General features: G+C 34.0%; 1 long non-coding RNA gene across 2 annotated transcripts; it reads right to left on the bottom strand.

Moving 5' to 3' along the window:
• Positions 1-12,767: 12,767 nt before the first annotated feature.
• Positions 12,768-52,068, bottom strand: LOC116423565. Of its 2 annotated transcripts, none has more exons than XR_004234182.1 (3): positions 51,902-52,068; positions 50,316-50,366; positions 12,768-12,975 (listed from the first exon to the last, which is right to left on the bottom strand). It is a non-coding gene; the product is annotated as an uncharacterized LOC116423565 (long non-coding RNA). The 2 variants fall into 2 exon arrangements; XR_004234183.1 differs by lacking the exon at positions 12,768-12,975 and adding an exon at positions 48,522-48,759 and having other exon boundaries at positions 51,902-52,063.
• Positions 52,069-72,089: the final 20,021 nt, after the last annotated feature.

Below are 72,089 nucleotides of genomic sequence, written 5' to 3'. Positions count from 1 at the left end.
TTATTCAAATTCAGCTTTAAAAAAAGTATTTGTAACAAACTATTCAATTAGAAATTTTCTAACTAGTTTTTTTTAAGGTTTTCATATAGTTCCTTGAAGGTGAAGTCTTTGTTGATTTCATATTCTTACCTAAACATTTACCTGATTTTTCTTCTTCTAAAAAATAAATGGTATTTATATGTTTTCTTTTTACATCTCTACATTTTATAACGATCCCACTATCTCACCATTTAAAAGAGTAATTCCTTGTTAAAAAGAGAGAAAAGTTGATTCAAGAAAACTTATATACATATCAAAAATGTTGAAAATATAAGCAGTGCTCCATGTCCATAATTGCCCACCTCTGAAAAGAAGCAGGAAAGCTTAATTTCTTAATTTCTCTTTGGGGAAGCCAAGCTCAGTCACTGAAATTCAAGGCATTCAATTTTGAGTGCTTTGCTCTTATTCTTTTCATTTTCATTATTTTAATTGTTGCACAGTTTATTTCCTTGGTTCTCTATATAAGTTTCACATCTATATAAGTTTACTCTAAATTTTCTCAGATTTTTCTGTAGTCATAAAATTCATTGTTTCTTTTTTTGTATAATATTTGGTTAAATTTATTTACTACAACTTTTTGATCATTCTTCAGTTGAACTTCTCCTTTGTTTCTAGTTATTCATGACTTCAAAAATGCTGTTATAAATATTTTATTATATATAAGGCCTATCTTTTTGTGACTGGCTTTTTGGGTCAAGGTGATCAATTTTCTTTTTCTGAGAGCTATCGTTTCTATATTGATAAAACTTGATATATTTTCATTCTCGTGACTTTTCAACCAGAGTCTACTTTTGACCTAAAGATAGCCACTCTCTAGAACAGACATTTGACATTTCTATTCTAGTTGGTCTCTATGGTTGGAATAGATGGCCTCTGAAGTTCTCCCAAATCTTAAATTCTATAATTCATTATAAAGGATCATGAAAAAAAAACATATATAGTAGCTCTCCAAACATAAATATGCCTTGGCTCATGTTGTAACATAGGAGAGATTTGATCTCCTATGGATTTTACTTCTCTTCAATGGAAATTGATTAATGCCTTTGTGGAGAGGAGTAAAAGAGTCTGAGTATTTACTTCTTCTCTTGCCTAAAAATTGCTTTCTCTACTTGCTCTCTATAGGAAGATAATTGTTAGCTTAACATCACCAGCTTACTTCATATCATAAAACACTGATTATATAAAAGACCATCTTGAAAAACAAATAAACTCATTTTCCAAAGCAAAATATTAAACAAAAGTTGAGAAAGTTATAGAAATTAGACTAGAATAGTAAGGAAGTTCTTAATTTGGAAGATACAGAATAGTTCAATAAAGAAGAGAGAACAATTTCACCAAAGGGGAAAAAAATATTCTTAGTAATTTATGGAATTGCAAGCAATAGAAGTTAAGGAACATATTGGGCATGAGCTGATTTCCCATGTGACAGAGTTTCCCAACCTAAGTAGTTGTAGATATTTCAATAAGATATTTCAAATGAATTTCTTTTTTCTTCATTAAATCTCTGTCCTTCATTTTCTTCTGTATCATTTTCAATAGCATTCTCACTCTGTGACTTGACATTTTATGTCCTTAACATGTTATTCTATTTCACTCTTCAAGAGCCTTCTATTCCATTTCCTTTTATAACTTCAAATTCTATTTCTTAAATTTCTATTTTCTCACATTTCCTCAAATCCAACTAAGTTCCATCTAGAAAATTCCCTCCCCACTGTAAAAAATTTTGCATTAACTTATTATTTGTATACTTGTTTAAATCATCTTTATTTCCAAGATCCCTTACTTTTATAGTTGTTTGGTTAACTTACAAGTCTTATCAAGTTGAATTTAATGATATTCTTAAAACCCTAGGATTCAGAACTGGTATAGTTCCTATTGATGATCTAGTTTCCTGGCCAAAGTTACAGTAATACATAGCATAAATATGGTTTGAGCTCAGGATTAAAACCAGGAAAATGATAATCCTGTTACATACTGCTTTTGTCACACTATATTTAAAGGACTGTGTTTGGTTATGACCAATGTATTTTAGAAAGGAAATTAAAAGACTATCCAGATTATTTATATTATCTAGAAGATGGTGAACAAGTTCTGATAGATGATGCCATATGAGGACAATTGGACAAGATGAGTTCTTTTTTGTCCTGGATAAGAGAAAATTTCATGGGAGGGTGTGATTCAGAGTGAATAAGCAAACTAACTAATAAGTAATAAATAAGTCTTATTTTGAGCCAGGAACTGTATCTACAAAGACAGAAATGAAACAGTTCTCATGGAAGTTACATTGTACTGTGTGTGTGTGTGTGTGTGTGTGTGTGTGTGTGTGTGGTGACTGGGTGGGGCGGAGGTACTGTGATTTTACTGATATATGAAACTCCTAGGTGAAGAAACTGCATGTGCTCTATAATCTAAAAGAGTTATCTAATGCCTTAATAGATTCAGCAATTTGAAAAGATTTGCATAGCCAATATGTAAGATTAGGGACTGAAATCAAGTTCTGCTCAGATGCTGCTTGCTATGCCCCCACTGTAATACATCATCTATACAGCTATAGCTATATCATTTACATCCATCTATAAAGACAAATATATTGCATCAAGGTGAAGATGATCTGAGTCCATTTTCTGCACCGACACATACTGAAAGTGTGGTTCTTCAACTATAATGGATAACAGGAGTTTCGAGGGGAAAGGCAGTATCATCTAGGGATAGTGGAAAAACTTCATTTGGAATTAAGTTTTGAAGGTAACCAGGGATATTAAGGGATAAAAGTCTTCTTTCTGGTATATTTTAAGAGTCACATCAAGTTAAGAAGCATTTATTAAGGGTCTACTATCTATATGAAGCTCATATTAAGCACTGTCAGTACAAAGCAAGGCAAAAATAGTCCCTGCCCTCAAGAATTTTACAACCTAATGGAAAAGAAAAAAAAATGTATAAAACAAGGTATATATAGTACAAATAGGAGATACTCTCAAAGAGAAGGCAATGACATTGAAAGGGATCAGGAAATATTCTTGCTGATTTTCACTAAGATTCCAAGGAAGCCAGAGAAGTTAAGAGGCAATGACAAAAATGGAGAGAATTTCAGGCTTGTAAGACAGCAAGTGAAAATGCACAGTTAAGAAGTATAGAAACTTGTTAAAAACAATAGTAAAGAGACCACTGCTGCTGGATCATTAAATGTGTACAGGAGAGCAGAGATTCTGTCCAGAAAAGGATTAGACTAGATATTCCAAAAGTTTCTTCTGTTTTGATTCTATGATTAAGCAGGAAGGGTGCTAGATGAAATGGCAAAGTCAAATATAGATTAATTATAGTTCAGGAGAATAATTGGAAGATATGAAAGGGAAATGTTCTCTCAGTCATGGTATTTTCATGTAAAACATAGATGGAGATTTAAGAAGCTCTAGGAAATAAAAATCAACTTTAAAAGTACTAGAAACAATGAACAACTTGAGCAAAGTTGCAGAATACAAAATAAATCCACATGAACCATTGGAATTTCTATAAGTCACTCACAAAGAGCAGCAAGAGATACAAAGAGAAATTCCATTTAAAATACCTGTAGATAAAATAAAATATTTGGCAGTCTACCTGTCATGACAAAGCCAGGAATTAAATGAATACAATTACAAAACACTCTCCACGCCAATAAAACTAGATCTGAACAATTGGAAGAATATTGAAAGGAAGGAATTTATGGCCAAAGAACTAGAGAGCATTAAAAAATGCAAAATTGAGAATTTTGATTATATTAAATTAAAAAGTTTTTATATGAACAAAAGCAGTGCAGCCCAGATTAGAAAGGAAACAGAAAACTGGGAAAGAAATCTTTATATTCAAGGGTTCTGATAAAGGCCTTAAAATATATAGAAAATTGACTCAAATTTATAAGAATATAAGCCATTCTCCATTGGTAAATGCTCAAAGGTTATGAACAGACAATTTTCAGATGAAAAAAAAAAACACTTTTATTCATATGACAAAATGCTCTAAATCATTACTGATTAGAGAAATGCAAATTAAGACAACTCTGAGGTACTTCCACACAATTTTCAGATTTGCTAAGATGACAAGAAAAGGTAATGATAAATGTTGGAGGGAATCTGGAAAAACTAAGACATTAATGTATTGTTGGTGGAGTTGTGAAATAATCCAATAATTTTGAAGAGCAATTTGGAACTATACCCAAAGGGCAATCTAACTGTTCATGTACTTTGACCCAGCAGTGTCATTACTGGACATATTTAATCCATATTGGATTTCTTGCTATCTAGGAAAGAGGGTGGGAGAAAGGGAGGGAGAAAAATTTTCAACACAAAGTTTTGCAAGGCTGAATGTTGAAAACTCTCTTTGGATATATTTTGAAAATAAGAAGCTATTTTTATTTTATTTTATTTTATTTTCCAAAATAGAACATCACATTTATTAGGTAACTTAAGATACATGAATTTGAATATAAACATTTTTCTAATACAAAAATTAAAATGAAAGTGATAATTTTAGTTAGAAATAAGGATTTTGTGTTTTAAGCTTATCTGTTTCTCCTACCAATATCATTGAACTGTAACTATATGAGAGTAATATCCATTTTTTTTACATTTTTTAAGATTTTAATGAAATTAGGTTATTTGGATTTTTATCATTCATATTTTGACATCACAATTACTTTATTACTTGGGCTTTCTATCACAACTGTGAAAATGCAAGACCTTTTCTTCTTCACAGGATATCTGGCTTCCCAGAAGCTGGAATATATATAGAAGTCAGTGTACAGACAGGATGATCAGAAATTTTCATTAAAAAGCTATCCTGAAAAGGGACCTGTATGTGCAAGAATGTTCGTGGCAGCCCTCTTTGTAGTGGCCAGAAACTGGAAACTGAGTGGATGCCCATCAACTGGAGAATGGCTAAATAAATTGTGGTATATGAATATTATAGAATATTATTGTTCTGTAAGAAATGACCAGCAGAATGATTTCAGAAAGGCCTGGAGAGACTTATATGAACTGATGCTGAGTGAAATGAGCAGGACCAGAAGATCATTACTTACTTCAACAACAATACTATATGATGATCAATTCTGATGGACGTGGCCCACTTCAAAAATGAGATGAACCAAATCAATTCCAATAGAGCAGTAATGAACTGAACCAGCTACACCCAGGGAAAGAACTCTGGGAGATGACTATGAACCACTACATAGAATTCTCAATCCCTCTATTTTTGTCCATCTGCATTTTTGATTTCCTTCACAGGCTAATTGTACACTATTTCAAAGTTCGACTTTTTTTTTTTGTACAGCAAAATAAGTTTGGACATGTATACATATATTGTATTTAACTTATACTTTAACATATTTAACATGTATTATTGGTCAACCTGCCATCTGGAGGAAGGGGTGGGGGGAGGGAGGGGAAAAATTGGAACAAAAGGTTTTGCAGCTGTCAATGCTGAAAAATTACCTATGCATATATTTGTAAATAAAAAGCTATTAAAAATAAATAAATGAAAAAAGTTATCCTGAAATATGCTTTTAAAAATTATTATTATTATAGCTTTTTATTTATATCCATTTTTATTTATATCTTGCTTCCTATCACACTGGCTTCTTAGAGATTCCCCACTGACCTGGCAGAAACATTCTGACACCAAGTTTGCCATGGCTTATACTATATGCCTAGAACTGAAAAAGTACCAATGAAACAAATATATATATATATATATATATAAATATAAATCTTATTTGAAGGGTTACAGGGCCAAAGGGGGATAAAAGGAAGGCAATACTTATCATGTGCCCAGCTCAGTGTATGCTGCCTAAGCTTTGAGTGACCAAGACCTTCAACCCCCTAGATATTACCAGAAAGAGAACCAGTGTCCCATTCTGATGGTGTTACAGAAGCATTTTTTTCTTACTAATAGAAATTATCATTGCTTTTGGAAGTAGTTTGTTTTAGAGCACTAGACCAACCTTAAGAAAACTAGTTATGAATCCCTAGAAATATCTCTGATATTTCTAACTGTGTGAATCTGAGCAAGTTACTTAATTTTTCTATACATCGATTTTTTTATTTCTAAAATGAAGATAGTATTACTTCACTATCTACCTCACAAGATTGTTGTGTGGAAAGTACTTTGTAAATCTTAGTGCTATACACAAGGACATTATAATCCTTAGTGTAATCCAAAGAACGTGTATTTCAGTTACCAACTGAAGTACTCTACCTCTGGATAGTCAGGCTTAGAGCAATAGTGGGCAAATCAAATTACTAATTATTCTTTGTGAATTGTCTCATTTTTCATAGAAACATGGTCTTCAAATGTCATTTAATCACTTCTAGACTTCTCAGAAACCTTTGATCCCTCAAAACCTTGTCTATTTGACAAAAAAGGATGACAAATTCGGGGGTGTAGTGAGAATAAAGGTATAATAATGTGGTCTTCATAGAATTGTAAACTAGTCTAAGTCATTGTAAACTAGTCTAGTCATTTGGAAACTGCTCCTCAAATTACTAAACTGTTAGTAACCTTTTATCCAGTGATACTACTAACAAGCAACAATCCTCAAAGAGATCAAAAGAAGAGGGAAAAGATTCATAGCAATGCTTGTGTGTGTTTGTGTGTGTGTGTGAGTGTGTGTGTGTGTGTGTGTGTGTGTGTGTGTGTAGGCAAAGCATTAGAAATAAAGGGAGTACCAATCAGGAAATAGTTTAAAATTTTGTATATTAATATAATTGAATATTATTGTAGAGTAAGATATGATGAAAGGGATGGTTTTAGAGAAAATTGTGAAAACTCATATGAACCAATGTAGGCTGAAATGAACCAAGCCAGAAGAATCATTTAGATATATAACATATATATGTATATAACATATATATGTATATATGTGTATATATAACATATATATGTGTATGTATATATATATATATATATAAAACATTGTAAAGACAAACAATTCTAAATGATGTGAAAACCTTGATCAACATCAAGATGGACTAGGAATCCAGAGGACTAATGATGAAGCTTACTTCCCAACAGCTGACAGAAATGTGTTGAACACAGAATACATATCAGAACTTTTTTTTTTTTTTTTGATGTATCAATGTGGGAAATTGTTTAGTTTATATATATATATACACACACACACACACACACACACACATACACACAAAACACATTAACAAAAATGTATTCATATATGTATATTTATATTTAAATTAAAAATCCCTTATTTGCAATTAATTACATATTACATATATGAATCAAGTCTTATTCAATTCAACTAGATAAAGTCTTTAAGGGAAAAAATGAAGAAATAAATTCAAGAAATTATCTGAATAACAAGCTACAAGTAAGTGCTAGTTTGTTTTATATTCTAGATTCAAGCTGTTCATGAACCTCAATTTACCTATCTATAAAATGATAGCTTAAAAAACATCTTAAAGGTATTACCAGTGCTAAATTCTGATAATCTTTCTATCTTCATTGAGCAAACTTACAAGTGTAATAACTGAAAGAAAGGATGGTGGCTCTCTTGTACTTTTATCTTTATATGATTATGGAGGACCACCACAGGCATACATAGTCATATGGTAATGAAGGCTAAAAAACAAGTTTAGAAAATTATACTCAATTTTTTTTTCCTGTTTGTTACTCTATAATATTGCCTTATTTTGATTTATTTAAAAAATGATTGTAGGAGCAGCTAGATGGGAAGTGGATAGAGTGTCAGCCCTGAATTCAGGACAACCTGAGTTCAAATTCGACTTCAGACACTTAACATTTTCTGGCAGTGTGACTCTGGGAAAGTTACTTAACCCCAATTGCTATATATATATACATACACATAATATATACACAAGATTCATACAAAAGTGGAAAATTTTTTTCTCTGGATGCTAATAGAAAAGTAATGCATTCATAAAACTGGCACATTACATCCTATGTTCTACTAAAGGTACAAATACCTCTTTGAATAAAGTCTTTGCATAATGGTACAACTATCTAGGTGTCATCATATTTGTCTTGGAGAAATTTCCCTTGGAAATGAGGTGTGTGTGTGTGCGCGTGTGCTAGTTCTTTCAAGCAAAATACCTGAGGGTAGTCTGGCCTCATATTTGGCTCTGTGAACATTTCTACAGAATGTTAATAATATGGGAAATCTACTCGCATAACCGGCTTTGTAGGACCACACCGGGCTCGATTTTTGTTTGTACTTTTGTTTTCCTGTAAGTCAGTTTTGAGTTTCTGTTTTTTAAGTCTAGAAGCAGGAGGCATGCAATTTTGGCAGAACTCTCTTCAGCAAGTTTCTAGTTGTTTTATTGTTCATCTGGAGTGTGGGGGTGAGCACTAATGAATTGAAATAAACTACACTGTAGGTCAGTGCTGGGCAAGCTTCCAGTTACTTCTCTGCCAGATCTTTAGAGTCAAGGCAAAGTAGAGGTTTAAAACAATTATTTGATAATCTAAGAAATAAGAGAAAACAGAGAAGTATTTAGAATTTTTGTCTATTTTACTTAGGTAAAAACTTCAGTTTGCTGTTTCAGTTTGACTACAGTAGCCTGATCATCCTGAAGCTAGAAGTGACCTAGCCTTAGATCACAAGTTCTGATCAGCACACATGGGTATGAATTGTGAATATGTCAGAACCTTGTGGCTACAACCCAGAATCATAGAATCATAGAAGTATAAAACCTCAGTTTTGGGAAGAAGCTTAGAAATCTATTTCAGCCCTCACTTGAAGAATACAGCCCTCCTCCAAATGATTATTCTGTTTCTTCTTCCACATTTGGGCAATTAAAATTGTTAGGGAATTTTCCTTTTATTTAGTTGAAATATGTACATCTGAAACTTTAATTTATTCACTCCTTAAGCATGTCTTAAACTCCTGCTGTGTTTTCGATACAATATTAGGTTCTGGGCATAGGATGAAAAATGGAACACTTTCTGGCCTCAAGGAGTTTATATTCTATTGGGAGGGATTTTATACACAGAAAAGTAAATAAAAACATATGCAACATAAATACAAAATAATTGAGAAGGTGCTAGTAAGTGGAAAATCAGGATAACCCTGTATGAGAGATACCACTTGAATTGGACCTTGAAGGGAGCCTGGGATTCCAAGAAGTAGAAGGGAGGGAGAGAGTGCATTCTATCTATCAGCAACATTCGGTGAAAAGACATGAGATAAGAGATAGAATATCATAGCTATGGTTATCTTTTTGCTTTTTTGAGGACAAGAAGAACATGGTTAATCACTTACCCACAAGAAAACCTTTCAGACATTTAAAGACAGTGTGCATATCCTCTACTGTGCCTTCTCTTCTCTGAGTTAAGCATCCCTAGTTTAACTAATTAGTTAGTATAAGCCATCTATGAAAGACATAGACATTTTAAAGTTTGATTTCTCTCCTCTGGATGCTCTCCAATTTGTTAATGTCTTTCCTAAAATGAGACAGGTAGAATTCAATAGAGTATTTCATATTTGGTTGGAAAAGATCATATTAAAAGAAATTTCAAATCCTTCATTCATTCTGGATTTTTTGTTTTTATTATTTTATCTAAATTTGCATTATATGCATTATACTTTTTAACTGTCTTATCATTCTGTTTACTTACTTTAAACTTTTAGTCAATTAAAGTCTTTTCCATATAAACTGCATTACAATCTTTTTATACTTACTTTTATACATTATCTGAATGAAATTTTGTATAAGGTGTACATGTTGACCTTTTTCAGTTATATCTTGTTAAATTTATCTCCTTATTAAAATCAGTAAATGACTTTAGATTCTGATTCTGTCTTCTGCTGTTTCTTCTGGAATCCTCTCCAGATTCATGTTTGGTAATTTGATAAGTATACTATTTATATTTTTATCCAAATTATTGCCAAAAATGTTGAATAAAAGAATACCTATGACCTGAAATACTATAGAAATACTTCCTCCAGTATTAGTTTGGTTATTCAATCCATTGAAAACTCATCTGATTATAATATTTAGTCCAAATCTTTCCATTGTATCTACAAGTCTATCATGAGATATTTTGTCAAATATTTTCTTTTAATCAATTCCTTAGGCCTGTCAGTTCAATAATTCTTTCCTTCTTCCCCCAAAAAGAAGTAGGGCTAGGATGGCATGACTTGTTATTGATAGATTCACATTTGCCCATAGTTATCATCTCTTCCTTTTTTAAATGATCACAAATTCTTCCCCCCCTTTAATGCTTTGCTCTAGAAATTTCACAGGAACCAAAGTTACATTCATCAAGTGACAAATTGGAAAGTCTATCTACTACACCTTTGGAAAATTGGCATAATGCTTGCCAATCATGAGTTTTATTTTACTTTTTTTTTCTTTTCATTGATTTTTCAAAGATCAGACAGAGATTCAGCAACATTATGAAAAAGCTCTTTCAGTACTTTAAAATGGATTTATCTGATTGAGACAAATTGGTCAATTTCAATGAGTATAATTAGATGCTCACTTGAAATCTCTTCATACCTTTGGGTATCAATTGTGTATTTCTTGTTTTCTCTTTTTTCAATCTGAGGATTATTATCCTTGGTCAAGAAATCAGGTGCAAAAAAAAAATTATTAATTTCACTCTCTCTTACTTGTCCATTATCGCTTTGCTACTTATGTGATACAAAGATGATGCACCACTAAACAATTCATTTATATTTGGTGGGGTTTTTTTTTCCCCTTGCGATTAACCATATTGGTTATTAGACTCTTATAGTTTGGGATCAGAAAGTTTAAGAAATAATCATCAGTTTGGTATAAGTTAGTAGTTATATACAAACAATTATGAGCTTATATCATTATATGCTTATTATTATGGCAGGCATATAAATGCAAGTAATCAAGATGGTCTCCTCCCCTCAAGTAATATATGGTAAAAGTAAGAGAGGGTTAAAAAGTATACAGTGTTTTTAGAAACATTTTAAAATAAAGATTTAAACATATTTCAATTTATATACATATTAATAATTCTTCAGCCCTTGAACATATTTACCAACTTACAAAATTTGAAGAAAACTAAGTTTAGAGAAAATCCAAAGTATCAGCCAGATGATTTTTTAGTAAGGAAATGGAATCTAGAAGTGTTCAATTTAATCACTTCCACCCCAAATACCCCCAAACAAAACATAATTCATGCTATATTACTCTGCACCTAAAATTCTCTTATTTGCTATGGTCAGGGAAATAAAGTTTCCTGGGCTTCCAGAAGAATGTAAGTAGTCTTTTAAATATTTGTTATAAATATTTGTAAAACAAATTATATGCTTCAATCCTTTCTTATTTCTTCCATTATCATATAAGCTTATTGAGGGCAGGGATTGTCTTGATTACTTACATTTGTATGCCTGGCCCATAGGAAGCACTTAATAAATGCTCTATCTATTTCTCTCACTCTCTCTCTCTCTCTCTCTGTCTTATTGAATGAGGGATATTAAAAATATTTTGATCATTTTTTGATGATTCAAGACTTAGTATAAACACTAATAACTTTTTTTGTGTAATATATGTAGCTATTAGTAAATAGGAAGATATAGTGTGAAATGTAGAACCAAATATATATCAATTCCTAAAGATTACCTGTAACTTGCTTACTAGAAGAAGTCCTTTCTCATAACCTCACCCCAATGTCACTTTACTCTTGTTCATTTCTCCTAAATATAGTCTCTTCAAATAATGAATATATGAAATATGTGATCTGCAAGGCAGTGTAATATAGCTATCTTTTTAAAAAGCTTATAATTATACAATCATATTAATCATACTTAGAGATTACTCCAACTGAAAAAGAAGACTCAAAACAAAAGGGAAAAACCAAAAGAAAGGAAAAAAAAACCCCAAAACCAGAAAAAAGTGAAAATATTTTGCTTTGGTCTTCCTTCACACTCCATAGTTCTCTTGAGGTGGTTAGCATTTTCCATCTTAACTCCCTTGGATTTGTTTTTGGATTCTTGCTAAGAAGAGCTATCATACTCATCACATTACACAATGTTGCTATTGCTATATACAATGTTTTCCTGGTTCTGCTCACTTTTCTCATCATCAACTTGTGTAAGTCTTTCTAGCTTTTTCTGAAATCCTGCTGATTATTATTTCTTCCAAAACAATAGTATTCTATTACATTCATAAACTACAACTTCTTCAACCATTCTTCAATTCATGGTTATCTCTTCAATTCCCAATTCTTTGCCACTACTAAAAGAACCACTATAATTTATTTTTTGCCCATATGTGTCCTTTTTCCTTCTTTTTTAGATCTCTTTGGGATGTAGACCAAGTAGTAGTATTGTTGGATCAAAGGTATGTAAAGCCCTTTGGGCATAGTTCCAAGTTGCTCTTAAGATGACTGTATCAAAAAAAAAAAAAATTCTAAACTCAAAGCAGCCTTCTCTCAAATAGTTTTCTTATTTTCTAAAACTTTTTTTCATTACTGATCATTTTAACTTGTTAGCAGAACTCCAGATACCATTTATTATAGCTGTACCATACATAGATCAATATATTGTATCATGTCAACTTCCTTGTGAGTGAATTTCATCTCATTTTTCTATATTAGTTGAATGTGGATAGAAAATGAAAGAGAAATATTCTTCACGATTTAAATAATTTATTCTAGTGTATTTGAGAGGGTTTTTATTCCAAAACCTATAAATACTTCGTCATCAGAAGCAGACACTTTATGAAATTTAGCACCAGACTTTCTTTAATGTTTGATTTTTACAGAATATTTGGTTCAAAAAACATTTTGAAATGCAGCTTTAAAGTGACAATAAGTTAAAGTCATATATAGTTTTATACAAAGCAATTTACTCATAAAATATTTTCAGAAGTATACAGAATATCCAAATTTAGCCAACAGAATAACATCAGTATGTAGGTAGGTAGCTCAATGGATAAAAGATTAGACCTGAAATCAAAAAGAAAGAGTTCAAATTTAATTCAGATACTTACTAGTTGTGTGACACGAGGCAAGTCAATTAATAGAGTTAGGATCATAAGATTTTAATTCTAGAAGGGACCATGTTGTCAAATGCCCTCTTTTTTTTTTTTTTTTTTTTAAACAGGTAAGGAAACAGAGGCCCACAGGGAGGAAGTTATATGAGTAGAAAAAACAGTATTGTGAATTGAAATTCTCTGACAATAAGTCCAGTTCTTTTAACATGACATCATGCTATTTACCTAGGATAAAAGTTGTCATTTATCACTTAATTACACTACATTTATTGGCGTCATAAAGATGTTCAGGAGAGAGCTGGAGCTAAGAAATGAATTCTTTGAAAAAAAAGTAATGCAATTGCTTTTCAGGTTAAACCAATCAATTTATCAATCAACAAACGTTTACTGAGCTTTACTATGTGCCAGGCACTGTGCCTTTATAAGTGGCTAGTTGTTTTTTTTTCTTTCTTTCTTTCTTTTTTGTTATTTATTTTGATTGCAACATTTAAAAAAATCTATTAAATTTGTAAAAGATATCTAATGAAAGGTTGTTTTCACTTTCTAGTAGTTTATCAATGGTTATATCTAGTGTTTCAAAATAGAAAAAAATACACAAGGTTCAGTCAAATGCATTGTTCTTAAATAATTTGCTTTATCAACTGATATTGGAAGAGGGCTATTTTATCATATTTTATTTGAAAAACACTGACATATATCATAATTCAAATGCTCTAATTTTGTTAAAAGCAAAGTAAGTGATTGCCTACTTTATAAACCTCTCCCTTTCAATCCTGTTCAGCTTTTACTTCTCTTTACATTTCTTTGATCAGTGACACTGGATTCAATGTTGTACTATCTCCTACTTCTGTATCATTTTATTGACTGATTTCCTTATTGTGAATGCTTTCTCACTTAGTCTCTTCTTCTGGTTCCTTTCAGAGGTCTGAGGGTGCTTTCAATTTACCTTATATATATCTTGCATGTTTATAGTTGTTTTCATGCTGTCCTATTGATAAGAATGTTAGTTTTTTGAGTACATCTATTGTTTTTTGCCTCTTTTTGTATCACAAACATTTAACACAGTTTCTGGCACATAATAAATACTTGACAAATACTTATTAGCTTGATTTATTAGATTCAGAATGTATAAAACAAAACTATAACTTTATTTCTCTTTTAAAATGATATGATAGGCATGCTGACAGATTACCAGTGAGGCCAAGGCTCATGGATAGTTTGAGCTTGGGATTGGGTATCTACATTAAGTCTATCATCATACCATAAACCCTTTGCACCTAGGTAATATAATAATGTGATCCAGGTGAAAAACAGAATTTCTATGTTAATGTTGAGTGGGGTATGATTCATAAATATCCTCTACACTTCTAGTCTGGGTGAGACAAGACATAGACTTTTAAAAAATAGATAATTTTCTTTAGTTTTTCCCTTTAGATTTTCAGAGGAACTTTAGAATGTTTACTTTATTATTCCCACCCCACTCCCCACAATACTCCCAATGTTCTGTTGGTTTATATAGGCTATAGTGTTGTGATGTACTGGATTGTGTCTAAATTTGTTATTACTCACATATATTGTGTTCTTATATTGGATAGATTCAAGATAATTTTGCTTAAATTCAGAGACTTACTCAGTTCGTTTCAGTGAATAGCACTTAATTTATCTTGTTCTATAAAATGCAACTTTTTATTGTAATATTTAATTGCTATTTTCTTGTCTTTTTTTCCCAATTATGCCCACAAGGATTGTTGAAATAGTAGAGGCCTTTGTTTAGTCCTGCATTGAATGCTCTCAGATTACTGTTTTTTTCATCATGACTGCCTTTACTCTCTACCTCCTCTCTTTTTGTTATCTTTGCATTTGCTTGGTTCCACTTTTGCTTCTAATTTTCAGGGCCATATTGACAGTCTGTCACATTTCTTCTGTTAGTTTTTTTTTTTTTTAATTTTCTTGGTTCTTCTTTTCCTAATACTTCTGCATCCATTGCTTTTTCGGTGCTGTTTCTTGACTGTATAGGTTTACTCCTATAGTGTGACTTAGTCAATCACATATCATCTTTGAGTTATAGGTTCTTATTGACTATGGTCTTTGATGTTTGAATATGGACACTTTCAGTCTTCCTCAGGCTTAGTTGATATTCTGTATAGTTGAGGGCATGAGATGTTTCAGTGCCAGATAAGTGGGGATGTTAGTGTGTTACTGGGCAAGAGCAAATATGTGGGTTTTTCATTTCTTTTGAAGTTAAATGGCAGTATATTTATAACAGTTCTTGTCATTCATTTTCAACTTTAAAAAAAAAACATTCACAAATCTTAAAAAAGTATCACATTATTTCTTTCTTCCTAACAAATTTAGATTGTAGATTTACAATGGCCATGATTGACTGACAGCTTTTAAAAATATTTAGTATTCTTTGTAGTTATGTATTTTTGTGTCTAACAGTGTAGACTACAGGTACTGAAAGAAAAGTATTGGACTAAATGTAGAACACAAAGAAAGAAAAATAAATTTTTTCCTTAATTTTCTTTCTCCACAGGAGTGATATTTTTGGTTTATTTACATAAATATCTGAGAATTGTTCAAATCATATGTCAATGAGAAGCTTCTCTTCTTGAAATATAGGCAACTGACAGTAGCCAGAAGACATTTGAAAAACATTGAGAACTAATCATATACAGAAGTTTAAATACCAAAGGTCATTTTGCATTTGAATACATTTTCCCTCAGTTTATACCTTTATTAACCTTTTTCAAAAACACCTCCTATCTGAGATTATTTATTGAACTCCCTGAAGGAATGGAAAATTCCTTGTCTGTTTCAGGTACCTTATGAATACATGTTATAATTAAATTTCATCAAACTGCAGCATAAGCAAAACCTACAATATTCTATACTTAATAATATGCTTGTATTTCATAGCTATTTATGGTAAAAGGACAAAGAAAGTGTTCTGAGAATAACTGAAAGAATCAACATATTGCAAAAACAACTGGCTAAATTTTTTTTTTTTCTAGGATTGGCTTGTGGAATTTGATCTCTTTTAATAGTACTGGATTGATTAGCTATTTTGATTGAGAGACAGTAGGGGAGAAGAGAGAATACTTTACCTCAAGTGAGGTGTGGGTTTAAATGCTGCATCTTCCTCAAAGTCAGTGTGTGACCTTGGACAAATCATTTAATCTCTAAATCTCACTTTCCTTGCTTTGGAAAGTAGAGACTTTCCATTACATTCAAGTACCCACTTCACAAGGTTTTTATAAGGATCAAAGGAAATAACATATTTAGACAGCTTTCCAAACTTTAAAGTTCTATAGCAAAGATCAGACATTTTAATTTTTATTCTGTACTGGGTAAGCATAGTAAAGAAACACGCTGAAATGGTGTTTATTTTGTAATGACAGATAGTCCAAAATACTTATTGTAAATAGATACTTTGATGGTTCTATGAGCTCATTAATGTAGGTATTTCCTTCAATAATGCAGATAACAACCCATTTATAACCTCTCATTCTTCATGACTTTTCTCCTTTACTCTTCAATAAATTATTGGAGTTAATCAACATTTTGGAGATCTTCTAGCTTACTAGACATTGGATTAATATTGGAATACATATGCTATTCACCAGTTATTACTTGCAGGCATCATATGACAGGCCCATTCTTTTTCTAGTAATAAATGCTTATGATGACATCTTTTATATAATTGTGCAATTCTTTGTTGGCAATGTATTATAGCCTATACAATCACCTACTCCATTGTTCTTTGGGCAATATTTAATTTCAATTCTTCATAGATTGTTTTTCTTCATGATTTAGAGTCATTCAGTTTCACCAAAAAAATTTATTATTATTTAAAATATAGGATTCTGTAAAGGAATAAATATGTCTATATTCCTAAAGAAAATCTAGCCTCTTTTTCAATCCCAGTTCTGGACAGCATTGACTCAGGTCATATGGGCAGAAGGAACAACTTTATGGATTGTCCACTTACTTGCATATCACAGTCTATACAATAGACATTTTCAATTAGTTGGTTTTTTTTCAGGATCACCTCTTATGTGATTATGGATCACTAATAAGATCCTACCATTCTCTGGGGCTTGATGCAACCAGTATAATGATATTTGCAAGTGGTATCTAGAGGTTGTCGTTGTTGTCAAGTTTTTTTGGCTAAGAAATGGAGTGGTTTTGTCATTTCCTTATCCAGCTTCTCTTAGAAATAAAGAAACTGAGGTAAATAAGGTTAAGTAATTTATCTGGGATCACTGACATACACACACACACACACACACACACACACACAAGTCTTCCTGATTCCAGGAAGAGATTCTTACTATCTATAAGGAATCTCATTTTCATTTATATTTTATGCTAGATAAGATAATTACATATTTATATTTAATGATTTTGATGATCATTGAACAAGATTAACATTTGACTTATGAATAGAAAACACTTTATTGGAAGAGAGTCTTTAAAAGGTGCCTTCCCAACATCCCTCCCCCATCTATTTTTATTTTTTTTTAAGAAATCAAATTCATTTTTGCAGGCAAAAAAAGCAAGCATAATAAGACCTTGTGTAAAGACATGGCCTGCTATAGAATATTATTTTGGCAATTTGCTTTTTCATTTCTTATATCTTCAAAAAGCATAGGTTGGATATGAGTAAAGAATATTCTGACAGAAACTTTGTAGATATTAGAAAAGTCATATTAATTATTATTCTTTTGATAATTTTTTTTGGCATAGTCATGTCAAATTTTGTCCACACTTTGAGTGACTGAAAAACTAAATATCAGTCAGTACAATTTCCAGCATGTGCCAGATACCCAGTCTACAAATTCCAGTATGAACTTCTTTTTGTTATCATGTTTCATTGAGCTAGTCTTCCTATCTTCATTTTATTTAGTGATATTTTTACTTATACAAATTATTTAGGATTTCATATTGAGGGTTCAAATGTGGTAGCAAGACTATAACTGAGAGAGAAAATAATTTGTTATAAAAATCTTAAAATATCTTTTCTATTTTCCATTACTCTGTGTCATTATAATTTTATCCTTAAATACATCCAGGATCATTTCACTTGTTAGTATATTTTAGTAAACATTTTTGCAAACTTTTTATCTCCCTTGCTTACTGCTGTTTTGTCAGGTAACATAAACGTCCATAATTCCTGCTCCATTAGTCAATACAAATGAGTTTATGCTCTCAATCAGTGTAGATATTGGCTGCCATATATCTTCTTTTAGCAAGATGAACTGTTTCTAGGCTTTTTTTTTTTTTTTTGGTTTCTTTATTATGATTACTGTTTTATATTACTTAAATTTGCTTTTATAGGAACTGGATTTTTGATTTTATTGGTATAGGGAATTTGAGGAAACTCTTTCCCAATATGAATAAGTATTAACTCTTCAATTTATAATTTTAGAGAACTGAATCCAGAGGGGCTTGAGGGATTATATGACTTCTCTAGGGAAAGTCAGTGTTTGTCAGACTTGAGACTTAAACCTAAGATTCATGATGCCACTGTTCATTATCTTATACTTATATTATCATTCTGAATCCTTCTTGGAAGATTATAATTATCTGTGCCAATGTAAGTTCTTTTATCCATTTTTTTCCATTTCCAGCATTAACTTAATTTAAAAAATGTGTTAGAGTTGCCACAACTGTTTGCCATATCTTCTAATTTTTGTATTGTATTCTATTGATATTAATGTTTATCTACATTCTAAAAAGTTAGTGGTATATTTCATAAAAAAACTTCTAAAAAGCCAACAAATCAGTTATTATTCATTTAAACATAACATTTCATTTTTATAATATTACGTAGTACTTATCATGACCAGCACTACCTGTAATTTCTTCTTCAAGAAAGTATTCATGATATAGGGGCATGAAGCTTCTATTTAACATACAAACTTTTGACTAATTTCTCATTCTTGAAGCATCTTTCCCAAAATTATTTTGGCCATCTTTCTCTTTGCCTGTCATTGTATTATTGTTATCAAATATATGTATTGAGTTTACATTTTACTAGAACTGGTATCTGGCAAGGAGACACAAAACACATTTTTGTTGTTTAATTGTTTCAGCCACATCCAACTCATCAGAACTCCATTTGGGATTTCCTTGGCAAAGATACTAAAGTGGTTTGCCATTTCCTTCTTCAGCTCTTTTCACATGTGAGGAAACTGAGGCAAACAAGGATAACACTTGCCTAGGGTCACATAGTAAGTGTCTGAGGCCAGATTGGAATTCAGGTTTTTCTGATTCTAAGTCTGGCACTCTATCCATGGCACCATTTAGATGCCTCAAAAGAACTAAAGATGATTATCACATAGAGAACAATAGGGAGGCACATTGTGGGCAAGCTACAAAATATAATTAATGAGGAAATTTGAAGAAACAAAAATAAAGGACTTGTATGATGGGAAGAAAAGACCATGTGGTAACAAGAGGCGATAAGTAGATAGGTGAGATGTACACTGGTACTTAACATGATTTTAGGAGAAAATAAGGAAGGCAGAGAACACACTGGAAAGACTCACTATAGAGAATTTTGGGGAGAACATATGTGAATTACACAGGATGGGCAGCAATGTAAAGGTTGCCATCCACATGATTGACTGCAATTCCTGCATTGATGACATCACAGATTTGTTTGAATGTGTTGATTTAATATGGAGGTATTTAACATTTTCTTACCTTTTTCTTGAAATAGAAGATGGCATATAAGTAGCAATAATTTTTGTGGTGATCTTCTCATGACAGCATATTAATGAGCATTGTAGAATAAGATAACTGAATGCTCATGAAATAATTTTTCTGGTTATCCTCAGAAGCATGATAAAACTTGATCAGCTTGATCAGGAGAATTGATGAAATATCCTTATATTTAGCTGTAACTTTCTTTTATTTTCTAGTTACATTTTTTAGGAAGAATGTCAAGATTAATATAGTTCACTTTTGCTTGGTATTTTGTGTTTTCATTGGTCAATGAACACGGACATCACACTTGGAGAAGCAAAAGTTAATTGTGAACATTTGAAAAATTGGAAAATCATTAATGCCAAAGTATTTAGCAATTGGTTTATTGATCTAGCTCAAAGGAAACACACAGAGCATCTAGATTAACTACTTCATTTTGTAGTTGAGGAAATCAAAACTGGATAAGAGATTTATTAACAAGAGAATACAAAAAGAGACAAAAATCTTAGCCTAGAAGCATTGCCTTTCCTCCCTCTTTATCTAGAAGTGATAATAGCTCATAATCTCAGCTATGAAGAAAGAGATATCAGTTTACCCTTGTTAGGGAAAAATTTGTTAATAAGCAGCAAGGTGGTAGATCTGAATTCAAATTTGAACTCATGCATTTACTACCCCTGAGACCTAACACATAAGCTCTGCTTGCCTCATTTTTCTCAACTATATAATGCAGTTAATAATAGTCCCTACAACAGTTTTCTTGTGAGCATGAAGTGAGATATTTGTAAACAGTTTAGCATAATGTTTGGCACATAATAGATACCATATAAATATCTATTCCCTTCATTGCCCCTTAGCAGGTAAGAGCTTAGATGCTTTTATGGTATCTTAAAAGAAGAAATCCAGAAATTGGTAAGAGAGAGATTATTAGTCTTGAAGGGAGCAGACAGGTACTGTGAATGGGGTCTGCCTTAGGCAAGTTTCTAGCTAGTTCAGGTCCAACACTGGTATGAAATGAGTAACTCACAGATAATGCCATAATTAACAAAAGACATTTACTTTCCTATAGGATGAAAATTGTACTCCTAAAGGAAACAGAAATAAGCCTGGGCATACATAACTCCTCCTCCTTCCAAAGAAAAAAATCTATCTGGTAAGCAAGGCATGGTATAGTGAATTATAAGGCCTTGAGACTTCCACTCAATCTGAAGGTTGATCAGTAGACCAGAAAGTCACGTCAACTCTGTCTAAGGTTATCAGGAAACAGCTTCAATGGTGAGTGGCTTCTGAGGAGGGAACACTGGTCCAATCACACCTCAGGCCTTAGTGTTAAATGTCTAAAGGACTTCCTACCATTTAAATGAATTCAGAGATGGTCATGGACTATCTTAATATTGGAGATGTGAGGAACCTGAATAGGAAGAAATGGAGAAAAGGAAGAAAAAAAAAAAAAAAACCCAAAACCTAAACTGTAAGTAAACAATGACAAAAAGAAAACAAACAAAACATTTTATGTTTTTTTTTCCTCTCTCCCCCTCTCCGAATAATCAATTTTAGAAGTGAAAAAATACTAGAACCCCATCTTCACTTTTCTGCCTGGAAAAGATCATACGCTGGATTTTAACAATCTGGTCAATATGGTGTGAGATACTGATTATTTGCAGTTCATGGTGGGTATCCTGATGAAAAGTAGTTAGTACCTGGAATCCCAGAATATCTGGTCAATAGCACATGATATTTTGTGCACAACCACAGAATCTCATCACAGATCAGAGTCATCTGTGGTAAGATAACAAAGAGGTCTTTCTTTACTTTTTTTGCATACAGCCTATACTGATGCTAATGTTGATTTAGAACTACCACTTCCATAATATTCTTTATCCCATCAGGCAGAATATCTTGCTACTTAGGAGGCCCCAGTAGGAAGCTAAAACCATATTTCTGCCTTTCCTGAGATGGCATTCATTTGAAATAGATAAAGTTCTTAGAAGGTTGAAATAGGAAAATAATGCTAAAGCTGTTAAGCACAGGGGAACCTCCTTTTTTGTGGGATGAAGTGTGATGATCTCATTAGCACCCTGGATACCTTAGAATCAGCCAGAATCAGGAACAAGCAAAAAAGTCCTTAGTCTTTATTCTTGGTCTTTAGGAGTAGGATTGAATTGGATGGAAGCACAATCCCACAATCTTTCTTCTTCATCTCCCACTCAGAGAGCGACCTTGGCTAGTTTTACTCCATCCCCTACTCCCTCCTACAATTCTCTGTATATACCAATATCAAGCTAGCATAGGAGAGTGGGAAGGGCCATTCCCTAAGCACATGTCCATAGAATATTGTCCAATTGGTAATTTGCCCTAAATGCTTGAACCAACCTCAGAGCAATGACTCAAGATTTTCAGCCCTCTACAATGAAGACAGTCAATTTCTGAGTTGGGAATAGGTTGGGGGTCATGTAAAATGAATATGTGCCCAGATTGACAAAAGGAATTCAACTGCCATCTTCCACATAGCTGCCAAAGTGATTTTCCAAAAGTGTAGATCTAAAATCATTCTCCTACTCAATAAATTTCAGTATCTCCTTACTCTAGGAGTAAGGAGACTACTTCAACTTCATTTCAGTCTCTAAAAACTTCTATTTATTATGTTTGTTTTTTAATGTATAACATTTTTTATACATTTTTTAGTATAATAGTAAATGTATATCATTTATTATATACAGTATGTATATTACATAATTAAAAATATATATTCCACATAAACATATTTATATTCATATATTATATAATTTACAAATAAGTCAATATACACTTTTTTTGCTAATGTGGTATATTTGTGAAAATATGGCTGAGACCAATGAAAGAAATGATCTTTAATGCCTTTTTCAGATCTAAAAATCCAGTTTTCTTATGAATGTAAAAGATTGTTACTAATAATAAGAACTAATATTTGTAGCCAAGAAGACCAATTAGCAAATGTGTTAATCAGGGTCTTGTTTGCATTTCTATTATTAACTCTAATCATTCATGTTTTGAACTCAAATTTTCCTGCCTTCATTACAGTTATTAGCACTTGTCAGTGAATGCTAATGTGTTAAATTTCTACAAGTACTTTAAACTTCCACTCCTTACATTTTATAATAAGGACTATATCTTAGTCAATATTTTCAATTGAATTAAATAAGTATGTATTTAGTGCCTACTACTGATATTGATCAAATCATAAGGACTTACTAAAGCAAACTATTATCTTTTGCAAGGAAAAATTGCAAATAAAAATATGCTTAAGTTTTTGTCCTGCTTTCAACATCATCCTCTTCATCTGTATTTATTCATAATTTCCTACCAAATGTACCACTAAAATTGGAGAATATACAATGGAATAACTGTGGTGACACAATTTTAGCAGTCATAGTAGTTCAGCTTTAAAGTGTAATGTTCTTTCTATGGGCTATGGTACCTATATTAGATAAGGATGCTTTTCAAGGTTGGATAAGAATATTTGAGACTGTATGAAAAGTACTTAACTCTGCTGGTTTTTTTTTTTTTCTACTTGGTGTGTGTTTGTGTGTGTGTGTGTGTGTGTGTGTGTGTGTGTGTGTTCCTGGGTATATGTATGTTTCTTTTTGTTTTTCATTAAGAACACATGATTTCGCTTATGAAAAGGAAACTTTCCCATTCCCATTCAGAACAATAAAATAAATGCTAATTTTAAATATAAAGCTTAACCACTGTGAAATAATGTACTTTTCATTTCTTTTTTCTTCAGTGTTTTATTATTGATTTTAAAATGCTACTCTTATTTTCCAATGGACTTCTGTATAGAACTTTCCCTTGTACAGAAAGGCCTGGAGGGACTTACATGAACTGATGCTGAGTGAAATGATCAGGACCAGGAGATCATTATATACTTCAACAACAATACTATATGATGATCAATTCTGATAGACGTGGCCCTCTTCAACAATGAGATGAACCAAATCAGTTCCAAGACAGCAGTAATGAATTGAACCAGCTACACCCAGTGAAAGAACTCTGAGAGATAAGTATGAACCACTACATAGAATTCCCAATCCCTCTACTTTTGTCCACCTGCATTTTTTTTTCCTTCACAGGTTAATTATACACTATTTCAAAGTCTGATTCTTTTTGTATAGCAAAATAACTGTATGGACATGTATACATATATTGTATTTAACTTATATTTTAACATATTTAACATGTATTGCTTAACCTGCTATCTGGGGAGGGGGGTGGGAGGAAGGAGGGGAAAAATTGTAACAAAAGGTTTGGCAATTGTCAAGGCTGAAAAATTGCCCAGGCATAAATCTTGTAAATAAAAATCTATAATAAAAAAAATAATAAAATGGTTTAAATAAAAACAAAAAAAGAACTTTCCCTTATAACAAAACATAATTAAACAAAACTAATATAGTCACTGGTCATGCTTATCAATGTATACCTTGTTCTGTACCTATAGTCCACCAGTGATCTTTTCAGAGAAAGGGGATATGCTTCACTTCTAGTCTTTTGGAGTCAAAATTGCTTTGGTCAGAATTCTGGTGTTTTTCTGTTTTGTTTTCTATTTCATTCCATGTTATGTATAAATTATCTTCATGTTTCTGATTATTTTACTCTGCATCAGTTCAAATAATTTTTTCTATTTTACTAAATTCTTCAAAATTGTTATTTCTTATAGAGAAATAATATTCTATTACAGTCATATACCATGAAAGATTCTCAGACTCTTTGGTATCGAGACCCCCATCTAGTTGATGCAGTGGATAGAACATTGGGCTTAGAATCAGGAAGAACCAAGTTCAAATCCAGCCTCAGACATTTATTAGCGAAGGCTCTCTGGATAAGTCGCTTAACCTCTGTTTGCCTCAATTTTCTTAATTGTAAAATGGGGATAATAAAAATACCTACCTCACAAGGTTGTTTTAAGTATGAATGAAATAATATTTGTAAAGAACTTAGCAGTTTCTAGTTATCTTTCAACAAATAATTGTTTTCTTCCCTCCTTTACAATCTTGAAAATGATTAAGGACCCCAGAGAACTGTTGTTTGCTTGAATTATATCTATTAATACATACTGTATTAGAAGTTAAAATGTTTTTATATTGTGAGAAATTTTTTGGCACTGAAGATTCTTTGAAAGAGTCGTGTGGACTCCCTTGTTGTTGGTGTTTAGTTAATTGTATCTAATTCTTCATGACCCCATTTGGGGTTTTCTTGGCAAGTCCACTGGAGTAATCTACCATTTCTTTCTGAAGCTCATTTTATAGATAAGGAAACTGAAGCAAATAGGGTTAAGTGACTTGACCACAATCTTAGAACTAGAAAATATCTGAGGCTGGATTTGAATTCTGGTCCTCCTGACTCCAGGACTCTATTTACTATAGTACCTAGCTGGGAGAGGAGGAGAATCCCCAGGATACTCTTTAAGAATTGTGAGCATAACATAGTACATTTGGTAATTCACTAACTAACAAGGATCCACTTTAGTTCTAGTTCTTGGCTATTGCAAGAAGCACAGCTAAACTATTTTTGATTGTGTACTTTTTCACTTGTCTTTGACCTCTGTGGAATATACACTGAATAGTTGTGACTTAGTCAAATTTATGTGCAATATTTTGGTGACTTTCTATTGTGTGGCAAATTATTTTCTAGAATAGTTATACAAATTCATATGTTCTATGACTAAAATCAATGCAGATAAAGTTAGAAGAGAAACTTACAAGTATATGTATACATACATACTTATATACAGACATACATATATACACAAATATACATAATCTCGTCTCATAGTCTAGGCCTCATTTCAAGTGTTGTTTTAGATATATTCTTCTCTGAGCCCTGGACCATATATAGTATCAACCTAGAATTCATTGATACAATAACTCATTGTGTTGGTAGATCAATGAGTAAATCAGTCATCAAATCAATGAGGAAATTCTGTTTACTAAATGAACATATTCAATTGTTGATTCCAGAGGGTTGCATGGGAGCACTCAGAGGTTGTGATTTGCTGAGGGCCATATAACCAGTATATGTCAGAGGCAAGATAAGGTCCAAGTTGTCCTGAGTTTACTTGATAGATACAGTGCCACCATATTACTTTAGTTCTCACAACATGTTATGGGCCAGAACTCTGAACTTGAAACAAATGATTCTTACAAGGTACTAAGTCAGTGGAATTGATAGAGACAATAGTTATCTAATTTGGCATGGTTCGGTATGATTGATTTAATCCTACAAAGAAATATTATGGGCTAGAACTTGAAACAAGGTACTAAGTGGAATAGAGGAGACAATGGTTAAATCTAGTTTAGCATTGATTTAATCCTACAACAAATAATGATTTCCTAGTGATATAATAAATGGTTTGTACTCAGTGTGGAGCATATAAGCTAGAAGCCTCAGTCAGGAAGATTTAGAGATATTCAGAGAGAAGGCAAAGGCCTGGGGGCAGGAGCTTAAGCTCTCAGAACCAAGGAGAGAAATTCAATTCAGTCTTCGATCTTCCTGGTAGCTGGACTGGACTCATGTACTTCCCCCACAAAGACCAAGGCCAGACTGAAAGGCTCTCCAGAAAGCTGCCCAGCCCCAGGAAGGAGATAATAAAGGATCTGGACTATAAGAAAGCTAACTGGGCCCCCGGAAAGGAGACAAGACTTTGAAAGAGATAATAAAGGATTTAGACTTTAACACCTGGCTGTACCCGTGTGGTGATTACTGAACTGAAATGAAGGTTGCTCTCAGAGACCCCAAAAAAACCTCAGCAGAGAACATTACATTTTAGAGAGAGCATTACAATAACACTCTATGCATGTGTGTATATACACAGATAGAAATAGATGTAAGTGGGCAATATGTAACATGAACTATTAATTGCAGTTTGTTGTATTGAATATAATATTCTTAAATGATCAGCAAATTTTATTTGATGAATGACTTGGCAATGAATGTGTGCTTACTGGTCACTTCAAGTATAGGTTATTTATAATATTGAAAAACTTTGATGACTCATCAATAAAGAATTGGAAGATATAAGAAGAGCATCTAATTCAAATCCATCTTTTTGTAGATGTGGAGATCAGGAGCAAAAAGATTAAGTACTATGGCCAAGGTTACTAGTAAATATCAGAAGTATGATTTGAACCAAGATTTGCTATCTGCAGATCCAGGACACTTTCCATTCCAATATGGTTTCTTTCTTTCTTTCTTTCTTTCTTTGTTTCTTTGTTTCTTTCATTCTTTCTTTTGTTCTTTCTTTCGTTCTTTCTTTCTTTCTTTCTTTCAGCTAGAGAGTTCAACTGAAAGACTTTTAAATCAGAGAATGCACACCAGCTAAAAACCATGGAGTTATCCCAAATCCAGGTTAGGCTTTTTAAATGTCAAAGAGTGGGAAATGAGAAACTCTAAAAAAAGATATTTTTCATAGTAATTTTATGCTATAGATGTTGGTCTAGAAAGTCATTAGCTGAATGAAAAATAAATTGCAGATGCATATCTTACTTGGTAATTTTCATGCAGCCTTGACAACCAAAGCAAAAGAATGCACTTCTAGAGGTCTGTAATCTTTCCGTTTCTGACTTCCACAGACCAAAAATAATTGGTACCGTGAATCTGAAATGCAGACATAGAAAGTAATCCCTTTATTTGATGTTCTTTTCTACTTTTCATGTATTTATTTGTGTGTATTTTTTATCTCATCAAATATCTAGGTGATAAAAATCAAAAAAGAGAAGAAAAAAATGAGGAAAAGTAATGTGAAAAATTGACTCATTACCACTGTGCTGTCTGTCTGATTGGACATGTATGATTGGCTCATTAGACTGTTGATGCACTTCCCCATAGACATCAAAATAAAATGTGAAACAACAACCACAAAATAATGTATAGGGAAACATTATTTATATATGCAAACAGAAACAGAGTTTGTGAGAATTTCTGGCTATTTATCTTAAGGTAGATATTAAAGTGAATTTAAATGTCCAGAATATTTGATGGGTTGTTTCTTATAGTACTTGCCATTTGGTGAAAGAAAACAGGAGGAAAGTAAAGGGTAGATTATATCCCTGTCACAGTTTTTTTTAATCTCTATCTCCCTTCCTACAACAAAAGAGAGGTACATTTTATCATATAGAATGGAGCAGAAGCTTACACATTGATTTTAAATATTTTCCCTAAAATTTTGCTTTCTTTTTCCTTCATTGAGAATTGATGTGAGCCCAAAATGCAAAGACAAGAACAAAAATCATAGTCCCTCCATTGGTTCTAACAGTGTTGTTTGTTTTGGAATTCTTTTTACATGGTGGCAAGGCTGTAAAAATTCCAATGACTTTGTAGACACAAAAGACTCTATTACTCTGTGATTCTGTAATCTAGACTCTGCCAGGTACTTCCCACTTAATTACTGAATTACTATAATATTGGATCAAAGTTTCATCCAGACTGCAGGAGAAGGCTTTTCCCTCCTAAAAATTTACTAAAATATATGCATAATTAAAAGATTTGCTTCTTCCTCTCCTTTTATTGTGTGTAAAAACCAATTCCTATATTAAGATATGTCTGCCTAAGCCAAAATGAAGGCTAAAAGAAAATTTCTTTGAAATACAGTTTTAAAATGACTCAAAGTTGCAGTAATCAAATTTGCATATTATGTTTATTTATTCATTATTTATTTATTAAACATCTTCCTGTGCAAAACATGGTGCCATACTCAATAACTCATTAGTTTGTTTATTTTCCAGAGAAATCATACCAAACAATCCACATTAATAAATACAAAGTTCATCATAGTGCAGTTTTTTTAAAATTAAAAAAAAAAAGAGCAGATTAAGCTTTTTAAAACTTAAAAACACTAAATCCTTCCTTGTCTCATGCTTAATCACTCCTGTTTTTTTTTTTTTTTTTTTTTTTTTTTTTTTTGGTCAAGACATCGAATACATTCTCTCACCTGAATTCTCTCAGACTGTCCTTTCTTTTGCTTTGTCAGATGGCTGTTAGGCTTCAGTTCCTATCAGCTGAACTAATTACATGCACGTAAACCCACTATTTCCCTGGGAAAATTGGGTAATTTTGTGCTCAGTGAACCAATTTGCATGTAGAAATGTAGGTTTGGTCTTAATTTTCCCCTCTCTTTAGGAGAATTTTCTTTCATGTCCAAACTAACTAAACTTTCTTCAAGTCAGGCATCTCAATCAAATTAAGCTTGGGGAACAATGAAGGTACCTTACCACTTAAAAAAAAAAAAGAAACTCCCAAACTCCCTCACAATTTAATATTCATTGAGTTCTAAATCTACTAGTGTGGAGCTGGTTGAAGCCCAGATTGGAAGTTAATATCTGAAATATTTTAATTCAGGAAAGGACAATGTAGAAAGATAGAGACTTGAGCATAGAGATCTCGTTCCTGTATAAAAATAGGAAGTTGTCCCAAGAATTGAAGAATGTTATATTAATTAAAAGGAAAATGTTATCATATACATGCAAGTTCAATTCAATTCAGTGGTACTATGTACTATGACTGAATTATGTTTTGAGGATACAGTAGGAAAAATGAAAAAAAGAAAATATCTGCCCAAAGAAGCTTATATCCTTTTTTAGAGAAATCATATCTGACTAGATCATCAAATACAAAATAAATAATAATTAATTTCCCTAGGGATTTCAAGAGCCATGGATGAGGAAGAAAATAATTACAGGCATAGAGTTCAAGTTTTGCAAAGGTTCAGAGTTGGAGACTGAAATGTCATGTGCAAACAACAAGTAGTACAGTTTGGCTGGAATTTAGAATCAATGCAAGAGAGTAATGTAAAATCAGTCTGAAAAGATAGGTTGGATTTTAAGTTGAGGATTTTAAATGCCAAAGAGAAAAAGATCTAAAGTGAAAAGAATCCTATGTGTGGCTCAGAATAGTGAGTGACCACCATATAATTTTAAAAAGCTAGAGATATCTCTAGGAGCAAAACAAAGGTTTATTATATGTTCTCTTGAGAAGCCAGTGTCTCTCCAATTGAACAAGCAATTGAAAGGAGGAGGCACTTCTGGAGACAAGTCAGTACTTTAAATAGCCCCTAGAGCAAATACTCCTCCCACTATTGACCCTCATCCTCATTGGCTGAGGATCTTACATTCTAAACTACCCAGGAAGGTGAACTTTGGCCAATTAGTACATAGCTGCCCATATTTGATTGAGGATGTCAATGATGTCATGGAAGAATAGCAGGAAGAGGAAGTATGTATGTCCTTGGATCAATGCCCAAGGACTACTTTCAGGAATACGCCAATTCTGGGGTAGATGAAACCTTACTAGATTTTCACAACTGTCTTTTAAAGATCTTACCCCAATCCAACCCTAAATTAATTTTGCTAATAAGATATTTTATGCATTGGTACCTTTATCAGAGAAGAGTACCTCTTTGAGAAACAATATCATTCAATTAATCATTACTGAAGAGCAAAGGAGGAGTGAAAAACTTTGAGGCAGTAGATGATGCTAAAGAGGAACTATATTTGGATTGGTTGAAAGAATTATATACATCCCTGGGGCTATGTATATCAGAGAAAGGATTCCATCAGACTGTGAGTCATGTTTTAAGAATGCTTTTAAGAGGCAGACCTTTGTACACATAGCCAGAGGGCAGCAAGTATATTCCATTCAACCCTCAACAATTGACCAGGAAAGTTTGTGAACGTTGAAATGTTAGATGATTTAGATTTCCCCTCAGTGTCAAGTGTAGTAGCTCTGAAAAAATTGACTAATGGGAGAATTTTCACAGGCAGCTAAGAGAAATGTTGAAGACTAAATAGATACATGGAAGAAAGGAAACATCAGGACTCTCTAAGAGCACTGATTCTTGGAGCTCATCAGGGAGTTCTAAGAGAAATTTCATGAGGACTCCACAAAAGAATTTGTAGGAAACAAGAATTATGAATTACAGTTTGCTACATGTACTCTGTAAGTTTGATCCCACTTTCCCCAGGGACCTTGTAGTTATGACTGAATTAACATTAGTAAATGCCTGCTAAATTCCAGTACTATGCTAATCACTACAAAGGTAGGCAAAGAGTCTCTGCTCCCAAGGAACTAACAATTGAATTAGAGAGCTATTGTATATGTATGTCCTAGTTTGTGAATTGGGGTATTTTAGATCAATGATTCTTATTATACGATTGCAGTAAATATTCTTTTTAAAAGTTTAATTAGCTCTGGATGGCTAATCAGAGAGCAATAGAGTACAGAATGAGAAATTTTTTGAACTTGGCCATTGTGGGAATTTGTTTAGTTTGACTATGCATAGTTTTGGAGAACTTGTATGTTTTAATTGAAACTAATTATAACAACAAACAGCAGATTATTAGAAGTTTATTTGTGTTATTTCTGAATTAGTTGTCATGTGGTCTTTTAAGAGCAGAAAAAATTAATATGATAATAAAAGAAGAATGGAAACATTCTTTTTGTATCAATTTCACTCATATAGGGAATTGTCAATGAGGAGAATCCCTCTGACAATTCAGAGACTCCACAATTTACAGTTTTAGAACAAAGGTTCTTACCTGAAGTTTGTTAATTTGTTGTTCCTGTTTTAGTATGTTCATATTAACTAATTAATGTTAATATGTGCATTTTATAAAAATTAATTAATATTTTATTATATGTTACATATCAAGATAATTTTTAGCATTCACTTTTACAAGATTTTGAGTTATGAAATTTTCTCTTTCCCTTCTTCCTAAAATGGTAGGAAAGTTGATATAGGTTGTATATGCGCTATCATGTAAAACACATTTTCATATTAGTCATAGTTGTGAAAGAAGAAATAGATCAAAAGAAAAAAAAAAGAAAAACTATAAAGTTTTAAAAAAATGTACTTCATCCTACATTCAGGCTCCATCAGTTATTTATCTGGATATGTGTAGTATTTTTCTTCATAAGTCCATACTTGTCTTGTATCATTGTGCTGCTCAGAAGAATCGAGTCATTCATAGTTGGTCATTGCACAATGTTACTAATAGTGTATAACATGTTTTCCTGATCCTGCTCATTTTAGTTTGCATCAGTTTATATGCATTTTTCTAGTTTTTTTTTTTCCTGAAATCTGCCTGTCCATCATTTCTCCAATTTTTTTTATTTTGACATTTACTTTTATGAGATTTATATTTCCATTTTTTCCTCCCTCTTTCCCTCTCTTCCCCCCTTAAGGCGGCAAGCAACCTGATATAGATTATACATGTACAATCATATTAAACATATTTCTTCATTGGCCATATTGTGAAAGAAGAATCAGAACAAAAGGGGAAAATCACATGAAAAAAAGAGCAACAACAACAATAAGAAGGAAATAATGTGCTTCAATCTGTATTCAGACTCCATAGATCTTTTTCTGGGTGTCAAAAGCATTTTCTCCATAGGCTTTTGGTATTGTCTTAGATCATTTCATTGTTGGAAAGAATAAAGTCTAATAAAGTTGATCATCTGCACAATGTGGCTGCTACTGTATATAGTGTTCTCTTGGTTCTGCTCACTTCACTCAGCATCAGTTCATATGCAACTTTTAAATTTTTTTCTGAAATCATCATTTCATCATTTTTGGAAGATTAATAACATCATTTTTGGAAGATTAATAACATTTCATTATATTATACCACAGCTTGTTCAGCCATTCTCCAACTGATGGGCATTCCCTTAATTTCCACTATTTTACTACCACAAAAAGGGCTCCTATAAATATTTTCACATGTGTGTTCTTTTACCTTTTTTTAATGATCTCTTTGGGATACAGATCTAGTAGTGTTATTGTTGGATCAAAGAATATGAAAAGTTTGGTTGTCCTTTGGGCATAGTTCCAAATTGCTCTCCAGAATAGTTGAATCAGTCCCAATATTTGCTTTAGTGTCCCAATATTTGCACATTCTCTCCAACATTTATCTTTTCCCTTTTTTGTCATATTAGTCAAATTAATAGGTAGGAGGTGGTACTTCAGAATTGTTTTAAATTGCATTTCTCTAATCAGAAATGATTTATAACACTTCTTCATGTGTCTATAATAGTTCTGATCTTTTCATCTGAAAATGGCTTGTTCATATTCTTTGACCATTTATTAGTTGGGGAATATCTTGCAGTCTTATGAATTTGATTCAGTTCTCTGTAAATTTGAGAAATGAACTATTTATCCAAAAGACTTGCTGTAAAGGTTGTTTCCCAGCTTTCTGTTTTCTAAGTAATCTTGATTGCATTAGTTTGCTTGTGCAAAAGCTTTTGATTTTAACATAATTAAAATTTTCTCTATTTTTTTTTAATGCTTTTTGTTTCTTATTTAGTCATAAATTCTTCCCTTCCCCATAGATCTGACAGGTAAACTATTTTTTGCTCTACTAATTTGTTTTATGATGTCACCCTTTATATTTAAATCATGTACACATTTTGACTTTATTTTTTAATGTTGCAGCTTCTAAATCTTGTGTAGTTCCTCAGTGTGACTCCTCAATATTTGAATTTTTTTTTTCCTGGCAACTTGCTGTATTTTTTCCTTGAATTTATATTTCTGAAATTTGACTATAATGTTCCTTGGAGTTTTTATTTTGAGATTTCTTTCCTGAGGGATCAGTAGATTCTTTTTTTTTCCCCAGTAGATTCTTTCAATCCCTATTTTACCCTCAGGGGTATCAGGGTCATTTTCCTTACTAATTTTTGAAAGATGCTGTCTCAGTCCTTATTTTGTATATGGATTTCAGATAGGTCAGTGATTCTGATTTTGGCCCTCCTGTTTCAATTTTATAAGTCAGTTAATTTTCCTATAAAGTATTTTACTTTTTATTCCATTTTTTCATTCTTTTGAATTTTATTGATTCATGATGTCTCAGAGTCAGTAGCTTCCACTTGTGCAATTTTAAATTTGGAGGATATGTTTTCTTCAAGTAGCTTTTGTACTTTCTTTTCTATTTGGTCAATAAATTCTTCAAGGTCTTCTCTGGATTTTTGTATTTCCTTTTCCATTTGGCCAATTCTACTTTTTAAAGAATTGTTTTCTTTTGGTAAGCTGTTTTTTTTTTTAATTTTTATTTTTTTATTTATTTAATAGCCTTTTATTTACAGGTTATATGCATGGGTAACTTTACAGCATTAACAATTACCAAACCTCTTGTTCCAATTTTTCACCTCTTACCCCCCCCCCCCTCCCCTAGATGGCAGGATGACCAGTAGATGTTAAATACATTAAAATATAAATTAGATACACAATAAGTATACATGACCAAAACGTTATTTTGATGTACAAAAAGAATCAGACTCTGAAATATTGTACAATTAGCTTGTGAAGGAAATCAAAAATGCAGGTGGGCATAAATATAGGGATTGGGAATTCAATGTAATGGTTTTTAGTCATCTCCCAGAGTTCTTTCTCTGGGCGTAGCTGGTTCAGTTCATTACTGCTCCATTGGAAATGATTTGGTTGATTTCGTTGCTGAGGATGGCTAGGTCCATCAGAACGGTCATCATATAATATTGTTGTTGAAGATATAATGATCTCCTGGTCCTGCTCATTTCACTCAGCATCAGTTCGTGTAAGTCTCTCCAGGCTTTTCTGAAATCATCCTGTTGGTCATTTCTTACAGAACAGTAATATTTTTTGGTAAGCTGTTGACTCTCCCCCCTACCCCACATAATTCTTTTGTGTCACTCTCATTTTTTCTCCAAAATTTTCTTTGATCTCTTTTATATTATTTTAAAACTCCTTCTTAAGCTTTTCCGTGAGTTTTTTTTTTTTTTTTTGGCTTGAGACCACTTCCAATTTTTCTTTGAGGGTTTTGCCCATAGATATTTTGCATTATTGTCCTTTTCTGAGTTTGTGTCTTTATCTTTCCTCTCACTATAATAACTTTCTGGTCAGATTTTTTGTTGTTATTGTCTCATTTTTTTTTTTTTTTTCTTTTTTGGTCTTTTTTCTTTCTTTTAAGTTTGACCTCTGTTTCCAGTGTGAAAGGTTCACTGCCTCAGCCTTTTTGTCCAGGAGCTCTTTACCTGCTATTGCACTGATGTTGCCTTGAGGCTCATGGGGGGACCATCATATCTAGTTCTGTGTTGAGGAAGTATATTGGGGGGAGGGAAGGCTAGCACTGTTGGAATCCTTAAGGGTTTGGTCACTAATCTGGTGCTGAGCTGGGCTTCTAATGTTTGTGTGTGGCATGTGCTGAGGTTAGAGGGATGCACAGGAGAACTTGGCGGTATGGCCACTAATGACTGTTTGTTTGCTTGAGGCTATGCTGAAGTACTAGCTGAAATCTGCATATTTTTCTGGCTATGCTGATGCACAGGGTGGGTGCTTATGTTGGTGTCTGTCTACTCCACTGCTTTTGGCTATCAGTTTACTAAGATGTGGATTGCTGCTGGCTTTCTGGGATGCTTCCTGTCCTGAACTATGCTCACCTATTACCTTATCTATTAGCCTTTAATTGCTTAATCTTCCAAGTTTCTTGGGCTCAAAGATTGTTTCATCCCATCTTTTTATGGTCTTGTTATTCCAGATTTGTTTTGGATGCTATTTTGTGATTGTTTGGAGATGAATATAGGAAAGTTAGGGTCATTTATTGCTTATTTTACCCTCTTAGTTCCCAGCAGTTCCTGACTATGCATATTTTAATGAAGGCTTTATTTATGTATTTATTTTTGATTATGGAAAGGAGCAGCAGCAAGACTTAAAATAGTTTTTTTTTTAAACTTGAAAAGAATAAAATTTAATATAAAAATGCTTAATGTTTACATGAATTCCAAGACCTTTGAAAATTATACTGAGGTTCTTTATATATCCATGATCCATACATTGCAAATCACTCATATAGTTTCTTTGCATCCTTTGTGTATACATTTCTCTGTTGGTAATGATACTATCTGGGAGGATTAGACTTTAATCATCTTTAAGCTTTAGTGTATTGTAAGTCACCTGAAATGGAATTGGTCTCAGCCAGAATTTTGCTTTCTTTGGTATCAATTTTTATTTTGCTTTTCTCCATCCTAGCTAGGTTTTTCTTTTACACAAGTTTTCTATTCTATGTTTCAATGATAGCTGCCTGTGAGCTTCGTCTCACCTGAAGGCTCAGCTGCAGACAGTTTTTATTTTTAGGTTTCCTCTCTTCAGAAAGAGTAGTCCCTGTTTAGGGAATTCACTGTCATCCTCCGCCCTTCGACTGAGCTACAATCCCACAGCCTTCTTCAAACTCAAATCACTAGGGAGGCCTCTTAAAATGCTGAAAAGACAAGACAACATTCTATACAAAGAGAGAAAAAGGAAATGAAAAAAGATTCCAGAATCAAGTAGGAGTAACATGAAGGGAAAAGCAAGTGGAGACAGTGACAGCAGCCAAATGAACAAAAGCAAAGACTTCAAGTTGTTATTAAAGCTAGCCAGAAGCAATGGGACCTTGGGAGGGCAACTTGTGGTTAGAGGTTTATATGCTGGGAGGGAGCTGCTTGCTTCCCCAGTTCCTAATATTCCCAGCAGTTCTGTCTTGATAGCAGTGCATTAAAGAATAACAATGAGATGTTAGGGAAATGCTTCCTGAAGTCAAAATAAGAAGAGTTACTTTCTGGTTCAGGATATCCTTGTGGAGGTTAGTCATCATGGCTCATTCAGATACAGATTTTTCCAAGGGGGCAAGCATTATTAATTAGAAAAGGAAAATGATGTTTTCAGATTGGAATCTGCACTTTGAAAATAGGGCTGGGCAAGTATGAGGGTGTTATATATATATATATATATATATATATATATATATATATATAACATGTGATGACCATCAGTGCTAAACAATTTCTGATTAAATCAATTGATTCAAAAACAACTTTGAGATTTTTCTAATTCTACTGGCAAAGAGTTTTCATCTTCTCAGGAGATATCAAATACCAGATTGTATATTTTGGACCAGCATAGACCAGTGAAAGAAATGGTGTAATACTGGGCAAAGTACTTAAATATTCTGTGCCTTTGTTATCTATAAAATAATGGGAAGGGTGGTCTAGATGATTTCTAAGATCACTTCCAGCTCTAAATCTATGATGTTAGGAATTCAAAGATTCAAATGAAGAAAGAAACACAAAGATTTTCAATAGGGAGATGGAAGAGCTAGCTACCAACTGCTAAAGTATGGAATTCCAGAGAGTGTTATATAATTAGAAGCAATCTTAAATCTTTTCTCACCCCACCCTATGAAATGTTTCTCTGCATTGCCCAGAAAAGATGAAATAGGGCTAGTTTTTTTTTTTTATAGTGAGTATAAAAATACAACCTTTGTTGTTTCTAATATTTTGTTGTCATAGGCATGGGGTATGGCCTGTGTTTAGATAATTTCTCAATGATTTGACACTCTGAAATCACTTCTTAGTAAAGAAAACAAGCATTTATGTTGAATTTGATTTCATTCTACAACTGATTTTTTCCTGTAGCTGCCCAAATCATGGTTCTCTAAGCTTGACTCAGAAATTCAGCTGGTTTGTAAGGAATAAAATTTGGAAAACCAGTTCTCTTATTAATTACTATTCTATTCTTACTTCAAGGAAATCTGTTGTTATGAACTAACACAAGTGGATACTAGAGAGTCTGGTCTTATATCTTTATACCAGCAAGTTATCCTTCAGAGATGTATGGTTTCCTAAGCAAACAAGTCTGGTCTAATATCTTTTGACCTTGCAGGTATACTGAAACAATAAAATCTTTCAAGTATATTTTCCCAGCATTCTGCCCTTTACATCTCCTGCTTTCTTTTGTTTTAGAACATAGGTGGTCACGCACTCCCTGACTTCTCAGGGTGGTAAGTTCCCCAAAAAGGAGGTGATCATGCCCCTCCTGACTTTTCAGAAAGAGGGGTGAAAACACCAAAAAGAGGGGATGATCACACCCTCCCTGACATCTCAGGAAGGGCGATGAAAACACCAAAGAGAAATGGGGAGTCAAAACAGATTTTGTTAGCAGGTTTCTGAAGGGTCTTACTTGAAACAGGTATACATAAATCCATCAGCATGGGAGGTATTACACAAGCACACAGTAATATAGCACAGCCTAGTAGTGATGTAACAAACAACATGAATTAACATGAGGAATTACACGTCTGTAAGTCCTAGAAATAGTCCAAAATCAATCAATTGTCCATTACTTCATGTGTCAGGGAATCCAATGATTTCTGCAAGTTTTGAAATCCTGAAATAATCTCATCATGTGTTAGGGAATCCAATGATTCTTGCAGATTTTGAAATCCTGCAACAATCTTATTATGTGTTAGGGAATCCAATAATTCCTGAAGGTTTTCAAGTCCTGCCATAATCTTATCGTGTCTCAGAGAATCCAATGATTCAAGTTCTGCAACATTTTTATCAACAATTTTTCATCTCAATTGAAACAAGAGGTTTGGCAATTGTTAATGCTGTAAAGTTACCCATGCATATATCCTGTAAATAAAAGGCTATTAAATAAAAAAAAAAAAAACAAAAACAAAAACAATTTTTCATCTCAGGGAATCCAATTATTCCTGTGGGAGTTGAAGTTTTGTAACAGTCTTATTATCAGCCATGCCCTTTCAGTGTCAGATGTTTCTTAGGTCTTCTCTTTTGTTTTAAGATTTTTCTCTTCTTCTCTCTCTCTCTCTCTCTCTCTCTCTCTGATGAACAAGGCGCATAAAGCTCATTAGCACCCATCTGATTCCTTCTCCATCTGTAGATACAAGCAAACCCCTCTCCCCCGGGCAGTTAACTTATCTAGTCCCTTCCATTCACCACTTTCTGGATCTCTCCACATCACCTGGTGATTATCTAAAGATAGTGGAGCTGTTCACAGTAGGTGGGTTACAAAACCTGTCTGCTGCAGCCAATGCATCTTTATCAAAAATTAAAAAAAAAATAATGGTGTAGAGAGCTAAATTTATAAGTTCTCTAACGTTACCTGTGGCTCCCTCATTCTTTTGTTTTTGGAGGAATATCTTGATGTCTCTGTTTCTCCTTTGTACTACTGCCTGTCTTTGAGGATTAAAAGGTATGCCAGTAGTGTATATAAAATCTGATACTGTGCACAAAAGTATGCAAAATGTTTAGAAGTATATGCAGGTCCATTATCTGTTTTCATTGCTTGTGGCACACCCATAATTGCAAAGGCTTGTAAAAGGAATTCATTTACCACTTGGGCTGTCTCTTTTGCTGCTGGTATTACAAAAGTAAATCTTGAAAAAAGTGTCTATTAAAACATGGATAAAAGACAAATGGCCAAAAGATTTATAATGGGTCACATCCATTTGCCAAATTTCATTGGGTCTGAAATCATGGGGGTTTTTTCCTGGAGGGAGCATAGTAGTGTGGAAAGAAAGGCAAGCTGTACAGGCTTTTACTATGCTCCTAGCTTCCTCTTTTGTTATCCCAAATTGTAAATGTAAAGCTCAAGCAGCCTGATGATATTTAGAATGAGATTCTTGGGCTGCCTGAAATAAAGGAGTATTGGCTACCTTGGTTAAAAGGTGATCTGCCTTTTAATTTCCAGGAAAATAGGACCTTGAAGTCCACTATGAGAGTGGACATGCAAGATATAAATCTTACCTGGATGCTTTCTCACTTGCTCTTGAAGTTCCTTAAAGAGCTGATATGTATTAGAGGCTACAGATTTTATTTGGGCTGTGGCAATTCTTTGTACCACACCTACTGAATAGGCCTAATCAGATATTATATTTATATTTCCTGAATAATAAGTAAGAGTTAGAATGATTGCATACAATTCATTCTGCTGAGTGGACTGAAAAGGAATTCTGAGTACTCTTTATATAGTTAAGTCATGAGAATATACAGCACAAATATTATTTTTGGATGCATCTGTAAAGATAGTTGGTCCTTTAAGAGGAACTTTAGAAACCTTTTCTTCAAGAATCCATTGCCAATTATGTAATAGTCTGGTTATCTTTAATGAAGACCAATGTGTAAAATTTGGAGCCATGGCTAATAAAATTTGCCACTCTGGGATGGTTTCACAGCATATATTAATTTGTGCATTGGTATAAAAGGTGTATATCTTGTCAGATCTTATCCCAGATAATTGTACTGCTTGCTTAATGGCCTTTAATAAAATTCTAGCCACAAGCACTGGGTAAGGAGTAAGGCTTTGTTCTGGTTGTGCCGGGAGGTTCACCCACTCTATCACACTGTCTCCTTGATGAAAAACTGCTGTGGATGCCTCTTTTGTAGCAAAAACTGATATTTCCAAGGGTTTTTGAATGACTCTTTCAACCACATTGGATAAAGCCAGTTCAACTTCTCTCAAAGCCTCTTGAGCTTCTTTTGTAAGCTGGCGTAGTGAGTGTAAAGCACTGTCTCCCCTTAAAATGTCATATAATGATTGCAATTGATAGGTAGTTAAGCCTAGCACTGGACACATCCATTGAATATCTTCTATTAATTTTTGAAAGTCATTTAAAGTGTTCAACTTCTCTGTTCTTAAAGAAAGCTTTTGTACAGTAAGCATCTTACGGAGTACTTCATAACCTAAACATTGAAAAGGAGCATGTCTTTGTATTTTTTCTGGAGCTATGTGCAATTTGTAGTTTCTTAGTATTTCTATGGTCTTTTGTAGACATGATTCTAACCTTTGCTCCTCAGATGCACACCCCAAGATATCATCCATATAATGAAATAACATTACTTTTGGAAATGCTTTTCTTACTGAAGTAAGAGCAGCAGCAACGTATATTTGACATATAGTAGGGCTATTTTTCATTCCCTGTGGCAAAACGGTCAATTTATAGCTTTTATAAGGCTCACCTAGTTAACACTGGGTACTGAAAAGGCAAATCTTTTCATACCCTCCTTATTTAGAGGGATAGAATAGAAACGATCCTTATGCCTTTTACCCAAAGAGACCATTCTCTAGACAAATGAGTAGGAGATGGAAGTCCAGGCTGAAGAGTTCCCACAGTTTCCATCTGTTTATTTTTCCTTTCTTAAATCAGTCAACGTCCTCCATTTTCCAGATTTTTTTCTTACAACAAATACTGGGGAATTCCAAGGACTTAGAGAAGATTGTAAGTGTCCTTGGTCAAGTTGCTCCTGTACTATATCTAATAAGGCCTGAATTTTATCGCTAGCTAAGGCCCACTGTTCTATCCACACTGGTGTATCAGTTTTCCATTGGATAGGAAAGGTGAAAGTGTTGGTAGGTCTTCAACAGCAGCCCTGCCTAAAAAATCAAAGTACTCATTTGTAATCCTAATTTTTGTAAAATGTCTCTTTCCCATAGATTGATGGGGATTTTTTCAACTACAAAAGGAGTAAAAACTCCTGCTTCACCTTCAAATATCCATCTCATAGGGGCAGCACTAACTTCAGCTGCTATTGATCCTCCTATGCCAGACATATAGGTATCTGCCTTAACCTTTGGTCAATGGCACCTCTAAAGACTGTATGATCTGCACCTTGTCTACCAATCCTTCCAGTGGTATGCCATTTATATAGATATTTGAGCATTAGTCAGTCAGCTGTAACAGTTGCAGTCTAGAATATTCCTGGGTTCTGCTGCTTGGAGTCAGAATCTGGGCAACTGTCACCCAATTGCCTATTAGGGGTCTATATCAGTAAATCTGATGTGACTGTTTTTCCTGGTTGATAAGTCACACATTGTCTATCTGTATTAGTGACTGGGATATTAGCTACACATTCTCTAGTTTCTCACATCAGTGTATGGATGAACACTGTTTTGTAAGTACTCTCAGGAGGTGAAATGGTCAAGCTTACTGTACTTAGAGGCAAAGAATCCATGGATTGAACAGGGACAGATTTCGCCTCTCCAGAGGATATCTCAGTAGTCCCAGCTGCATACAACTCTATTTTCCCTAATGCAATCCCTTTTCCCTATCCGATTGCTTCTTGGCTGATAGATCCCTTCTTCCATCAGATTGCCTTTTGGCTGATTGATCATATAATTCCTTTCTTCCATATGATTGCTTCTTTGCTAATTGATCGTGTCTGAATATTGAACTTCTAAAGACTGGGTGTAATCATACCCCCCCCCCCCCCGTTTTTTTGCCTGGGGCCCTGGAGCTGGGCTCCGCTTTCTGTTTCCCTGAGTCAATTTACATTCTGAGGCCCAATGGAAGCTTCTGTTGCACTTTGTACATGGGTCTTGTTCTCTCACCCTATCTTCTCACTCTATATCTATGCCAATATTGAGCTTTCAGATGCTCTACTTTACCACACTGAAAGCATTAACAAGTCTCTCTGGAAGTCCCTTGCCAAAAGGGACCCTGTCTTCCCATGTTCTGTCTCATAACCTGAGCATAAAATGCATTCGTGCCCACTGAAGCACAGCATCTTATGATCTCCTCTAAAGGAACATCTTTGTGTAGTCCTAGTATAATTCTACAAACCTCATTAGCATTTTCTTTAGCACATTGTCTTATAATTCCTGTTGCAGCATTTTCACGAATAGCTTGTATGACAGCTGTCTGCAGATGTCCCACAAAATCAGCAAAGGGTTCATTTGGAGCTTGTGCTATTTTCATGAAGGCTTCCCCTCTATTTTGCCTTCCTGGAAGGGTGCCCCATACTTTGATAGAAGCAGCAGCAATTTGCCGCAAAAGGTAATTAATCTGTGCTAAAGCTTCTGCATAATGATCTATAGTTGCTAGTTGATCAAAGGTGATTGGTATATTGACTCCAGTTTGCCTATTTCATTGGTCTTGTATTCTCCATAGTTCACTATACTCTGAAAGCCACAACAAGTTTTGTCCAGGTTCTAAATATGTCCTTGCTATAGATTTCCAATCACTAGGGATTAAAATTTCATAAGCTAAATTCTCTAATACCATCTTAACATAAGATGATGTAGCCCCATAAAGAACACAACAATTTTTCAGATCTTTGATAATTTCTACATCAAAAGAAGTGTATCTTCTCCTTTCCTGACCTGAAAAGTCAAACTTTTGAATAACAGGGCATGTTTCTATTCTTAAATCAGATATATCTTGTCCTTTTTTTTTTAGCTTTAACTAGTGCCTTTTATAATCTTGTCATAGGGGATGGACAAAGCTGCTTCATGGGTGGTACTAATGGTGTCATTGCCCCTCCCCCTCTTCCTTCTCCCTCCGCCCATGAAGGGTTAATTGAGGGGGGAGTGTCAAGGGATGGGTAATGCCCTACTTGTTCCTGCTGTGAAGCACCATATTCTTTGATTTCATCAGCATTGTACTTAACTCCTTTCTTGTCTAATTCTTCATGCTTTTTCAGTATCCCTCTGCTTTTTCTCCTTTTTCTAATTCTAAAACTTATGTAATTCCCAAAATCCAATTGTATTAAGTTATATATATATATATATATATATATATATATATATATATAAAATGTTTCTTTAGGAATTGAGTCAGGATTATTCAATTAGTTGCTCTCCTACTAGTTTCCATTTATCTGCCTTTAATTCTTCTTCCTTGGAGAACGTTTCTAAGAGACAACCAATCTGCTCCCAAGTTAAAATCAATCTTTGTTTTTTTATTAACCTAACTATGCTTTCTATATACTTCCCTTGGGATGAGGAAGGCTCTTTTCTAAGCATTTTTCCCATTTCAGTTGAAACACTAGTTTAGCTCTTACCAAAGTTTCCTGCTTGTCTATTTTTGTATTCACCCTATTTCTGGGTCATGGATGTAGGTCCTTAGTCCACATTGGGGTGCCAAAATATGATGTTCTGGTTAGCTTCCTGGAGGTCTTGGGACCAGCCTTGTTGTCAGCAGAATAATCACCACGAGAATAGTCAAGAATAAAGTCCAAAGTCTTTATTATCTTCTTCAAAGTCTGTCTCCTTTGCCTGGGGCCCTGCCAGCTTCTGGAAGGCCTTCAGACAGGCCTTGGTCTCAGTGGAGATATGAAAGAGGACAGGCCAGTCTCCACAATGGTGAGAGATGCAATGTCTCTCTCCTAGTCCTTGTTGGCTCTTATATACTCTATTATAAGTACATTTTCATAGGTGTCAATTTTGTAGAACTATATTAGGTACTTAGTACATGTACTGAACTAGAGAACTATTAATCACCATACTAAACTAGATAACCGTTGTCTTATCATTTCCACTGAGTTAACACCTTCTTTCAAGTATACTTCTTCAGAGTTTTACACTAGGGAGTCTTCTTTGCAGTTTTACACTAGTGAGTCTTCTTTGCAAGTACAAAGTTTTGGCACTACATTTAGGATATCTTTAATTCTTTCAAATAAAATTAAAAACATTATTCTGGGCATTGAAACAAAAACTCTCAATGACTGTGCCATCAAGGATGTTAAAAATGTTATTTCTGATTTTCTCCAGCCAGATGTATAGTAAATTATTGACTTTCATAAAATGATGTAAAATTACTAGTTAAAGGTAAACTTCAGGGCAGGTAGAATCTACAGCTTCAAGCAAGAACCAGTGGCAATAATATGCTCTCTAGGATCATCACATGGCACATTTTGATTTGATCATTTGGGCAATATCTCATTAACCTTTCAGTAGCCAAGAAAGAAAATCCCAAATGGATAATAGGATAGGGGTAGAGTTCCAGAATAATATTTGTGGTTGCTTTGAGATTTCTAGAGGAATCTATTCTATTTTTTTTATTTATTATAATAATTTTTTATTGACAGAACCCATGCCAGAGTAATTTTTTAAATAACATTTTCCCTTGCACTCACTTCTGTTCCGATTTTTCCCCTCCCACCTTCCACCCCCTCCCGTAGATGATAAGCAGTCCTATATATGTTGAATATGTCATAGTATATCCTAGATACAATATATGTGTGCAGAACCAAACAGTTTTCTTGTTGCGCAGGGAGAATTGGATTCAGAAGGTAAAAATAAACCAGGAAGAAAAACAAAAATGCAAACAGTTTACATTCATTTCCCAGTGGTTTTTTTTTTTTTTTTTGGGTGTAGCTGCTTCTGTTCATCATTGATCAATTGAAACTGAATTAGGTCTCTTTGTCAAAGAAATCCACTTCCATCAGAGTACATCTTCATACAGTATTGTTGTTGACTTATATAATGATCTCTTGGTTCTGCTCATTTCACTTAGCATCAGTTCATGTAAGTCTCTCCAAGCCTCTCTGTATTCATCCTGCTGGTCATTTCTTATAGAACAATAATATTCCATAACATTCATATACCACAATTTACCCAACCATTCTCCAATTGATGGGCATCCATTCATTTTCCAGTTTCTAGCCACTACAAACAGGGCTGCCACAAACATTTTGGCACATACAGGTCCCTTTCCCTTCTTTAGTGTCTCCTTGGGGTATAAGCCCAGTAGTAGCACTGCTGGGTCAAAGGGTATGCACAGTTTGATAACTTTTTGTGCATAGTTCCAGATTGCTTTCCAGAATGGTAGGATTCGTTCACAACTCCACCAACAATGCATCAGTGACCCAGTTTTCCCGCATCCCCTCCAACAATCATCATTATTTTTTCCTGTCATCTTAGCCAATCTGACAGGTGTGTAGTGGTATCTCAGAGTTGTCTTAATTTGCATTTCTCTGATTAATAATGATTTGGAACACTCTTTCATATGAATGGTAATACTTTCAATTTCATCATCTGAAAATTGTCTGTTCATATCCTTTGACCATTTGTCAATTGGAGAATGGCTTGGTTTCTTATAAATTAGAGTCAATTCTCTATATATTTTGGAAATGAGGCCTTTAACTGTGAAGATGTTTTCCCAGTTTGTTGCTTCCCTTCTAATCTTGTTTACATTAGTTTTGTTTGTACAGAAGCTTTTTAACTTGATGTAATCAAAATTTTCTATTTTGTGATCAATAATGGTCTCTAGCTCATCTGTGGTCACAAATTTCTTCCTCCTCCATACAGATAAACTATCCTATGTTCCTCCAATTTATTTATAATCTCGTTCTTTATGTCTAAATCATGGACCCATTTTGATCTTATCTTGGTATATGGTGTTAAATGTGGGTCCATGCCTATTTTCTGCCATACTAATTTCCAGTTATCCCAGCAGTTTTTGTCAAATAATGAATTCTTATCCCAAAAGTTAGGATCTTTGGGTTTGTCAAACACTAGATTGCTATAGTTGACTATTCTGTCTTGTGAACCTAACCTGTTCCACTGATCAACTAATCTATTTCTTAGCCAATACCAAATGGTTTTGGTGACTGCTGCTTTATAATATAGCTAGGCCATCTTCATTTGATTTTTTTTTTCATTAATTCTTTTGAGATTCTTGACCTTTTATTATTCCATATGAATTTTGTTGTTATTTTTTTCTAGATCATCAAAATATTTTCTTGGAAGTCTGATTGGTATAGCACTAAATAAATAGATTAGTTTAGGGAGTATTGTCATCTTTATTATATTCGCTCGGCCTATCCAAGAACACTTAAAATTTTTCCAATTATTTAAGTCTGACTTTATTTGTGTGGAAAGTTTTTGTAATTTTGCTCATATAATTCCTGACTTTCCTTTGGTAGATAGATTCCCAAATATTTTATGCTGTTGACAGTTATTTTGAATGGAATTTCTCTTTGTATCTTTTGCTTTTGGATTTTGTTGGTGATGTATAAAAATGCTGAGGATTTATGGGGATTTATTTTATAACCTGCAACTTTGCTAAAATTATGAATTATTTCTAATAGCTTTTTAGTAGAATCTCTGGGGTTCTCTAAGTATACCATCATATCATCTGCAAAGAGTGATAGTTTGGTTCAGAGGAATCTATTCTAAAACTTAAAACCATCCAAAAATAAAATGGGCTATCTTGAGAAGTAGCTATTGTCTGATCAGTGAAGCTCTTTTTAAAATATAAGCTAGAGGTCTTTATTTATAGAGGAAATTAACATTTTCAGATTCATATATTTTGATCTCCAATGCCCAATGTTAATATTTTATGCATCTTAAATGTACTTGTATGGGCTAAAGTATACAAATGTAACAATAACTGTCCTCTGTTCTTCTTTTTCTTCTTTTTTTTTTTTTTTTTTTTTTTTTTCCTGAGGCAATTGGGATAAAATGACCTGCCAAGGGTCACACAGCTAGGAAGTGTTACGTGTCTGAGGTCAAATTTGAACTCAGGTCCTCCTGACTTGGGCTGGTGCTCTACCCAGTGTGTTACCTAGCTGCCCCTGTACTATGTTCTTAAGTAAATCTATGTCAATGACTTTTTGATTGGAAAAACACTCATGGAAGTTCTCTCATTCTGTAACTCACCTCTCTGCAAGAAATATACACATTCAAATTAAAAATGTATGGCTATCTGAATTGGGTCTTAGAATTAGCTCTGCGCCTCTTGGAGTCAGGAAGACTTGAATTTAAATCTGGAACCAGACACTAGCTGTGACTCAGGGCAAGTCACTTAACCTATGTTTGTTTTACTCCACTGGAGAAATGAATTGCAACCATTCCAGTAACTTTGCTAAGAAAACCCCATTGATAGTATGGCTCATCATGAGTTCGCCAGAGCTGAGCAACAAAATATAATTTTATTCTGACCATTTCAATCAATTTTGTGCTACTTCATTGTGTAACTAATATAGTCTAAATAGCTAAATAGTTAAAATAACCAAAGAATTGTATGGCTATTTTCACTTATCTATCATTTACTATCTTCCAGAACAGGGTTAGTTGGGATTTACTCCTATGAAATTGACAACTGAAGTTGGGAGAGTATTGTGGGTCAGCACTAGGCTCCTTACTTCTTTATTTCAGTTTCTCTGGGTCTTTGGACTGCTGATCATTTGTGGGACCCTTTATTTGCTCCATTCCCCAGCTGTTTTTTTTTTTTTTTATTTCCGTGGAATTCAGACTTCCTACCTTGTTGTGCCCTCCAATATCTGGGCCTTTTAATTTTTATTTGTTTATTTCATTGTGACCCCACTGTTGCCATAACCCTTTCATTTTATAGGTTATGTGACAATCTCAGCTTCTCATCCCTTTTATTATTGATGTTTTGCTTCATTCTGGGCAGAAAAAAACTTGCTGCTAAGATGGTAGCTATGGGCTGGCAAATGTTAATAACTGGATCTTAGGGAGAGGGGGGAATTACACTTAGCACATTTTTACTTTTCATTGTCATTTTAATATTTTCTCTATCACTTTCTGAAGTCTAGGCAAACAAGTTGAGATTTTTAGATTTGCTAGTTTCACAGGTGGCAATATCCACAGTGAAAATCTGAGCCATAAAAAATGGCACCAACATATTCCTGGGTGATAGTCAATTACATTTACCTAGTTCCTGGTATCTTTCCCTGATCCCTGATTGAGCACAGAATTATTGGGGAAAATAAATTTTCATTCTGTAGAAGATTTTGAGCATTTTAATTTCTGCTATTTACTTTCTAACAGTTGTAAGACACATGTAAATTACACATATCTAGACACCCCTGAGTTATGCAGCTTAAAAAAAATAGTCCTGATCTTTTTTCTAATTACCCCAAAGCATGGCCAATGAATGTAGAGCTTCCCTATTCTATTATAAACTCTATTTGTCAAACCTAGATGAAAATTTCAAATTTTTATTTTTTTAAAAATTCAGTGCTCTATTTCTACATGTGCACCCTTGTTGAAGTCTGAATTAGATTGCAAATTCCAAGTATCAGGGGCTGTTTGAATTTTTTATCCTAGTATCATGTACTTGTGAACATTTAGCTAATCATATTTAATGTAGTTCATACTTTTTTCCTGAAAACAGACAGGGTCTACTGTTAATTTAAAGAGGAAGGTAAGGTTTCATAAGGGGAATGAGCTCATGGAAAAAGCTTTATAAGAGGTAATTTAATCAAGCTTTAAAAATAATTGGATAAAGATTAATGATTGGAATGTAGAACCAATGATGATGTGCTGGAAAAAAGGGAGTGAAAATCTAATACTTCTTCCATATTCTTTGCTTCTTTTTCTTTTGACCCTTAGCTAATAACCTTCACAGACTGTCTATTAAATGTTCATTTATTTGCTTTTTGTTGTTGTAGTTTTGTCATCAGAAACTTTAGGCACTGTACTTTAAAGGTCGGTTTGTAGCAGGGCCTATGGAAGAAGGAAATACCTTATTCTGTTAAATCCAGGAAATGAAGAGAGAATGGATTTCCTTTTCTCCCTGCAGTTTAATTTTTCCCCTCTCCTCCATATTGGCTAAATTCCTTTATCCTGTTCCCTTACAAATGTCAGGGTTGGGTTGCACCAGTCTAAGACAGCTCACTTCATTATGATTATCAGTGTTAATGCCATGTCATTAATCCTCATGGGAATACTACAGTCCTCACACTGAATGAATTGGGAAGGTCACCATGGAAACATTTGTCTCCATATTTGACTCACAGAAAAATCCCTCCATAACTGCTGAACGACATCCTGTCTGCCATCAGATTTGTACTAGATGTAGCCACAATCTCTGTATCTCTAATAGGACCAGGATCTTTTTGAAGTTATTTATAAGTTGTTTCAGGAAATTGTCCCTGGATTCTCAGATAATGCAGGCACGTATATGGAGTAAGAGCATTATTTATGAGGAGTTTAGGCAGGAGTTGTCAACCTATTATTGCTGTTAACACTTTTTAAAATAAATGCATACATAAACACTACCTGTAACTTCACAGTTCCCTTTCTTTACACAGTGTTGTGGTCTCTGGTGAAATGTAATGGTAAAGCAAAAAGTAGCCATGTAGAAAATAGGCAAAACACTTGGCAAGTCTCACATTTCAGAAAACATGCTCCTTGGGGGTTAGTATAATTTATCAGCCTTTATCAGGAGTGAAATAGCAGAGAATAAAAAGACTTTTTCTCTCCTACCCTCTGCCCTGATTTGCATCATTGAAGAAAGCAAGCAAGATAGCCTATGAAGAAAAATAATATCTGTGAAATGCATACTTCTCCTTCAGCCTTATCATAAGGAGACAGGTTATCAGTGCCCCAAATGAGAATTTAAGTCCACATGGGAAGGTGTAAAAGGTATTGAAAGCAAATCTGGTCTGTGCTCCAGAACACAACACAGTTTCTGGGTTCCTGCAGTGCTGAACTGAGGACTCAGGCTGCAGTTGGTAAATCTCAAGCACCTCTTAGGTATATGAATGAGTCTAAGAATGCAAGAGCAGATTAAAAGGAAGTCAGCAGATGGAAAATACCACAGACAACTCTTCGGGTTCTGTGTGTTACTTAGGGAGGCAGGGGTGGAATTGTATTTTTTTTCCCTTTTCTTATTGGTCAATTGGAATGCAGATGTGTAAACCTTCCCACTTCCCTGTGAGACATGGTTATATTGTCACTGACTTTGTATTTTTATTTTCTTTTAAGAAGGGAAATAAACATGTTGTCTTGGGTTGTAACTACTTGGCAGAAATTGATTTGTCTATACAAAAGGACATATCAGATGCCCCGTTGATTTACTTATCTTATATTCAGGTCTAGAGGAAGTATGGTACAGTGGAGTGTTGGCCTTAGAGGCAGGATGACCTGAGTCTACAACCCTCCTCTATTTATTTGATTCTTAACCTTCCTTTGCCTCAGAAAACTTACTATGGCTTATGAATAAAGTTATATATGGGGGAATCTGATGGGGTGGGAAGAATGCTGAAAATAGGAAATACCTTTTTCTCCATTCCACACTAGAAACTTCTTCTTTTCCCCATCCTTCCTCCCTTTAAAAAAAAAGGAAAATGAAAAAAAAAATCAAATTGTTAAGCAATTTTTTCAGGACAAGTCCTAAGTAAAAGGGTAGAATTGTCTTTGTATCCTCAAGCCTTGTTTTATTGCATTATTTCTTATTCCTATTTTTCATCAGTTAGCTCATTCCTTTGCCTCTTCATGTTTTCAATTAGTCAATTCCCTGGTGCCCTTGTCCCTCATCAAGACATATCATCAGGAAAAGTTCTGCCATCAGCTATTTACATAGTAGCATGAATAAAGAATTTGAAATACTTTTTTGTTTACATATATTTCAGGTATGAGAACGAGGAATGTGTATGAATGAAGTAATTGAGATTTATGTCAAGAGCAGCATGTGCAGTTATCTTATTGGAAAACACTAAGTGTAGGTAGGCATGTGTTCTTCCAAGTTGGCATTGTAATATTCAGACCTTCAAAGTGTCCCAGTCTGTAGAGGGAATTATTGATGGAGGTGGCCATTACTTAACATGTAACTTTCCAAGTGCCTCTTAGGTATCTGCATTCTTGGCAAGCTTTAGTCAGAGTAAATGATGCAATTCCAACCCTCTTGGGAGAAAAAGAGAAACAGATGTGCATAGTAGTTGGAGATTTAGCATCAGTATCAGGAAGGCTTGAATTCACAAGTCACAACGTCTTGGTGCTCTGGGAAACTCTTATACTATAGATTTTAGAGAAGATGTAGAAAAGCATTACTAGAGGAAATATCCTTACCTTTGAGCTCCTAATATTGAGAAAATCATGTCAAGTCTATAATATAGTTCACAGGAAAAAACAAAAACAAACAAAAAAACCTAAGTCCAAAAACAAATGCATCCTTTAAAAGGCATTGGTAAAATTCCATGACAGTGAGCTTCTCATAATGGAATGCATATGTATCATCCCTAGAAATAACATTCTCAGACTATATTACTAAAGAGGAAATCCAGCTTCTCCAGTCAATAAAAATAATTATTCTGAGCACAGAAAGGGAAAGAGAGAGGTCTCAAAATTCAACCCATCAACAAATATGTATTAAGTACTTAACATGTGTTATGTTGTGGAGACAAAGATGAAAGATTAGCACCCCTAAATCTTATATTCTAGTGGTGGAGACAGCATGTAAATATATAAGCATATGTGTGATATATTCAAAATGCATATAAGATTTGGGGGGATATAATCATAGCTGGAAGAAGTAGAAAAGACTTCATATAGAAGGTGGGACATGATCTGAGCCTTAAAAGAAATCCCAAACTTTAATATATGAGGATAACAAGGGAGTATATTCCTGTTATTTGTATGGGAAGTAAGTAAGCCTGAATTGAAACATTGGAGGGTATAAGATGATAAAGCAATTCAATTAAACATTTATTAATTATACATTTTTACTTAGGAATTTTTGCACCATGAAGATAGAAGTAAAGAGGGCTAAGTTTTGAACATTACTATGCATCATGGAGATAGACACGAAGGATAGAGAACCAGGATATTATATAGAAGAAGACTGTGAACTGGCTATTGAACTTACTGGTCAGGAGGCACAGTGACCTGAGTGGGTACTTAGGTGACAATAATAAAGATTTAGCTGACATTCTAGGTAGTGTTTTAAAAGCCAAACTGATTTGCCAAAATTAGTGTTGATCCCGACTCTGACTTATTCCATCATTCCTTGATACTTTGGCTAATGGATCTATTTATACATTCTAGAACTGTCCTAAGGGAGGATTAGGTAGCATAATAGATAGAATTCTGAGCCTAGAATCAGAAAGACATCTTTTTCAGGTAAAGTCTGAATTGAGTTAGGTAGCATTAATATGGTAAAGATTGGATGAATAGAGTTGAAAGGAATTTTGAAGAACTCCCCTTTCCTCTCATTACTTTCTTGGCTGTTAGAGGAAATATCATGCATCATTCTCTGTCTTGCCACTTATTTATTTCCTTTTTTCCTTCCTGTCCTCCCCTTTTTCTCCCCAAGATGACAAGCAATCTGATATAGGTTATACATTTAAAATCATATAGTCATATTGTAAAAGAAGAATCAGAACAAAAGGGAAAAACCATGAGAAAGAAAAAAACAAAAAAAATAGTGAAAATAGTTTGCTTCAATCTGCATTCACATTTCATAACACTTCTTTCTTTTAGTAAGGCAATTGAGGTTAAGTGACTTGCTCAGAGTCACATAGCTACAAAGTGTTACGTGTCTGAGGATGGATTTGTACTCAGGTCCTCCTGACTTCAGGGCTGGTGCTCTATCCACTGTGTCATCTACCTGCCCCATAGTTCTTTTTTTGTATGAATAGCAGTTTTCATCACCAATCTTTTGACATCATCATAGGTCATCATATTTCTGAGAAGAGCTTGGTCTATCAAAGCTGATAATCATCACAATGTTGCTGTTACTGTGTATAATGTTCTGTTGGTTCTGCTCACTTCACTCAGCATCAGTTCATCTAAGTCTTTCCAGGTTTTTCTGAAATCTGCCTGCTCACCATTTCTTATAGAACAATAGCATCCATTACATTGATATACTACAATTTGTTCAGCCATTCCCCAATTGATGGACATTCCCTTGATATCCAATATTGTAGCCACTAGAAAGAAAGCTGCCATAAACATTTTTGTACATGTGGGTCCTTTTCCTTGTTTTTATGATCTCTTTGGGATACCGACCTAGTAGTGGTATTGTTGGATCAAAGGGTATAATGCATTATTCTTGAAAAAAATTTTTATAATTACATCAATGAAACACTGCTAATATGAGCCCTCTATGAGAATATGTAATAAAGGACTTCATTAACAATTTGAATTTGCCATGGTATGATTTTATATGTATTGTAGCATTTCGGTAACTTGGGTCCATTGGGAAGGGAATAAAGTCAGAGAAATAAAGCAACTGGTACAAAAAAATCATATTAAAGAAAGTACAGAAATATGTGAGGAAAGAGACATTGTAGGAGATAAGAAAGAGACAGTCATAAAAGAGATATGATTCAAAGATAATTTGCTAAAAATAAGGTTCCAGCCTAGGTTATAGTAATTAGCTATGTGACCTTTAGCAAGACATCTATCCTCTTGGCCTCAGTTTTATCATCCATAATCTCAGGGAGTTAAATTATATCAGGTTATCTTAACCTTTAGAAGTCTGGTAAAGTCTATGGGCTCTTTCCTAGAATAATGTTTTGAAGATAAAGTAAAATATGCAAGGTTATAAAGAAAACATTATTTTGAAATATAATTGTTGAAATATTTTTAAAAACCAGATTCATGGATTCCAGGTTAAGAGTATTTGAACTAGAGGTATGATATCTAACCGTCCTTTCCCTCTCTGAGGGTCTTTAACAGTTTTTTTTTTTTTAATTACCCTTTCCAGAATACTGCAGTATCCATTTTCACCTACCCCCTTTCTCTCCCTAACCTGACTTTCACAGAAAGAAGCTCACAGATAAAATAAATAGCCCGTCTTGGGTGATTCTGATAAGATACTTGAAAGAAGTACTGAGACTCTTCTTGGCCTTTAAAACCAGACTGACATGTAAGGGTAGTACACTGCTTAGATGCTAGAGATGATGGAATATTAGAATATGGAACTCACTTTGACCCTATACCTTCCAGGATTGTTCAGAAAATCAAATAAGACAATAATTATAAAGTGTTTAGCATGATTTCTGGCATGCAGCAAGTGCTGTTTAAATTTCAGCTGTTAATATTTTCAGTCAGTCCTTCTAAGTTTCCATAAGAATTCTTCATCCATTCATTTATATTCACGGACTCTTTTATATGACAATAATGAGCATGTCCTCTTGTCTTCTTTGGTTTTCCATTTTTATACTTTGCTTAATTTTATAAAGCAAAGGCCTGCAGATATTTGTTTTCTTTACCTTTATTTGCCTTAACTGTCTGCTCTACTAGTGTTGAACATTTAGTTTGCTTCTGTTTGTTTTTAATCTTACATAATACTGCTCTGAAAAACTTTGAAATTGCTCTTTTGTTGCTGCTAATACTTTGAGGGTATAGACCCAACACAGTGGAATTGCTGGGTCAAAGGGCATGATTATTTTTGCAACTTTGGTTGCCGATTGCCAGATAGCTCTCCAAAAATATTCTACCAGTTGAAGCAACGTGTTCTAGAAGCCCTACCCAGGACATGACTGTGTGCCTGAGTGACTCTGGGGAAGCTGATATGGTTATTTTCCATGAGCTCTTCTTGTTTTCTTTGACCTCTAATAAACCTCTTCATTCTTTGAGCTTTATGAAGCATATGACTACAAGGTAAGTTGTGGACAACATTTTAGATGGTCTCAGATAGTTAAATTCTTAAATGATTTGGGTGAACTCATTTAGTAAGACAAGTGAAAAATCCCTTGTATCTCTTTCCTCAGGACTTTTGGTTCATGCAAGAGCCTCTGACATAAAGGTTATTTATAATGTTTCTGATCTAGAATTTATGACAGTCAATTAAAATGCAAAAATCAAGACTGCATATCTTATGTTATTTAATAGTACCAAGTCACTTACCTGCCTGCCTCAATTTCATTATCTGTCAAAAGGAGATAATAATTGTACCTACCTTATAGGGTTGTTGTGAAAGTCAAGTGAAATAACATATATAAAGCACTTTGTAACTTTTAAAGAGCTATATAAACATTAGCTATTATTCTTATTTTTCCCTTAAATTAAAAGTGGAGGGGAATAAAGGATGATGGCAGCGAGCAAGATAAAGTTCTTAGACAAATGTGAGGCAAACGGTTTAGGGCAAATTAAATATTTTTTCCTAATGCTAATTCATCAGATTTCTGATTGATGTGTTGGGTAAAATTATTAGAAAAACACTCAGCATTCTGGTTCTTGACTGATTTTTTTCTATACCTTACACAGGAAAAAAAGTCTCTTACACTTGAATGAGAAATTAAGGTCCATCTAATCTTACCCAGTATCTGATTGCAAATCTCTTCTACATTAATATTGACAAAAAAATCATCTAGCCTTAAAGACTTTTAGTAAGACAGGGTCCTGCTATCTTTTGAGGCAGGCCGTTTCATTTCTGGAGTGCTCCACTTGTTAGGAATTATTTTCATTATCTTGAGCCTAAAACAACATCTCTAAAAATTTCCACCTATTGTTCCTTTATTCTTCTGGACTAAAATTGAATAAAGATAACACTTCTTAGATATAACATCCCTTCAAAAATTTCAATAAAACTGATATATCCCTATAAAATCTTATTTTCTCCATATTAAACAATTTTTATTAACATGATCTTTGTATGGCATTACTTCAATGCTCTTCACCATTGCAATCACCCCATCTCTGGTTATTTTCTAGCAATATCCTTCTTAATATTTGGTACACATTGTTGAACACAGACATGGTTTGACTGGGGCCCAATGCAACTAGTTCAGGGCTCCCTTGTTTTGTACTCTAGGTTTCATTTAATATAGACTGAGATTTCAATGACGTTGTTGTTTGACAAAATATTTTTGAATCCAAAGAGCCCTGAAGACCTCAGGTAATTTTTCAGAAGGAATTGTGATTTAGGCATACTTTCCCCTTGTAATACTTGTGAATTTGTTGTTGTTGTTGTTGTTTTTGAAACCAAGGGTTGTCATACTTCACATTTATTGCTCTTAAATTTCATCTTACTGAACTCATTCACTAATTGGATCTTGTTCAATTCTTTTTAATCCTATCATCCAGTGTGATAGCTATCTCTTTCACCTTTCTGTCATCTGGAAATTTGGTAAACATTCATTCTATGATGTTTTCTAACATTTCACTCAAGACCTACTTCTGAATTGATATTGAATTGTTAATGTCAATTTTGGATGCGACTATTTTACCTGTCCTGAGTCCATGTAATTATGCCACAAATAATAGATTAGTACATCTATTTCCATCTAGTCCATGAAGATTATATGAGAGATTTCATCAAATCCTTTGTAATATTGACCAAGCAACATATAAGCTTAGCATTTTTTTTTTTAAGGAAAGTAGAAGAGGTTAAGATGATATGATATCATGTTGATTTTTTTGTGACAACTACTTCCTTTTATAGATGTTCAATTCACCTGCCATTATTAGAGTCAAGAAAGTGAAGTTCATTGATATGTGGTTTGAAGATTCCATTCTCTATTAAAACAGTCAAAGATTTCATCTGTTCATCTGTTTTGTTGCCTATGAGTGACGATGTTCACTTATCTTTCCTTTTTTTTTTCTTTTTTTAATTTGGATAACAGTTTCCTTTCCTGATTATGCCAGAATTCCCCCAGAGGCATCTCTGGTGGAGCAAATAGTGTTTTAGAATTTAAAGGTTTGCTATTTTATTCACCATCTTATGATGGCAGATCATTTAATTGCTGGTATTGACTAAAAATAGAGCATCAAAGACATTGTTTTATTTGAAAAACCACTTGTCTAACCTGAGTCTTTCTCTTGAATATCCCTACCATCTTCTCCACTATCCTGTTCTGCAGATTTAAAAAAAAAAAACACACACACACACGCACACACACACACACACAAATAAAAACCCTCATTTAGACATAAACTCCACAGCAAAGCTTTTTGAGGCTGTTGAACAGAAAACTTAAGTTACGATAGCTTTTTACATTTACAATCCTCTTAGCTCCTATAAAGATTCTCTTTCAAAGTTCAGAGCCCCATTAATTTTTTAAATTATTTTTTTCAATTAACAAGTATTTTTTTCTCTCTCTCTCTTCCACCTCCACCCAACAACTGTATGTGTGTGTGTGAGTGAAGCAAAATAAATAAACAAAAAAACGAAAACCTTTTTAACAAATATGCATAGTCATGCAAAACAAATTCACATATTGTATTCACTTACTGTCTGGGTCCAAAACTATTTCTCACTCTGCATACTTAACACAAAATCACATTTTCAGGAGGCAGGTAACATTTTTGTTATCATTCTTACATTTTGAAGAACCCATGCTGATTATCCCTCATTATGCTCCATTTTTTGCTTCTACTTCTCTGAATTTCATCACCCGCTCCTTCCCTTACTCCCAAAGGTACTTCTTTTTCCTTTTCAGCTATGTTTTATAAGTTATCTCTTATTAGAATGGAAGCTCCTTAAGGGCAGAGATTGTCTTTTTTATTTATATATGCAGTGATTAGCACAGTATTTGACAAATGATGAATGCTTAATAAATGATTATTTATGTGACTCTAGAATCATGGTTGATGAGTTCTTAAGTTTTTCAAAATTGTTTCTTCTTATATTCTTGTTATTGTATAAATTTTTTGCTTGGTTCTATTACTTTACTTTGCTTGGTTCATCCAAGTCTTTCCAGGTTTGTTATGAAATCTCTTTCTTTATGATTTATTATAAGCCACATTCATCATAACAGCTCAACCTTGTAGAGTGGGTTTAATATTAGAGTTTCATTGAGCATGAAAATGTGAGAAATAGGTGGGCATTGGTTTTCTATAGTTATGAAAATTAAATTGGAGAAATGAAATTTAAATTAGAAAACTGAAACCCACAAGGACATCAAGGAATAATCAAGGGTAGATGTTATCTTTTCCCTAAAGAATAGAAGCTACTTGGGAACAGCAACTGATTTTTGTAATGAAGTGTGGTGGTCTAAGGTTTAAAAAGAATCTTTTTTTCTTTGCCTTTAGTTTCTCCTTCTCCCCCTTCTAGAATAGAAGCTCCTTTGGGGCAGGGGTGGAGATTCATGTCATGTAACTTCTGCCCATGGAATTCTTGACAAGCTATTTTGTTTCTTAAAAATGGGGATTGGGGTAGCTAGGTGGTGTAGTGGATAGAGCACCAGCCCTGAAGTCAGGAGGACCTAAGTTCAAGTCTGGCCTCAGACACTTAACACTTCCTAGCTGTGTGACCCTGGGCAAGTTGCTTAACTCTAATTGCCTCAGAAAAAGAAAGAGAGAAAAAGAAAAAGAGGGCTTCTCTGGGATCCAGACATTATGAGTTTGAAGGTGGTCCTGTCAAAGCACAAGGAGACTCATCCCATTGATTTCAGAAGCCTCATGGCTCAACTCAAGCTTTCCCTCCTCATAGACTGTTCAGGACTATGTTGATAAGTCACTGATGAGGCCAGGAATCAGCAAGGGAACTAGAGTGATTATGCAGCAGCCAGGCAAACTGTTTGCACAAACTGAAGATAAAAATGTGGACTATCTAATATTGCCTTTGGTAACTGAGGCCATCTTACAGAGAGTGAGGTGTCAGACAGGTTAATAAGATGGGGAATTTAATGCTACCAAGAAGTAGGAACTCCTGAGACATACCTTTCATAAAGTGCTGGAAGAGAGGGGATGCCAGAAAATCTAGAGTTGAGTAAATATTAGTGATCTGGGATAGCTGGAGTGTGAGGATCTTCATGCTGGGGTGCAGGAAGGATTTTCACAAGAGAGATTTACAAGAAACTCTAGTAAAGTGCTTGTAAGTCATCTTGATGCAAACTAACCTGAATTTTTCTTAAACTTTCAAGCTTCTATCCCTAGAGGGGACTAGTAATGACCAGAGTCACCATGTGTGTGTGTGTGTGTGTGTGTACTTATGTCCAATCCAGCCTCTCCAAAAAACAGTAGGTTCCCTTAAAACCCCATGATCTGGAGTCAGCCTCAATTTCTTTCTAAATGGTCCCTGTGTTCCTCAACACCCCACCTCCCAGTACCAAACTTTTTCTCAGAGGACTCTGGATTCTGTAAAAGGGTGTGGTCTATTTCCACATGGCTTGGGGAAATCTAGGGAAGTCCATTTTACATTTAAAAATTTCCCCCTGTTTCCAAGAGAGCATTCACATAGATAAGAATACAAAATTTAGAGGGGTGGGGTGGGGGGGAGACATGTCATTTTTCTTCTAGGGGCCTGTGTCTCTATTTCATGTTTCAAAAAGTTTACTGTCATTTCAAAGATTTTGGGAAGTCTAGGAGAATGGAGTTTTTTATGGGGGGAAATGATTTTTCTCTCCCAAAAATGTGCCCTAAACTATTGTGTGTTTAAATTTAATGGCATATGATAAAATTACTTTCAATTGATGCATTTGGGAATAAGATTTTAAAAATATGTGTTTTTTAATATTGTAGTATTGCTATTAGAAATTTAAATCTGCATTTGATTAGATTTTAAGGTAAAAATTTGGTTATTATGTTGTGCCACAGTTCTCTTTTAATGTCCTGACCCAGTTTCCCTAATTGTCCTATTCAGTTACTTTGCCAAAGGTTATAACCATTCCCTCTTAATGTTGATAGGATAAAGGTCTTAGACCTTAGGCTATACTCATTCTCTCTTAATGTTTGATGGGATAAAGGTCTTTATCCATTTTAGACATCCTTAGAATATCAAGAACCTCTCTGGTACCTCCCTCCATTATGTCATCCTAGGTGCCTGCCTCCATTATGTCATCCTCATCCTAGGTTCCTCCCCCCATTAGGTCAGCCCCATCCAGGTACCTCCCCCATTGTGCCATTGCTCTTGTTACCCTATAAAAGAATCTTGTATACGACATTCACTGCTGGAGTCTTTGAGACTATAGTCTCATTCAGCCCTGGGACCAAACACGGATCCATTTGGTCCCAGTAAATCTCTCCCTTTTAAATAAATTATTAAGTTGTTCTCTAATCTCTATCTTACTCAGTTCTCCAGCATTACAATTAAAACAAAGTTCTCTGTTCATTTACCTAAAGAAGTCGTATGTTTATATTTCCTAATTTGATGAAATATGTTGCTCTCTAAATTGTATATTGAGTAATTTGTAAAAAAAAATTATGAGCTATGCTTCAAAATTTTATTACCTCTGCTGGACATATGGATAAGTTTTATGAAATTTGGTTAAAAAATATTTAGATACTAGTTATATTGTAAATCTTAAAGGTTAAAAGAGGTGATTTTAAAAACAAGGTATAAGAAAGATTGATTTACAAATTCAATTGATTGTTTGAATGAAACATCCAGTTAGATTATCACAAGCTAAAATATTGATTTTTAAAATAAAAATTTTCAATTGGTCTGTAGGTTAGCATTGAAAATGAATGTAAATTACATGAAATTCCCATTTATTTTTGTGATAATCTATATGTTATATCTATTTGACTATCACTTATGAAAATTGTGAAATTGCTAATTAGCTAATTTGAGGTTATTGTTATAATATTGAAACCTAAAATTGTTAAGGAGACAGAGGGGGGGGAGGGGAAGTTGGAAAAAGAAAAGAACAAGATCATGAGCACAGGGAGTAGCAGGATGTTTTGGCTGGCATCAAAAGATGTGATTTGAGGACCCAAAATATTTTAGGTTCTGTACACCAGCTGATGACAGCCACCCAAAGTAGGGGTTTTGTCACGTGAAGAATTCACATTGGCCATTCTCTTTGGCAAAAGGTAGATTTATTTAGGGAAGAGGTTAAAGAGAAAATGGAGGGAATACAATAGACACACCATGGTAAATATGAAATAGAGTGAGAGAGCATAGAAAGGGGTTTTAACAATTAATGATGGAAAGGGCAAGTTACCTAGTGGAACTTGCCATTTGCCAGGAGAAAAGAAATACCCCATGAATTCGGTGTGTGCCTTTAGCCATCAGGCTAAATCTTCTTAAAAGAGAGTGAGTACCCTAAAAGAGTTAGGTATAAGGAGAAGTGGGGTCAGGAAGCATTAGAAGAGATATCATGTGGCATAGGGGAAGGGAAAGGGAAAGACATCATGGGGTGGAGTGCCTTGAACTGATCCAAAGGAAGGAGGTGGCCATAGGGTGCTACATGGGTAGATTTTATAGGGAGGATTTGACCTCAGGGACATAACTGGAATTTCTGGCAGGGCATGTCAGGGTGAAACTATTCAAGATCTTTACAGAAGGCAGATCTCAGGAGTTTGACATAACTTGTATATTGTCCTGGACCAGCTCCCCAACTGATGGGTCCCTGAAGCTGGATTAATTTCTATCTGTGCCATTTCTTTGCTTGCCTCTGGAACTCTAAGTTGGGGTTGGATAGGTAGGGGAGGTAGACTTCAGCCCCTGCTCTGGGGGCCATTCCCCTGGTTTGGAAAAAGTTTGGTTCTGGTGGTAGCATTCTAGTCTCTTCACTTTTAGGTTCCTGAAAGTTTATAATTGGGATTTTTGGTGGATTGAAAATTATATACTAGTTATTTGCATGATCTGTTGGCTTGTGAAGGTGAAGCTTAGTCCACCCTTCCCTCACTGGGTATGGTTGCTCTTTAAAAGTGAAAAAAATAAAAACCCAACCCACTCACTGGAGTTGACCTTCCTGCCCCAAACTTCTGCCACCCCTTTGCTAATTAAATGAAATTACTTTAACATTAATTTATTGTTTAAAGGAATAGTTTATATTTACACAGTGTTAATAACTAAATATTTGCCTTTATTTTTCAAGTCTGTGGTTGTTTTAAGGCAAAATCATTTGTGATGCTGTATCAGATCTGGGCTTAATAATACAAGGAATTTTGAAGAAAAATTTGTTAGATTTCTGATTAACTGCAAATTCTCTGAAAGTGGTTATTTCAAAACCCATTCAGCAAATCATCTAATATTTATTAGATGCATCATGATATCATTGTTAAATGACTGTGATCTTGCTCTATAGGCACATAGTATAGATAGTTTAGGATTTAAAATCTGATTAGTGGTAGAGAACTCTATCACCAGAACCAAACTTTTCCCAAGCTATTAACATGAAATTTCTTAGGATTATGAATTTTTTTTGAGTTGAATTTGGCAATGATTATCTGATGAATTATCAAGTTAATAACCCACCCTTTGAAAGGTGAGTTGGCTAAAGTGGGATTATTACTACACAAATGGTCATAAATTATGCCCTTAGGCTGGAACCCTGAAGGATCAGCTTTGATGCTATTAGTATCATGCCCCTACTTTTTCCTCTTATAACAAATTTCTATAATCAGAGTAAGTGGTCAATAGAAACCATAAGCACAGTTCAAGTTTGTAATATCTTACTGTTTTCAATCTGAAAACATGTAGTCATTATATCTTATAATTAGGCAAATGAATAATTTGGTTTAGTCATTGTAGTGTTCCAGTTAGTTTTCCGGAGGTCTTGGGACCAGTCTTTGCTTCAGTAGAGTAATCACCACAAGAATAGCCAGGTGTTAAAGTCCAAATCCTTTATTATCTCCTTCACAATCTAGTTTCCTTGCATGGGGCCCAGGCTAGCTTTTTTTCAGGCTTCCCAAAGTCTTGTTTTCAGTGGAGAAGCAAAGGAGGAGAGCCTGCTACCACGGTGGTGTAAGATGGAATGAATCTCTCTTGGCTCAGAGAGCTTGAGCTCCCACTTCCAGATCTCTGTCTTCTCTGAATCTGACCTTGGCTGAGTTTGTCCCAGTTTATATGCTCTATTATAATTAGATCATTTACAATATAGTGAATATAAACCAATCATTATATCACTAGGGAACCATTATTTGTTGTAAGATTAAATCAATCATACTGAACTAGAGAACTATTAATCACCATGCTAAACTAGATAACCATTTTTGAGTTAGCACCTTGTAAAAATCCTTGTTTCAAGTACAGAGTTCTGGCCCATAACAAGCCATTTATTTGTTGCTAGATGTATATGTCTGTATAAAATATAAAATAAAAAAAAATTAAAGGACCTTATGTAAAAACAATTGATACAACTGTCTACAGGACCTGTTATTTTATGGATTATTGAAACTAAAGCTGAACTATCTTTCTTATGGTTTAGAAAAGATTTTAGTGTACTCAAGTTTTCTTAGAGGGATATAACTTAAGGAATATTTTGTTACATCAATGAGAAAATCACTTTTATTTAAGTTTGTTGCTAATGTGGGAATAAGAGTTGTTTGTATAGTGTTGTATAGTGTGTATAATGTTTTCTTTTGAATAATTTATATTGAAAAGCTATCCACCAATCTATATTGACCTTTCCCAGTACATCCTATAACAGATCTTGGCAAAAGAGGATAAATATCTTTAAAAAATTATTGGCAGAGAGGCTTTACACATATGCCTCATGCAGAAGTTACCTACTTTTGACAGGTAAATGAGATCTGTTAATGCAGGATTTTGTGAATACTTCTGTTAATCTGATTTGGGTTTCTCTTTTCTCAAAAGTTCCTTTTGAGTTATAATGTAATCTCTATTAAGAGATAATTCTTAACTAGTTATCTGTAGAATCTTCAGGGCAAATATAAGCATACATCCCAAGAATGAGGGTTCTGCTCTTTGTACTTGCTTTCTCTGTCTAGTTCTCTTAAGTTTGTTTTCTTTTAGGCTTTGGACAATTCACCTTCAAATGACCAACACTAGATAGCTATATTGGCCATTTCAGAGGTTTAACAACCCACTGGATGTTCAATCAGGTCAAGTCCCTCCAAATAGGACCCTGTAGGATAACCCAACTCAACACCCATTCTCAGCAGAAAGTAGTTTCAGAAGATGAGATCATTGCCTCATATCCCAAGGGACATTGGGTCCCATTTGTTTGGGAAGGAACTGGAAATTACACAGTACTGAGTATAAGGAATCTGTCAATCCTGTAAAGGAGTGAGGTTATTAATGCTACTTCCCTGCTACAATAAAATTTGGGGCTTAGGATAGGACCATCCATTTAAGATTTGGGTTAATATTACTAGGAAAGATACCCCACAAACAATTCAGCTTGATGCTTGTCAAATTATAGATTATAAAAGCTTGACTAATTGAAGAAAAGTAGGTACAATAAGTATTTGTATCCTTCTAGAGAAAAAGAAGATTTATGGAACTAGCTCTCCATTTGGAATAATGTCTGGTTTGCTATAAAGGTTAGACATTTAGAAAATGCAGATCAAAGAATAATTTGGTAATAGCTGTAGATCAAGTTAAGGGATTAAGGCAAGTGATAGATACCAACCAATGCCTGGGTAGAATTGATACAATACTCTGAAAAAAGTCTGAATAAAAAGCAATTTCAATGTCTGTGCTACAGGTTGCCCCATGGCCAGATAGTACCATTCCTTTTGGATATGGAAAAATACAAAAGTGAATTCCTCCTGTTCCCAATATATTCCTGGGGAGAATGGCAATGCTTTACATTAGTCCCTTACCTCTGAAAATTAATCAGCGTGCTTCTCATGGCAGGGTGAAAGATTCCAAGTTCTAGGGATTGTAGTGGCATCATTTCATTTTATTGTTTGATGCACAAATTCTTTAGGATTAATTTTGTTTAATATCTAATTCATTTTTAAAATCCCAGTATTTCATGTAATTTTTAATAGAGAAGGAAAGGAAATGAGCAAGAAAGAAACAAACAAAAAAACTTAAACATAGAAAGCTACTATGGTGACAGGGAAGACGAAAACACCAAATCAAATGAGGCAAAATGTCCATGGGGGAAATCTCAAAGAGTGATATGAATTGGTCTCAAGGCCAAAGAGGCTTCTTGGAATTGCTCATAAGATTTTAAAAAGCAAATGAGAGAGATAGAAGAAAAAAAATGAGAAAAGAAATGAGGTGTGCAAGAGAGAGTCAATAGCTTAGAAAAGGAAGGAAAAATTAGCTGAAAAAATATTCCTTAAAAAATACAATTGTCTGATAAATGGTCAATGGATATGAACAGACAATTTTCAGATGATGAAATTGAAACTATTACCACTCATATGAAAGAGTGTTCCAAATCACTATTAATTAGAGAAATGCAAATTAAGACAACTCTGAGATACCACTACACACCTGTCAGATTGGCTAAGATGACAGGAAAAAATAATGATGATTGTTGGAGGGGATGCGGGAAAACTGGGTCACTGATGCATTGTTGGTGGAGTTGTGAATGAATCCTACCATTCTGGAGAGCAATCTGGAATTATACCCAAAAAGTTATCAAACTGTGCATACCCTTTGACTCAGCAGTGCTACTACTGGGCTTATACCCCAAGGAGATACTAAAGAAGGGAAAGGGACCTGTATGTGCCAAAATGTTTATGGCAGCCCTGTTTGTAGTGGCAAGAAACTGGAAAATGAATGGATGCCCATCAATAAGTAGGAGAATGGTTGAGTAAATTGTGGTATATGAATGTTATGGAATATTATTGTTCTGTAAGAAATGACCAGCAGGATGAATACAGAGAGGCTTGGAGAGACTTACATGAACTGATGCTAAGTGAAATGAGTAGAACCAAAAGATCATTATATACCTCAACAACGATACTGTATGAAGATATAATCTGATGGAAGTGGATTTCTTTGACAAAGAGACCTAACTCAGTTTCAATTATCAATGATGGACAGAAGCAGCTACACCCAAAGAAAGAACATTGGGAAATGAACATAAACTGTTTGCATTTTTGTTTTTCTTCCTGGGTTATTTTTACCTTCTGAATCCAATTCTCCCTGTGCAACAAGAGAACTGTTTAGTTCTGCACAAATATATTGTATCTAGGATATACTGCGATATATTCAACATATATAGGACTGCTTGCCATCTAGGGGAGAGGGTAGAGGGAGAGAGGGGAAAAATCAGAACAGAAATGAGTGCAAGGGATAATGTTGTAAAAAAACTACCCTGGCATGGGTTCTGTCAATAAAAAGTTATTATAATAAAAATATACAATTATAATATAATTTTTTTGCATCATAGTCTGAAAAGAAGGCATTTATAATTTCTGCCTTTCTGTACTTGATTGTGAAGTTTTTATGCCCTAACAAGTAGTCAATTTTTGTGTAGGTGCCATATACCTTTCTATCATCATTCAGTTTTCTTTAGAGATTTATCATACTCAAGTTTTCTAATATTCTATTTACCTTCTTAATTTCTTCCTCGTTAATTTTGTGGTTAGATTGATCTAATTCTGAGAGAGGAACATTGAGGTTCCCAACTAGTATAGTTCTTCTCTAAATCAGTATAGTAACTGATTTAATTTTTCTAAGAATTGGATGCTGTATTACTTGGTGCATATTTGTTTAGTATTGATATTGCTTCATTGTCTATGGTACCCTTTAACATAATGTAGCTTCCTTCCTTATCTTATTCAATAAGATTTATTTTTACTTTTGTTTAATCTGAGATCAGGATTGCTACCCCTGCTTTTTATTGTTTTTTTTTTTTTTTTTTTTTTTTTTTTTTTTTTGCTTCAACTGATGCATAACATATTCTTTCCAGCCTTTTACACTTTGTGTGTATCCCAGTGTTTCAAATGTGTTTCTTGTAAACACTATATCATAGGATTCAGTTGTCTAATTCAACTTATTATTCATTTCCATTGTATGGGAGAGTTCATCCCATTTGCATTCACAATTATGATAATCAGTTGTGTAATTTTGTCCATCCTATTTTTTTTTTCCTATTTATACTTTTTTCTCTTTCCACTCTGTTCTTCCTCACAAGTATTTTGTTTCTGACCATTTCCTTCAATCTGCCTTCTCTTCTATCATTTTTCCTCCTTTAGCTCTTTCTCCTACTGCTTCTGCCCTCCCTTTTATCCAGCCCCTCCTTTTTCTTTCCCCTTCTCCTTCTATTTCCCAATAGAATAAAGTCACTTTGTATACCAAACAGTATGCTATTCTCTATTTGAGCCAATTCTGATAAGGACAATTTGGAATTATGCCAAAAGGGCTATAAAACTATATATCCTTTGATACAGCAGTGCCACTACTAGGTCTGTTTCCTAAATAAATCATAAAAGAGGGAAAAGGACCACATATGCAAATTTATTTGTAGCAGCTCTTTTTGTGATGGCAAAGAATTGGAAAATAAATGGATGCCTATCAACTGTAGAATGGCTGAATAAATTGTGTCTGTCATATGAAAGCAATGGAATATTATTGCTCTATGAGAAATGATGAGCAGACAGATTTCAAAAAAGCCTTGAAAGACTTACATGAACTGATAATGAGTGAAGCAAGAAGAATCAGAAAACATTGTGCATAGCAATAGTAAGATTGTGTGATGATCATTTATGATAGACTTACCTTTTCTGGGTAATTCAGTGCTGCAATTCAATTCTAATAAACTGTGGATGGAAAATGCCATCTACCTCCAAAGAGAACTATGGAGACTGAATGTGGATCAAAGCATACTGTTTTCACGGTTTTTTTTTTTTTTTTTTGGTTTTGTTTTTTTATGGCTTTTCCTTTTTTTCTGATTTTTCTCTCCCAACATGGCTCATATGGAAATATATGAAAAATGAATATACATATATAATATAAGAATTAAGATTTAAAAGTTAAAAAATAATGGGCTTTGCAGTTTTGGCTGGACTTCTCTAAGAAGATATTTTAATTTCTACTCTTTTAGAGGTGAAAGGTTTGATTTCAAAAAAGACATGTAGAACAGTGACTTCAAAGATATATGAAGAATAACTTCAAATGCTTTGGCATAATGATTACTGATGAGAAATAACCTTAATTGATCAACTAATAGACTGACTTTTATATAGCAAAAACAGGTGCTAATTAAAGCCTAAAAGACAAAATGAAATGCCATATGATTTCTGAGGTCCCTTCTAACTTTGAGATTCTGCATTTCTGTGAGTGATGCAGGTGACAAGCTTCATTGACATGCCAAGTTAGTCAATTAAGATTTTTTTAAAAAATAATTGCTCTGCCCAGGTCACTGTATTTAATGAAGTTGGAAATAAAAATTAGGCTAAAATAATAGAAAGCATACATGTGGAAAATTGTCTGTGCTCTTCATTGTACTCTTAAAAAGTTAAAAGAACAGATGTAATTCCAGAGAACATAAGAGTGTCATTTTTAAATGTGAATTTTCTTTTTTATGATAAACTTGAAAGTTACCTATAAATATGAACATTTCAATATGTAGAAAAGGAATGCGAAAGAGAATTTTATATGCTTGTTTCAATTTTAATGCTTGTGTTTTGAAAAATATATTTAATAATATATGACCACAACTATCTTGGTTGCTTGTGTCCCTTTATGAATTTTCTTTTATGTGTATTTTTTAGACCTTCAATGTTGCCCTTTCTACTCTTTCTTTTTTGCATATTATCACTACCTAACAACACCCACCTAATCCCTGATCCCTCCACTGTTTCAAAGCCCTCACTTGTAACAAATAAGTGTGGTCATACAAAACAAATTTACACACTGAAGAGGTCTAAAAGTGTCTCATTTGCTTAACTTTTACCTCTTCAGTGTTATGGAAACCTTCTTATTATTGATCTTTTGAAGTCATGAAATCTTTATTACATTAATCAGAGTTTTTAAGTCTTTAAGTTGTTTTCCCATGGAAATATGTAGTAGTTATATAAATTGTTTTCATTTCTGCTCACCTCTCTCCTCCTGAGTTTATGTGAATCTATGAATCCATCCCTTTTGTAATTTCTTAAAGCATAATATATTCTTTTACATTCATGTGACATAATTTGTTCAACTTTTCCCCAACTGATAGACATACTTATCTTCTCCAGTTCTTTGTTATAATTGATATAAATATTTTTCATTTATTTGGATATTTCTGATCTGTTTTGATCTCTTCAGGACATATGCCCATTAATCATATTGCATTTCACAGAGTATATATTTATTAAGCAATGTGGATATTTGGGGCATGAAAAAATGGAAAAATAACACAAAACAACCAACTCTCTTAATCCATTCCTTTGAGCCTATGTAAAAAAAGAAAGGATAGGTAAAGTAAATCATTTTTCTTTTACTGTTTTAAGTTCATAACAACCACATTGTGGAGAAACTGAAATTTTCATCCTTTGAATGAAATAAATGAAATCAATAGAAGATAGCAGCAGAAAAAAAGAGCTATTGGCTCAGTTTTACCAGGATTCAAGACTTTAGGCAGCCAATAAGAGGAGACTATTCCTAATTAATAGGAGGGATTGCATATGGTTCCATGTTAGGCAATCTGGGCACATTCCAAAGGTCTCTTAAGGTACCTCCATGTTCCATAAACTGGACATGACTTGCCCAGATAAGTTTAGGTATTTTGTATGTATGTGTATGCATATATACACACATACATGTATACCTATGTACATTCATATATCTACTTGTTTTGTTCAGTTGTTTTGGTCATGTTCAATTTTTTATTATCCCATTTCCTCCCCCCCCCCCCACTCCCTCCTCCCCCCCACAAAGTATTGCAGTGGTTTGTTGGCTTTTTCTTCTCCAGTTCATTTTACATATGAAGAAACTGAAGTAAACAGGGTTAAGTTATTTGTCCATGGTTGCACAGCTAATTGATGTCTGAGGCCAGATTTGGACTCAGTACCAAGCTTGGTACTTGATCTACTATTCCACCTAGCTGCCCATAGCACACATTTATGTGTGTATACATGTGCATGTGCATACACATTTGTACATCTATATAAACATCTATATATCTTATAGAAAGATATATGTGTGTGTGTGTGTGTGTGTGTATGTATGCATATACATGCTGTGTGTGTGTATCAGATAGTATGTGTAGTATGTGTCAATGATAAAACTTCAATCTAGGTGTTTTTGGCTTCAAGCCATCTCTCTATCCATTTTCTTCCTCTGTTCTTCCTTCTCTCCATCCCTCCTTCCTTCCCTCCCTCCCTTCCTTCTTTCCTCCCTCCCTGCCTTCCTTCTTTCCTCCTTTCCTTGTTTCCTCCCTTCTTTTCTCCCTCCTTCCCTCCTCCCCTCTTTCTTCCCCCTTGCTCCCTTCCTTCCTCCATCCTTCCCTCCTCCTCACCTCCTCCCTCTTCCTCTCTCCTTTCCTTCTTTCCTTCCTCCCTTCTTTCTTCATCCCTCCTTTCCTATCAATTTCCAAATTTCTAAAATTATCGTTAGACCTAATAGTCCCTCCCAGCTCTAAATCACATGATTTTGAGCCAACAAAATATAATAGAAATAGCATTACTATTTAGATGAATTAATATCCTAGTCACTTATTATCTCTGGGAGCTTGGACAAGTTACTCAAACACTAGACGTCTCAGTTTCTTCGTATATAAAATCTGAGATTAGGCTTAATGGTCTCCAAATCTTTTCCAACTTAAAATCTGCAAAAGAAGAAAATCAAGGCAGATGAGCCAGTCAAAAAAAAAAAAAATCTGGCAATAGTTAGGCAGCAGAAGTCTACATAAACCAGCAGGGAAAAATATAGCCTAGGGCTTAATTCTCACTGATATTATCTTTTTGCATTTAAAGGGATTTCAGCTTCTTAGAATCATAAATTGAGGACTAGAAAGGACCTTAGAAGGGCATCCAGTCCAGCCCCTTCATTTTCAGGCAATCAACCTACTAACTAACATTTAGTAAATGCCTACTATGTACCAAGCATGAAAATGAGGAAAATGAGGTTTAGGGATGTTATTTTAGTTTAGGGCTTTCTCTTTTCTAACAGATTATTGCTTCAGTTTCTTAATTGTTCTTCCACAATCTTGATTGGTTTTTCACCACTTTAGTCCATTCACATACTGTTGCCACAGTATTTTATTTAAGCATAGATCTTAACACATGACTCCTGAACTAAAACAATATACAATAGCTTTCTATTTCATCTAGATTAAATTATAATTGTAAGTTGAACTTTTAAAAACCTATTCATCCCAACTCCAATGTACATTTTTATGCTTATTGAACACCCTCCTCCCATTTCTGCATGGTGTGATTTAGTCAAATTTAGTCAAATTTGCCTTCTCTATGTTTCTCACCATTGCCCATCTCTACACATTTTATTGTCTGTCCTTTCCTTGAATGGGTTTCCCCTTATATTTGCTCATGATTACTTTATTTTTGCATTCTACAATTACAAGAGTGAAGGGTTTCATTTTATGACATTAAATAGAAGTAGTAATAAGGAAATACAGGGTCCATTTGGGACTTTGCCACTGATGAGTAGTTTGATTTGGGAAATTAATTAATCACTTTTTCCCTTCAATTTGCTTATCTTAAAACAGGGATAATAATAAAAAAAAAACATTCTACTCATTTAACTCCAAATGATGCTTTATCATAAAACCAATTTTCATTTTAAAAAATATTCAAATTTTGCCTTCTTCAGCAGATTTCTCTTTTTATTATACCTACCTTTCTTTGTTTCTTGTTTCCTTTTCTACTGATTTCATACTGACATTCTTCAGTCTATCCCATATTAAATTTTTTTTTTCAAGTAGATCTACCATCCCTTCAAAATATCCTTCTGGCTCTCTCCTTTTTCTCAACCATACCCTAGTAGAAGCTTCATAGTCTCCACTTCCTGTCTTTTCACTCTTAAACTTTTTACAATCAGATTTAAGGTCATTAGACCTACTGAAACTGTTCTCTCCAAAGCTACCAGTGATCTTTTAATTGCCAAATCTGATGGTCTTTTGTCTATTTTCATATTTCTTGACCTATCTGTTGCATTTGAATTTCCATCACTCTCTCCTTCTGGATGTGAGCTTTTTTTTTTTTTTTTTTTGTCTCTGTCTTTCTGTCTCTGTCTCTCTCTGTGTGTTTCCTGCCATTACACTTCTGTCTCCTAATTCTCTCATTTGGGCATATCAAATATTCATCTGGGCTCTTTATGGCTGACCTGTTGTAGAGCCTTCCAAGCTCATATTGTTCTGATTAGCCACAATCAGATATACTGTACCTTGATCCCAACACAGTGATGCCATTTTGGTAACCCTTACAAGAACCAATCATATGATTGTTCTTCCATCTCTTTGCTGGTTCATTAAAGAAATCCCTCTTTACATTCATCTCAGTGTTTCTTTTCTTTTAATATGTAACATAAGGACTAACTTTTATATGAAACCATTTCAAAACTTCCT

The sequence above is a fragment of the Sarcophilus harrisii genome, chromosome 4 (genome assembly GCF_902635505.1).
Source record: "Sarcophilus harrisii chromosome 4, mSarHar1.11, whole genome shotgun sequence".
NCBI lineage: Eukaryota > Metazoa > Chordata > Mammalia > Dasyuromorphia > Dasyuridae > Sarcophilus > Sarcophilus harrisii.
This window is presented reverse-complemented; position numbering and strand designations above follow the sequence as displayed.